Source organism: Vicia villosa, linkage group LG4 (assembly GCF_029867415.1).
Source record: "Vicia villosa cultivar HV-30 ecotype Madison, WI linkage group LG4, Vvil1.0, whole genome shotgun sequence".
NCBI classification, from domain to species: Eukaryota; Viridiplantae; Streptophyta; class Magnoliopsida; order Fabales; family Fabaceae; genus Vicia; species Vicia villosa.
In genome coordinates this window covers 54442688-54512835 of record NC_081183.1, presented here as the reverse complement: position 1 = coordinate 54512835, position 70148 = coordinate 54442688, and the positions used below count along the sequence as shown (strand labels likewise).

General features: G+C 36.8%; 2 protein-coding genes across 3 annotated transcripts; one reads left to right on the top strand and one right to left on the bottom strand.

The window, feature by feature from the left end:
- Positions 1-26018: 26018 nt before the first annotated feature.
- Positions 26019-30440, bottom strand: LOC131594826 (heptahelical transmembrane protein 2-like). Of its 2 annotated transcripts, none has more exons than XM_058867031.1 (4): positions 30146-30440; positions 29963-30070; positions 29808-29871; positions 26019-26775 (listed from the first exon to the last, which is right to left on the bottom strand). In XM_058867031.1, the coding sequence occupies exons 1-4, from the start codon at positions 30331-30333 to the stop codon at positions 26110-26112; spliced, it is 1026 nt and encodes a 341-aa protein (XP_058723014.1). In that variant the 5' UTR covers positions 30334-30440; the 3' UTR covers positions 26019-26109. The 2 variants fall into 2 exon arrangements, with proteins under 2 accessions (XP_058723014.1, XP_058723015.1); XM_058867032.1 differs by having other exon boundaries at positions 29808-29865.
- A 19806-nt stretch (positions 30441-50246) lies between these two features.
- LOC131597223 (uncharacterized) lies at positions 50247-52244 on the top strand. Its single transcript, XM_058869932.1, has 3 exons — positions 50247-50384; positions 50628-51083; positions 51345-52244. Exons 1-3 carry the CDS (start codon positions 50247-50249, stop codon positions 52242-52244), a joined length of 1494 nt encoding a protein of 497 aa, XP_058725915.1.
- The last annotated feature ends 17904 nt before the right edge of the window (positions 52245-70148 follow it).

Here is a 70148-nt window from a genome sequence, read left to right as displayed (position 1 = left end):
ATTTTCAAACTTCTACGGAAAAATCAGAGTTGCGTCTGGACAGACGATTGTCAGAAAGCGTTCGACAGCATTAAGGAATATCTGCTCGAACCACCCATCCTGTCTCCTCCAGTGGAAGGAAGACCTTTGATAATGTACTTAACCGTCTTAGAAGATTCCATGGGTTGTGTCCTTGGACAGCAAGACGAGACAAGAAGAAAAGAGCATGCCATTTACTACCTAAGCAAGAAATTCACTGACTGTGAATCCCGCTACTCCATGCTCGAGAAGACGTGTTGTGCTTTGGCCTGGGCTGCCAAGCGTCTCCGCCAGTACATGATTCGACATACTACTTACTTGATCTCTCATATGGATCCAATCAAGTACATCTTTGAGAAGCCTGCCTTAACCGGGAGAATTGCCCGTTGGCAGATGTTGTTATCAGAATATGACATTGAGTATCACGCACAGAAAGCCGTGAAAGGAAGCATTCTAGCTGAGCACTTGGCTCACCACCCACTCAATGGTCATGAATCAACCAGTTTCGACTTTCCGGACGAGGACGTCATGTACCTCAAGATGAAAGATTACGACGAGCCACTACCAGACGAAGGACCTGAGATAGGATCCCAGTGGGGCTTAATCTTTGACGGAGCTGTCAATGCTTATGGACGAGGAATTGGGGCAATCATTGTTACACCTCAGGGTACCCATATTCCATTTACTGCCAGATTAACTTTCAAATGCACAAACAATGAGGCCGAATATGAAGCTTGCATCATGGGTCTCGAAGAAGCCATGGATCTAAAAATCAAACACTTGGATGTATACGGAGATTCTGCTTTGATCATCAATCAAATCAAAGGAGAATGGGAAACACGCCAACCAGGGCTAATTCCTTACAAAGACTACGCGAGAAGATTGTTACCATTCTTCGACAGGGTAGATTTTCATCACATTCCTCGTGAAGAAAACAACTTGGCTGATGCATTAGCCACACTCTCTTCCATGATTAGGATAAATCATTGGAATGACATTCCTCGGATCGATGTTATGCGCCTGGATAGGCCCGCTCATGTGTTCACAGTAGAAGCAATCATCGACGACAAACCGTGGTATCACGACATCAAGAACTTTCTTCAAAAGCAAGAGTACCCTCTCGGGGCGTCAAAGAAAGATAGAAAGACTTTGAGAAAGTTAACTTGTAGATCCTTCCTGAATGAAGATGTTCTGTACAAGAGAAACTTCGACATGGTTCTGCTCAGATGCGTTGACAGAAAAGAAGCAGAAATACTCATGAGAGAAATACATGAAGGTTCCTTTGGTACTCACACCAATGGACATACCATGACAAGGAAAATACTGAGAGCAGGATATTATTGGCTGACAATGGAGTCAGATTGCTACCAGTATGCAAAGAGGTGTCACAAATGTCAGATCTACGCCGATAGAATTCATGTGCCACCATCTCTTCTCAACATACTCTCTTCCCCTTGGCCTTTCTCCATGTGGGGAATCGACATGATTGGAATGATCGAGCCAAAAGCGTCCAACGGACATCGCTTCATCTTGGTAGCCATAGACTATTTCACCAAATGGGTTGAAGCAGCTTCATATGCAAACGTTACAAGACAAGTTGTCGTCAGGTTTATCAAGAATCACATCATATGTCGCTACGGCGTTCCTAGCAAGATAATCACTGACAATGGGTCAAATTTGAATAACAAAATGATGAAGGAGCTTTGTGAAGAATTCAAGATCGAACATCACAACTCATCTCCTTACAGACCAAAGATGAATGGATCTGTAGAAGCAGCTAATAAAAACATCAAGAAAATCATTCAGAAGATGGTCATCACTTACAAAGATTGGCATGAAATGCTCCCGTATGCTCTTCATGGTTACCGTACATCAGTACGTACTTCGACTGGAGCAACTCCTTTCTCCCTTGTATATGGCATGGAGGCAGTCCTACCAATAGAGGTTGAGATTCCATCAATGAGAGTCTTGATGGAAGCAAAATTAACAGAAGCCGAGTGGTGTCAAAGCAGATTTGATGAATTGAACTTAATTGAAGAAAAGCGCATGACAGCTTTATGCCACGGACAGCTATATCAACAAAGAATGAAGAAAGCTTTCGACAAAAAGGTTCGACCTCGCACAATCAAAGAAGGCGACCTTGTACTCAAAAAGATTCAATCTTTTCTCACAGATTCGAGAGGGAAATGGACTCCCAATTATGATGGCCCCTACGTGGTCAAGAGAGCTTTCTCAGGAGGAGCCTTAATACTCACGACTATGGATGGAGAAAAATTCACCCGTCCTGTGAACGTCGACGCAGTCAAGAAATACTTCGCCTAAATAAACAAAAGAACAGCTCGCTAAGTTGAAAACTCGCAAAGAGCGACTTAGGCAAAAAAGAGCGTCTCGGTGAATCGAAAACCCGAAAGGGCGATTCAGGCAAAAATTAGAGACATAAAAAAATATATATATATCAATCCCGGTAGACTTAAAACCCGAAAGGGGTAGTTTACGCAAAAGTTAGGGATATATGGCAAGTAACTGTGTTCAGGACAAACTTGATCATTCAAAATCCATAGCGGAGTATTCATCAGCAGTAGGTCATCTTCTACGAAGCACGAATACAGCGCAACTCGGAGTGGAAGGGAGAGATAACGGTCGTCACGTTTCATCGTAGCCCTTTTCCCGAAAATTACCAATTTCCAACTTTGTAAATACTCCATGGAATCAAGCATTTGGCTGATTACCATTCCATATATAATAATTTGAGCCTTGTGCTTTTCCTTTGCAATCTAGTCTTATTCAGTTTCTTGAAATGCATTTTAAGTTTAAACAGTCATTTTCTTGAAACAAATGTTTTCATAAAATAAAAATGAATTTACTTGCAAAAATAATGGTGAAATTTCTTTCTAAAGTTTACAAACAACAGGAAGAATGCAAACAGTTGCTCCGAGAACGGTTGAGACTCCAGGAACCAATATTTCCCCATGAGGTCGCTTTGCGAACATCTCCCGATGACGGATCTTTACTTCAATTCATATTACTTACTTCGGACAGCGGACAACTGATAACCAGATATTCCCAACAGAGTTCGAACTCCAAGAAGAGGACATCTTCTGATCCACAAGAATTTCAGTCGTATCTTAGGATTTTACATCCGCGACAATTCTATTCACATTCACTTTACATTTTATCATTGTCATAATATTCATGCATACATTACATCATAATTGCATAGCCGAATCAGGCTTTGATCCTGTGAATGCCTAAGTCATTGAGGCATGAACTCAAGTTTCCCCTGCAAGTTCCGGAGAAACTTTTTCCTCCGAGACAACAGTTCATAGCAAAGATCTCACCAAGCAAGTCAACAGATGGTAGTCTCCCTCAAAGAGATAGTTTGTTCACTTTTGGAATTCCTCAGCTGAGATTCTCCCGCAGAGCGACATTCGACAGCCTTCTTCAGATAAGATGGTCTGCTTCACATTTTGGAATTCCCTACAGGTTTGGTATTTCCCCAGCAGGGTCAAGAGGTGCCACTTCTTGTCAAAGAAAAATTCAGAATCTCCCAGCAGATCGACAAATGATTCCCCAGCGGAGTCAGCGAATGATAGTCTTCGTCCAGAAGATAGTTCAGATTCCCCAACAAAGTCAGCAAATGGCAGTCTCTTTCAGCAGAAGACAGTTTGCTCACTTTCTATCATAACAGAGTCAGCAAATGGCAGTCTCTTTCAGCAGAAGACAGTTTGCTCACTTTCTATCATAACAGAGTCAGCAAATGGCAGTCTCTTTCAACAGAAGACAGTTTGCTCACTTTCTATCATAACAGAGTCAGCAAATGGCAGTCTCTTTCAGCAGAAGACAGTTTGCTCACTTTCTATCATAACAGAGTCAGCAAATGGCAGTCTCTTTCAGCAGAAGACAGTTTGCTCACTTTCTATCACAACAAAGTCAGCAAATGGCAGTCTCTTTCAGCAGAAGACAGTTTGCTCACTTTCTTTCATGACAGGGTCGACAAATGGCAGTCTCTCCCAGTAGAAGACAGTTTTCTCCCCTAGCAATTGGCAAATGGCAGTCTTTTCCCAAGAAAAGACAGTTTGTCTGTTAAATACTCAAGAGATCGACAAATGGCAGTTTCTTCGAACAGTTTGTCTGTTTCTGGGATGTTTAACTCCCCACAGAGTCGATGAATGGCAGTTTTCCTCTTAGGAAAACAGTTCGTTGATTCCCCAGGCATCAGTTGACGAATGGCAGTTTTCACCCCGAAAACAGTTCGTCCGCCTTCAAACAAAGTCATTAGCCCCTCAAAAGATCATGAGGCCATATGACATTCTTTCAAAGACGTCAAGTCAAAAGGGAAGATGGTGAAGTTTCTTTACAGCCGTCAAATGGCATCTTACCTCCAAGCGCTGGTAAGAAGTTTTACGAGGAAACAAACCTTTGAAGTTTCTTTACTACCGTCAAATGGCATCTTATCTCCAAGCGCTGATAAGAAGTTTGACGAGGAAACAAACCTTTGAAGTTTCTCTACAGCCGTCAAATGGCATCTTACCTCCAAGCGCTGGTAAGAAGTTTGATGAGGAAACAGACCTTTGGAGATTTTCTCTTTATCTGAGATATTGTCCAAACGCAACTGAGACCAGTTTCGAGATTTGGACATCCGGAACGAGAGGAGGTTGTTTACCTTTTTCTAAGTATCAACACTTAGTTAAAGAAGATGGATTGCGCATCCTATACTGCCATCCATTCGCCAGAATCCACATCAAGTATTTCTGCAGGAGTTTGTCTCCTCATCCCCCGCCAAGTGCGACAACGGGATCAAGTCATGCAAGAATTTTTATCAATTACAACATCTCAGGAGCGCCCAAAATTCGGGCATTCCTCGATATTTAAGTCTCTTTTACGCCGGAAAGATCGAGATATCAATCTCTCTCCCTCCAGATAAAAGAAACTTAAATAGGGGCATCTGTCATACCCTAATTTTTGACCCCCCTGAGATGGCATATCTTCAGAATTTTTCATCAGGTCAAGACAAGTTCCCAGAGCAGTTACTTCTCCATCTGGTATCTAATCGAGGATGCTCAAAGGCAAGAAAGCTCAGGCAAAGGATCAATCAATACAAGGATTAGTCCCTAATACAATCATGGGGCTCAAGGACTTCATTTTTCTCATATATGATTGATTAGACATCCAGTCATCTGAGTACAGGTTTACTCAGGTCACCAAACTAGGGTTTTGAGCCTATCAAGGACTGAAATCAGGGATCACATTTGGGAAGCCCTAAAAAACCTCAGGGGATCATTCAAAGACATCAATCATCTTCAAATATCTCATATTACAAGATCCACCGGACATCACACTTCAATTCAAAGTCTACAGTCATTATTTTCACATGGTCGACAAATTAGGGTTTTGACATAATTCACCAAGATAGTGGACTTTTAATCAGGGCATGAATCCAAAACTCAAGACATGATTCAAGAATCTCTACTACCTCAATATAATCCATTTACATCATTCATTTGAGGAGAAGATCTTGTTTCTACACAAAAGCCCAAAAATTCACTTTGTCAGGGAAAAGTCAACTGTGAAGGATCATCATTGACTTTTAAGGTTTTTGGTCAAATAATGATTTTCAAAGATCAATATCATCAATATATGGATGTCAAAGTCATTTGACCAAAGAAATTCAAAGAAATTCATCAAGGAACAAAAAGTCGGGAATTAGGGTTTTTGAAGGCATGGTGAGAACTCAAAATTTCACCTACACAACTCAAAAAACTTCCAACATGAAAGTTGTAGATCTTGCAAAATAAAACAACATCTTACAAGGGAACTTTTTTCAAAAGATCAACCATTTATGAAGTTTTGGAAATTTTGAAGTTTAGGTCATAAACACTTAGAAATTTTTCTAAGTGTTTTAACCTAGTTTTCATCCAACTTTGGGCTCATTTTTCACAAATTTCCCAAATGATTCTGAAGAAGACATAAACTAATGATTTGAAGTAGATGTTTAGGGCTTTCCAAATTGTGTTCAACCTTCTCCAAATTCAATTTGAGCTAGGAGTTATGCTTGTTCAAAGTTGGCCTCATGAAGTAAAATTATAGGTCATGTGCAAATTGGAACTTTGCAATTTTGTGCATTTTGCTTCATGAATGGATGCTACACGACCCATAACATGTCTGAAACAATACCATGCATTCATTTTCACCATGGCATGAAGATTGAAGAAGATTCCCAAAAGCAAGAACATGTGATTATGTAATCATTACTTTTGAGAATTTATGATAAGCAATGATTCACCAATTGGAATCTTCTCCTAAGCCAATAGAAACTTGCTACATATCAGAAATGTTCCCTAAGATCCTGCAAGATCAATGGATAGGGGAAGCTAGCCCGAAAATGCATCATTGCATTTTGGAGATTCTTTGAATTTCTTCATGGCTAAGAAACCAAACTCACTACACTAAGCAAGCTCACCACAGCCAATTGATCTGCATCCATTTGCCTATAAATAGAGGCCTCATTCTCATTCAGAAAACACACCAAAGCAACAGAATTCTTGCTTTCTCTTTTCTTTCTTCATACTTAGTTTTTTCAAAGGTCCTTTGGCAAGAAGACTCGGATTCTTCAAACCAAAGCTCTCTCTTTGAAAATAAGTATTCAAACACATTGAGGGAGGCATTTGGAGGTGATCCAAACCTCTGGAACACTGCTGGGCGTGGAGAATCATCATCTCCACCTCTCATTTGGAGCACTTGCAGTTGGAGGACCACAGAACAATTCAGGAGGTTTCAAGCCAAGCCAATCATCCAGGCACACTCCTCAGGTCATAGTGAAGCTAACCAGATGGCTGCAGCTCATCTGTAACTCCAAATTCAACAACCTCCATGTTCACTTGAAGCTGAAATCGAGGGAGGTCCATAGAGCAATTCAGGAGGATTCAAGCTCCAATAAGCATCCAGTTAGCATCATTGAGTCTCAGGGAAGCTATTGAGATCATTCATTCAAGCCCAGGTGGTCTCTATCATCCTCACGACCTCCATTTTCAGAGGTAAGTTTCTGAACCTCACTTCTCTAATTTAAGTACTCTTTGTGAAATAGCTCGATTCTATCATGTTCAGCATCATCAGAGGATTGAAAACCCTCTATCATCATCCATTTATCTTTCAGTATAGTCATTTAATTTGATTTTGAAATTTTAGGGTTCTTCACGATTTCTGGTAAATTAGTTAGATGTAGTTAATATTAATTCATGTTAGTTACATATTTAGAATCGTGAGTGAATTTAGAGCAAGTTTCATGTTTACATCATTGCAAATGGTTGAGAGTTGAGAGAGTTCAGAAATTTGAATTGATGGAGCTTGAGGTTGAAGACGAAGATGGAGGGTGGCGCCATTTTTCAAATCTCTGAGCGAAGTTTGTTTTATTTTTAATGATAGGCGTTTCCTTAACGAATGAATAACTTGCCCTAGTGGCCACACATGCGCTCTTAGTCTCCTCATGCCCAAGGTCTGGGGTTCGAATCCCCCTCGCCTCAGACCTTTTGATTTTATTTTCTTTTTTCCACTCTATGCACTAGACAACACACATATTGCAATGAAATGCCCTCTATAACACCATGCGCGCGTTGGCTGGTTGGTGTGTGTTTTGATTGTTGGCTTCAAGGGCGTGGGTTCAAACCATGGTGAGGCCAAAATATTTTTTTATCACTTTTTCTTTTCATTTTCTTCACAACTTCACATAATTAATTCACTTATCAAATTAAATCCTTTTCACTTCATTTTTCACACACTTTTTATTTAACATATCTATTTTGTGAATAATCAAAAAAATTATAAAAATATTATTTATTTCATGTATTTTTATTAGGTTTAAAATAGTATGTTTTAGGTGTTTTCTTAAATACTTTAATACATATTTTCACTTTGTTTTAACCTAAATCATTTTGTAAATAAAGTTTATGATAAAACCCTAATTGTTTAGGTCTTAATTAAGTAAAAAATCTTTATTTTTACTTTAATTAAGTTGACTTTTGTCAATTCTCAAAACTGTTTTCAATCTCCGAATAAATCAAATGATTAGGGTTTTCAAACAACAAAACCTTGTATCATTCAAAATCATTTTCAATTGCTTTTACACCAGTACTGTAAAGTACTGGGCCTCTAATAGAGTGTAAGTCCCAAAAACCTTCTCTTCTTAGCTTGTTTTCAAAACTGTATTTTCAAAATCTTCTTTCTGTTTTCAAAACATTCTTCTGGTATTTGAAGGGCATTATTCCCGGTGAAACTCTTCAGATACCTATGTGACCTTTGTCCATCTTCACTTCTTCTGTTTTCAAAAACCATTAACTGTTTATCATATATTCAACTGTCATCAACAAAACAACAAAAATTACTGTTGAGGCTCTGTACATACTTCTTCAATGGCCTCCACTCCATCCAGGTTAGGCTTTACAAGCTTTCAATTTACAGTCTTTATTTAAATTACTGTCAAATATAAATTGTGCATATATATATTAGTTTAGAACTACGTTTGAGTATAAACCTTAGGACAGTTAAACTATATATATATTATAGGAATATGGCCTAGGATTGAGAATGTCTTCCCGGTGAAGGCTCTTTCCTAATTAGAGATCTGTAGTTCAAACCCCCAAGATGAATTATTCCCGGTGAAACATCTTGGCAAAAACCTTAGAATCCAAATAAATAGGACACATCCACCCAAAAGAGGAATTATTCCCGGTGAAACCTCTTACCCATTTGCTTAGAGCCAAAATAAGTTCAAAACTACATAGCTTTCTCTTGTGCTATAACAAGGACCCTCGATTAGCCTCCTCTTGGGCTTTGTACAAGGACCCACAGGCTTCTTAAAAGCATTTCCAGCTTCCTCTTGAGCTTGTATACAAGGACCCATCAGGTTTCTTATAAACATAGGAACAGGTCTTTAGCCACCTTTTAGCCTACCCTGGTGAGTTTCTTCCAATTTAAACCAGACTTTAAACAAGCTAAGTTTGTCTCAATTTTGCATTGAGTACACCTTTTGGAATGAGAGACATGGACAGTCTCTGTCACCCTTATCTTCATCAATCTTCCTTAGCAGAGTCTAGGATCCATGCTTTGGGTCATCCTCAGCATTGAGTCAGCCTTCATCTTGGGCTTTAAACAAGAAGTCTCCCTTAGATAATCTTTCTGCCATTCATTTTCAACAAAACCCCTGGAAAGGGTTAGCCTCCAAAGTCAATTAAAATCAACCTCCATTTCAATAAATCCCTGGAAAGGGTTAGCTTCCACACATTCTTTCATTTTTAATATAAACCCCTGGAAAGGGTTAGCCTCCAAAGTCAATTAATAAAAAATGTCAAAAAAATAAAGATTCATTTCTCTTAGGAGATAATTTCCCCAAAAAGAGTCAAAACCCCTGGAAAGGGTCAGCCTCCAAAAAACATGATAAAGTCAGTCTTTTAACAGACAAATTCACCAGCTGAGTCAAAATCCCTGGAAAGGGTTAGCTTCCAAAGAAAAACAGTCTTTCAATAAATAAAATCTCCTCAGTAGAGTCAAAACCAACAAAAACAGTTAGCCTCAACCTTGGGCTTCATACAAGGCACCCAAACAATAAAACTCCCCTGTTAAGAGTCAGCCTCAACCTTGGGCATTGTACAAGGCAGATAATAGAGTCTCCCCAGTGAGTCCTTCATCATTCAGTAGCCACAACCTTGGGCTTTGTACAAGACAGATAAACCATACTTTCATGTGTCAAAGATTCCTAACACCTAGGATCTTTTCCCCTTAGAGTCATCCATACTCAATTCATTTATTTAAGAGTCTGCCACAACCTTGGGCTTTGTACAAGGCAGAAAATAATGTTTTCCCTAGCTAGAGTTAGCCACAACCTTGGGCTTTGTACAAGGCACATAAAATAGAGTCATTCATTCAATTATCCTCAACAGTTAGCCACAACCTTGGGCTTTGTACAAGGCACACAAATAGAGTATCCCTAAATAAGAGTCAGCCTCAATTCTGGGCTTTGTACAGAACACAAAAATACCCTGTAATTAATTCCCAGTGGAGTCACCTCCCAGAGTCAATAATATTAATTAATCAATCAAAAAAGCCTCAAGCTTGGGCCTCATACAAGCCAGCTAAAGTCAAATCTTTTATACAGTAGATAGACATAGCTTATCTCTATAGAGAGAGATATTTTTACTACTCTACCACATTCAAACAAACAAACATTTCAATTTCAATTTCAATCAAACTCTCCCATTTAGGACTCTGAAAGACATGCTCTGGCACATCCCCAGACTTGTACACTTTCCCTAATTTGGATGAGCACCTTTCTTTCATTTTAGAGGCACGATGGCTGTCATACTTGATCAACCAAGTAGACTCCCCTCTTGAATGAAATGAATCCAGTTATTCTGTCACTCCTTTAAATGTTTGTGGTAGAATAGTACAAATACCTCTCTGTAAAGATGATTTCATGTCTCTTTACTGTAAACAGAGATTTAATTCCAAGCTTCAACCTTGAGCTTCAAGCAAGGCACCAAAAACAATTAATTTCCCTAGTTAGTTCCCCGAACTACATTAAGCTCTGACTTCCACTAGGGATATGTAGGCATGAGGTTCACAAGGAATCTCAGCGAGCTAATAAAATACCAAAAATAGTCAGTCTGTCTGTCTGTCTGTCTTTTCAAATCAAATCAATTCCTTCTCCTAACACAAAGGAGAAACTTTCCCAATCATTAGCAGCAAACACAATCACAATGACACAGAGAAGGTTCCTGTAGAGTACTACAGATATGTAGGGTGTTTAAACACTTCCCTATGTATAACCAACCCCCCGGACTCCAGAATTTCTAGTCTAGGTGAAATCCCCACACTTAGCAAACTCCTAGGGTTTAGTTGAGATCTTTTTTTCCCTTTCCTACTCGTAGGACAAATAAGAAAGTTCGTGTGATATCGTAGGAAGAACTGAAATAAAATTCATCCCACCACGGGCGCATTCTCCTTCCAAATTTCGCGTGAAGGGTATAGCGTGCCGTCCTCCCAAGTGAAACGGGGAGGTAAAAGAAAACGACACCACACTATGGATGGTTTCTTCCTTGTCGAGCCACGCTACGGTTGTGTCTCTTTTTCAAAGTCTAACTAAGGTTAGCAATTTGGTGGAGTCGTCTACGGATGGTTTCTTCCTTGTGGAGCCACGCTACGGTTGTGTCTCTTTTTCAAAGTCTAACTAAGGTTAGCAATTTGGTAGAGTCGTCTACGGATGGTTTCTTCCTTGTGGAGCCACGCTACGGTTGTGTCTCTTTTTCAAAGTCTAACTAAGGTTAGCAATTTGGTAGAGTCGTCTACGGATGGTTTCTTCCTTGTCGAGCCACGCTACGGTTGTGTCTCTTTTTCAAAGTCTAACTAAGGTTAGCAATTTAGTAGATTCATCCACGAATGGTTTCTTCCTTGTTGAGCCACTTTACAATTATGTTTCTTTCAAGACTAACTAAGGTTAGCAATTTGTTTAAGATCCACCTTCGGCTGGTATCCTTTGATAATACTCAATACTCTTTGCCGTACCACAGAATGCAAATTTTGATGGTACTTTTTGGTATTCAATCCACTCGCACCTCAAATGTCCGAAGCCCAAGATGTTTGTACATCCAAGTCCAAGAAGATTGAATAGGGGCAGCTGTTGCACCCCAAAATTTGCCCACTTATTTATTCCCCAATTGGCCTTCACATTACATTCATGTGCATACCTCATCTATGCCATTCATCCATTACATTCATCTACATCATGGTTACTATCCAGAATTGAAAAGAAAAGAGCTTCCGCAGAAGACATTCTTGATCAAAAATAAGGGAAGATTTGAAGTCTAATGGTATGGCACCATTCCCATTGAAATCCTCCTAAAATCAGGGTTTTATTGTCTCCAAGCCAAAGCCTTGATTAAAAGATATAATCCTCAAGTTCATCGGACTTTCCAAGTTAGGGTTTTGACCAAAGTTAACCCTGTTGACTTTTCGGTCCACATTTAATCAGGAGATGATTGTTGAGTATGAAATCATGGGTGCATTAAGGAAGTATTAATTTGATTCTCATTGACTTGAAGACTGATTGGAAATCGGGCAAGAAACGGATTAATCGAGAAATTCATCCGGAACTAGAAAAGTCAGGAAATGTTGACTTTTTGGTCAAAATCAGGGTCAATATACAAATGTTGATTTTTGGTGGAAATCGGTCAAAGAAAGTCAACAAAACAAAATAAAATCAAGAAGTAGTTAAATTTGCCATTTTTGGAAATTAGTTGAAAAATGAAATTTCCAAAAGAGGAAAGTTTGATACTTAGAAACATTTTGGAAGGTTTTCAAAGAATGGATCAGCTGACTTCAGGACACATTTACACATGGTTAGAGACATTTTTTTGAGAAAGCTTTAACATAAAAGTTGTTCATCTCACGGTCCTTAACAACTTTGTAGTTGTAAGTTTTTTCAAATGAGGTATTGATTAAGAGTTATGGAAGTGTAAAGTTGGAAGATCACAAATGAGTCCATGTCATGTTGCTAAACAAATTCTGGGCAAGCAGGAAGCATTTGATCAAACACATGGCACACCATCTTTGAAGCCAGTTCTAGAGAAATATAAAGGTCCATAAAATACAAAATTGGTGCGCATCTCTTCTCCTCCATTCCCTCTATCCAATGAGACAAGAATTGGATCATTTGGACAAGTATTGATCAAGATAGAGAAACTTAAAGTCATGACCTCGCCAAGACGCATTTTGACTAAGGCATGACATTATGTCAAACACTTGGCATGCCATTTTGAATGTCAATTATAGAGGCTTAAAAAAACTCCATTGAAATTAATTGTGGATTCATGTTACTCTTTACCATGTTCTCTTTCCAAAAAGCTATGGAGTATGGTAAATGAACGCGTATTGATCAGGATATAGAGGCTCAAAGTCATGACATGACCAAGTTATGTACCTGCCACGAATATAAGGCCAGAAGTCCCAGTAGGCGCGCAAGAGATTGCAATGGTAACACAACATGTTTGGGTTCAGTTTGTTCATACTTCTAGGTCTTATCTCGAAGATCTCCAAACACTAATCCTGCTATACTCCATTTCCTCTTCTCATTGAGTCTGAGTTCAAGTAAAATGATAAGGTGTAGTTTGAATTATGAACATGCAAAGTAATCCATACAAGGTTTTGAAAAGATGTGCATGCATTGTTGTCAACATTCACCATCCCATAAGTTGCCATGCAGTTACTGGGTACACGAAAAGCATATACAAAATTTACTTAAAATGTCACAAACTTGCTCATTAAGCATAAAGAAAAGGTCCCACTTCACATATTCATCAAAAAAGGAGCTCCCACACTTGCTATATAAAGCTATCAACTCACATGCTCACGAGAACAGACACACTCTCACTTTCTCTTCTTTCCAGCTTCATGCTTCTCTCACCCTTTCACTACTCTCTTCTCCCTCTCCCTCATTCTCTCATCTCAACCATCTCTAACCACCATAGCAACTGATTCCGGCCACCCTAACAAACTCCAACAAACTTCTCCGGCCACCACAACTGCCTCTAACCACCATTCTTTCAGCTCAACCTTCAACTTCCATCATCATCTTCATCTTCCATCTACTATCATCATCTTGAATCGGTTCCTACAAGATTCTCCACTATCGCCGTTTTTTTTCAAAGCTTCGTCAAGTTCATGATTCGAGCTAAACACTAGACTTGAGTTTATTTCTCAGTCTCTGCAAGATTCTTCCGGAGTTGTATTCAGCGACATCATCAAGATCCAGAGCTTGTAGAGTTTTCTTTGGAGTTTTTCCTTCAAGATTCAACAGGTAAGATTCCTGATTTCCATTGCATTAAAAGCATGTGCTAGATCTGATATCATCATGTTTGCAAAGTGTATGATGCACTTGTGTGATAGTTTTTGGATCCTTTAGGTGTGTTGTTTGTTTTGCTTGAGCTGTGATTATTTGAACGTTTAAACGTGATATATGCATGCTATGCTTCTTGATAATTGTGGTAACGTCCTTACATTGCGTTTTCATGGAGGTTCATAGAGTTAGGGTTTTTATATTTCTTTCTGTTTGAATGCTAGAGTAGGAATTAGAAAAAAATAATGCTAGATCTGGAATCTACGTGAAAATCCGAGTGAGATGAGGGTCATTTCATGTTTTTCTGGGCGCGTTAGGTGGTAGTCACGGTGGAGAACTACCGGAGAAGACGACCGGAGCCCTAGCTCCGACGTCTGTCTGGCTTGGTTTTGTTTTACTCCGGATCTCACGTGGCACGTTCTCATAGGTTGGCCTCCAACGGTTTTCTATTTGTTTTGGCTTATTCACATGATTGGGGCTGGACGTGTCGAAGTGGTATTGGTCCAGCATTTCATTTTTGTCTTATTATACTTAAAGAAACTTTGCCCAATTGATGTATTGTTGCATGATCACATTCACATAAAAACCATAGGATATACAATAAATCGCATGCTGAATAAAATATAAATGAAATAATAATGGAACAAGGTGATACAAGTTGGGCCACGCGCCTTGGGCTTTGCCCATCTTCTGGATCACACCCCATGATCACTGATGCACCACCATGTAATGGACTGGGCCTTAGTGCAAATTCTATTTCTACCCCCCAAGATAAGGCCCAAACGTGCATCACACTAGTTTCCAGTTCAAATTTCAATTGCTAATGCACCCCTGTAATAAGTTTTTTTTTTAGAATTTGCTTAAATTTGTTTGGTTTGATTAATTCAACTTCCATGTCATAAAAAAAATATGTTTTAACCAATTAGATTTTAGAAATAAATAATCTTTTTTTGTTTAGTTTTTTTAATTGTTGTTTTTGCTATTTTTCTTTTAAATGTTGATTGGTTAATAAATAATAAAAATACATAGTTTTAGTTTTAATTCTTAAAAATAGTTTTAGGTTTAATAAAAATACAAATTGCTTGTGAATATTTTCATGGTTAGTTTAGATTTTAATTCTTTCTTTTTTGTGAATATTTTCATATTTTGAGAAATGTCTAAAATACCCCTAGTTGTTAAAGTTGACTTTAGTCAACTTAAACAACTTTCTTCTTAGTTAATTCCCTTTAGATTTTAGTTTAGATCTTAAATAGGATTTAGAATAACAATTAGGCTAGAAAATAGGTTAGTCCCCCCTTTTTTCATTCTTTTTCTTTTCAACATTAAAACACTAATAAATAGATATGCGAATCACACCTTACTAAAAGTGGTAGAGAAATGAGTGGGATTTATTCCCTAATCTGTTTCTCAATCACTTAGTGGAAGAGAAATGAGTGGGATTCATTCCCTAATCTGTTTCTCGATCACTACTTAATGGGAGAGAAATGAGTGGGATTCATTCCCTAATCTGTTTCTCGAACATTACATAATGGGATAGAAATGAGTGGGATTCATTCCCTAATCTGTTTCTCGATCATTATACATTTTCATGTAATTCAAATCGCAAATAAATCCCCTTTAAAAAATACTCAACCAAAAACATTTAAAACACTTAATAATGGTCCAAATTAAAACAAAGTAATGAAGTGGTGCGGAGGCTTGTATTGGGTTTTGTTCATCATGTAGTTACATAAAAAACACAAACCCAATTTCTCTTCTCTTAAGAACAAGTTAAGTCCATTCCAAAATTAGGCGTGTAAGTCTCCAAAGGTCGAGCATCGTGGAGTGCGACTTTAAACTCTGTTCAACTAAAAAACACAAAACAAATGGAAACTATTGAGCCGAACTACGGTCGCTCTGATTCCTGAAAAGGATACGTAGGCATTGGGTCGCGGGGCCTAAGCGAGCACACTTGTAAATAATTCCTTCTTTTCCCCGTATTTCTTTTTGCATTCATTAGCATTTAGGTTTAGACATTAGATATACACCCTTTAGATAGAAACAAACATAGGTGGATACCATCGAGTACGATGGGCGTGAGGGGTGCTAGTACCTTCCCCTTGCGTAACCGACTCACGTGCCCTGTTCTCTGGTCGAAACAGGGCACGTGAGTCCTAGCACCCCTCACGTGCCCTGTTCTCCTGGTATTCCTTTCCCTCGATGGGATGAATATATTAGTGGCGACTCTGATTCCATTTTTTGCGGTAGCGACAAGTTCTCCCATCATGCTCATTTCAAACTCAGCATGCATAGACTTAGCAAACTCCTTTCCAAGTGTAGCATTAGATGTTCCAAAGATAATATCATCAACATATATTTGACAAATTAAAATATCCTTTTTAAAGGTTTTACAGAAGAGAGTTGTATCCACTTGTCCTCTAGTGAAACCATTATCCAGAAGGAAAGAACTTAGTCTTTCATACCAAGCTCTGGGAGATTGCTTCAGGCCATATAATGATTTCTTTAATTTGAAAACATGTTCTGGAGACTTAGAGTCTTCAAAACCAAGAGGTTGGTGGACATAAACTTCCTCATCTATATAACCATTTAAGAAGGCACTCTTAACATCCATCTGATATAGAGTGATGTTATGTTGAGTGGCAAAAGAAATTAATAAGCGAATAGATTCTAACCTGGCCACTGATGCAAAGGTTTCAATAGAGTCAATACCTTCTTGCTGACTATAGCCCTGAGCAACCAGTCTGGCTTTGTTTCTTACAACTTCTTCTTTTTCGCTTAGCTTGTTTCTGAAGACCCACTTAGTTCCAATGATGTTAACTCCTTTTGGTCTTGGAACTAGATCCCAAACATCATTCCTTGTAAACTGATTTAGTTCTTCTTGCATGGCAATTATCCAGTCAACATCCTCCAGAGCTTGATCAACAGAAGTTGGCTTAATCAGAGATACTAGACCAAATTGACATTCTGCATTGTTCTTAAGGAATGCTCCTGTTCTAATAGGATCATCTTTCTTCCTAATGATAACATCTTCTGAGTGAGCAGAGTTGAGTCTAGAAGATCTTCTGATAGTTGGCTCTTTAGAAATTCTGAGATTCTCTAATGAAGCAACAACTTGATCTTCTGAAACTTTGCTTCTATATTCTTCAGAGTATGAGTTAGAGATTTCTATATCTGCAAAATTCTCAAACTACTTTGGCTTTTTAAGACCAAGCTTATCATCAAATCTGATATTGATTGATTCTTCAACAACCAATGTTTCAGTATTGTATACTCTGTAGCCTTTAGAGTGTTTGGAATATCCAAGAAGGAAACACTTTTGTGCCTTAGAATCAAACTTATGCAGATGATCTTTAGTGTTCATAATATAACATATACATCCAAATGGATGGAAATAAGAAATGTTGGGCTTTCTATTCTTCCACAATTCATAAGGAGTCTTATTAAGAATAGGTCTTATAGAGATTCTATTCTGAATTAACATGCAGTGTTAATTGCTTTTGCCCAAAAATGCTTAGCCATATTAGTTTCATTGATCATGGTTCTGGCCATTTCTTGTAAAGTCATATTCTTTCGTTCTACAACTCCATTTTGCTGTGGAGTTCTAGGGCATAAGAATTCATGGGCAATACCATTTTCTTTGAAATAAATTTCAAAGAATCTGTTCTAAAATTCACCACCATGATCACTTCTGACCTTTATGATTTTACACTCTTTTTCAGATTGGATCTGAGTGCAGAAACCAAAGAACACTGTATGTGAATCATCCTTGTGTTTCAAGAACCTTACCCATGTCCATCTGCTATAGTCGTCTACGATGACTAATCCATATTTCTTCCCTCTAATTGATGTTGTTTTGACTGGGCCAAAAAGATCAATGTGCAGAAGTTCTAGCGGCCTAGAGGAAGAGACAACATTCTTAGACTTGAATGCAGGTTTTGGGAACTTCCCTTTCTGACATGCTTCGCAAAGAGCATCTGATTTGTATTTCAGATTTGGGAGTCCTCTGACTAGATTAAGTTTGTTAATCTGAGAAATGTTTCTCAAACTAGCATGACCTAATCTTCTGTGCCAGACCCACTGCTCTTCACTAACAGACATAAGGCAAGTAACCTTCTGATTCTTAAGATCTTGAAGATCAATCTTGTAAATGTTGTTCTTTCTCTTGCCTGTAAATAGGATTGAGCCATCCTTTTGACTAATAGCTTTACAAGACTTTTGATTGAAGATTCTGTCATAACCATTGTCACTTAATTGACTTATGGACAATAAGTTATGAGCTAATCCATCTACTAGCAGAACATTAGTTATAGAGGGAGAATTACCAATGCTTATAGTTCCAAAGCCAATGATCTTGCCCTTCTGGTTCCCTCCAAACTTAACTTCTCCAGCAGATTTAAGCACCAGGTCTTGGAACATAGACCTTTTTCCCGTCATGTGCCACGAGCACCCAGAGTCCAGGTACCATGACATGTTTTCCTTTGTCTTCTTGGCTGCCAAGGATATCTGCAACAGGAATTATCTTTTCCTTAGGTACCCACATTTTCTTGGGTCCTTTTGGGTTAGTTCTCCTCAAGTTCTGATTGAACTTAGGTTTAGCATGAAAATTAACAAGAGGTACAACATGATATTCCCTATTCTAAGTAGCATGATATTTTCTAGTGTGTGCTACATGCTTCTTGGTGTGTGTAATTTGGAAACTCTTAGCATGTGATGTGAGCCTAATATCATGGGAGTGGTCATACTTGAATTGATCATACAGAGGTTTGTATGTGATTTTCATCTCATCAACAGATTCAAGTTTATATGGGGTTTCACCCTCATAGCCTATGCCAACTCTCTTGTTTCCACTAACTGCATATATTATAGAGGCTAGCTGACTTTTGCCTATACCTCTAGATAAAAACTTCCTGAAACTCAAGTCATATTCCTTAAGAATATTGTTCATGCTTGGAATAGACTTTTCTGAACTAGAAGATGATTCGGCATCTTTAGATAGTTTTAAAACATCTTCATTAAGTTCAGAATTTTCTAATTCAAGCTTCTTAGTTTCAGATGCAAAGAGCTTATTTAGCTTCTTGTATTTGATACTAAGTTGAGCCTTGATTTCCAGAAGTTCAGTTAGACTAGAAACTAACTCTTCTCTAGAAAGTTCAAAAAATACCTCTTCAGAATCTGAGTCTGATGTAGATTATGATTCATCATCAACAGTGCCCATCAGCGCAATGTTTGCCTGCTCATCTTCAGAGTCTGACTCTTGATCAGAAGAATCTGAGTCATCCCAAGTAGCCATAAGGCCTTTCTTCTTTTCAAACTTCTTCTTGGGCTTTTCCCTCTGAAGCTTTGGACACTCATTCTTGTAATGTCCAGGTTCCTTGCACTCATATCATGTCACCTTCTTTTTGTCAGATCTTCTATGTCCAGAAGATTCTCCTCTTTTAGGCCTTTTGGAACTTCTGAAGTTCTTGAACTTTCTCTGCTTACTCTTCCAGAGTTGATTTACTCTTCTAGAGATCATAGAGAGTTCATCATCTTCTTCTTCTTCTTCTTCTTCTTCTGATTCTGACTCTTCAGAATCTTCTTCTTCAGCCTGAAAAGCGTTAGTGCATTTTTTATTATTTGATTTTAAAGCAATTGACTTACCTTTCTTCTGAGGTTCATTTGCATCCAGCTCTATTTCATGACTCCTCAAGCCACTGATCAACTCTTCAAGAGAGACTTCATTTAGATTCTTAGCAATCTTGAATGCAGTCACCATTGGGCCCCATCTTCTGGGCAAGCTTCTGATGATCTTCTTGACATGATCAGCCTTTGTGTATCCCTTGTCAAGCACTCTTAGTCCAGCAGTCAGAGTCTGGAATCTTGAGAACATTGCTTCCATGTTTTCATCTTCCTCCATCTTGAAAGCTTCATACTTCTGGATTAAGGCAAGAGCTTTTGTCTCCTTGACTTGGGCATTACCTTTATGAGTCATCTTCAAGGATTCAAAGATGTCATAGGCAGTTTTTCTATTTATTATTTTCTCATATTCAGCATGAGAAATAGCATTCGGCGGAATAGTCCTTGACTTGTGATGATTTTTGAATTGTTTCTTTTGATCATCACTCATTTTTTGTCTTGACATCTTTACTCCACGAGCATTTACAGGATGTCTGTAACCATCCAAGACTAGATCCCATAAGTCACCATCTTGACAAAGAAAGTAACTTTCGAGTCTATCTTTCCAATATTCAAAATTTTCACCATCAAAGACTGGTGGTCTATTATAGCCATTGAAGCTACTGCTTCCAATACCATTGTTGTTTTGTTCAGGTGTATGAGTAGATGTAGTTGTTTCAACCATAGTAACTTTGTGTTTTTCTCCCTGAATCTTTTATCTAACATGGTTAAGTGCTTGCACCTAGAACCGGCGCTCTGATGCCAATTGAAGGATAGAAAAACACTTAGAAAGGGGGGTTTGAATAAGTGTGACTTTAAAAACTTGTAAGATAAAAACAATGAACACATTTATTTTTATCCTGGTTCGTTGTTAACGAAACTACCCTAGTCCACCCCCTTAGGGTGATTTACCTCAACTGGGGATTTAATCCAATAATCCAACTGATTACAATGGTTTTCCACTTAGATAACTTCTAAGTCTTCTAGAGTATACAGATCACAACTTGATCACTCTAGGAAATCACCACTTAGAAAACTTCTAAGTCTTCTAGAGTCTACTGATCACACTGATCACTCTAGGAACCTTTTACAATCAATGTAAAATAATGTTTACAAGAGTATATATTGCTTCTTATAAAGTTATAATCACAACAGTAATATTTCTCTTAAGTTCTAAGCTTTACATTCACTAAAAATATTACAAGAGTTTGTGAGGTTGGAGATGAAGATCGTGAGCTTTGATTTTGTCAGTGTTTTGGTATTTTGCGCAAGAGTTCTATCTACTGCTTCTGATCAGAACTTCTATATATAGGCGTTTGAGAGAAGATGACCGTTGGGTTGCATTTAATGCTTTGCGTGAATAGTACAGTTGTGCATTTAATGTTTCACACTTTTGTCAACTACCTCAAGCCATGCTTTTCCTGCTTTTACTGACTTTGCCTTTTGTAGTTTCTAACGTTCCTTTTGTTAGTCAGAGATTGGACTTAATAGCCTGTCATCTTGTACTTGCTTCTGAACTCAGATTTGTAGATACAACATTTGAATATCAGAGTCAATCAGCTTGGTGCAGAGCATCTTCTTGTCTTCTGACTTTGAAGAGCTTGAGCGTGATACCATTCAGAACTTCAGTGCTTCTGCTTCTGACTTCATGTTCTTCTGATGCTTCATAGTCCATGTTTTGATTATGCTTGACCATCTTCTGATGTCTTGCCAGAGCATGTAGCCATCCAGAACCTTCTGAGTCAGTGCTTCTCAGCGCTGAATTGTGCATACTCTTTATATATTTCCTGAAATGGAAAATGCAAAGGATTAGAGTACCACATTGTCTTATACAAAATTCATATATAATGTTATCATCAAAACAGAGAATATTGATCAGAACAAATCTTGTTCTAACATAAAGAACACAATCAATTGTTGACCCAGTTTGGTGACAAACACACCTACTCTGGGGGCTACCAAGCCAGGAAGAAGATTCCACTATCAGTAGTACTATTTTATGTAAACAACCTCAGGTTTATAGATAAACAACCTCCGGTTTACCTAGTCACTACCCAATGCAACCTTTATCTTAGAAGACCATCTAAGGCAAGAGAACCTCTGCTCACTCCCTAGTGATACCTAACTGTTACAACACTGTAATAGCTATTTAAACAACAACCGAAAGAGACACTTACAAGACAATACCTAGCCAAGACTCTTGACTAAGAACAATAACTTAGAGTTACTTCAAAACTTCCTCCAAGAGCACTACTTCTCTTGCTTCACAACTTCGAGAATCACATGGTGATCTTCCCACAGCCCGGGAGATTCACCTAGACAAACCCTAGACTTCTACATCTTGAGCTCGTTATGAAACTAGGTCACAAACCCTTCTATTTATATCCGATTCCAAACTGGGTTTGGGCCTTCAATCACAACCAATTTGCTGTTACAAATAAGTATTAACTTATACTACAACCAAGGTCTTCAATATCCTAGTTTACGAATATATCTCCATATTTAGAAACTATATAATCTTTAAATATTCTGATTGATTCTTCAGACCTTTTAAACATATAAAGCTTTATATGTTTTACATAATATTCAGAGAATATTCTGCATCTATTAAATTGGAACTGAATCTCATTAATCCAGCTCAGTAGGCGCGATGTCAACAGCTATTCCATAGGACATGTTATTCCACAATATGTTCCAACATTACATAGGACATCTTCTTGTTGTACCTGTTGTGTTTTGTACCTGTGTTCTATTAGTAAGTTTTACATCCTATGATACATATAGTTGCTACTATAGTTTAGCCAACATGAATGCCAATTACAAAATTCAGAGAATTAACAATCTCCCCCGTTGGCTTATTTTGGCTAAAACTATATATACATATAAATACATTTAAACCCAACTAGCAACAAGATATATACTACAAACATAAGAAGCAGTAAATTTACATGTTCATCTTCGATAGGCTTCATAACAATAATCTTCACTGTCTCTGATTCTTCTTTAATCTTCACTGTTTTCATACAAGTCCTCTCCCCCTTTTTAGCCATAATATGGAAAAGCCAACATCAGGAGGAATAGTCAGGTCTGATTTATATGTCTCAACATATTGTTCAACATATTATTTTAGGGTAGTCCTTCTCTTATGGTTAGAGAGTCCAAATCTTAGTGAAGCTTTTAAGTACACTAAGAAATTATTGGAGGTTGGTTTCAGACTATGTATGCATGACTCCGTGCCTAAAGGTCATGATACTTGATATGGATGCTCAGGGATACAAATCAGAAGTGTCCTTGAAAGAAGAATAAGAAGAAGAAGAAGAAGAAGAAGACAGGTTCACCTTTGAAAAGGCTAATCATGTCCATCCGCCAAGGTGATTTTACCTTAGAAAAATACTTTAATCTATTAATCTTGAAAGATTACAAACAACCTCTAAGAGTCTAGAAAGACACCTTATCCCTCTCAAGTATATTGACTAACAACCTAGTTACTTAAGGAATACAAATCTAATCCTGTCAGTCGTCTATGTAAGTTGGCGAGATTTTGGTTTTCGCCCTGTATCATTTTTTCATAAATAGTACTTGAATATTGATATTCATTTGGTGTTCGTCCCTAAGTCAATATTGTGTTACAAAAAGGGCAATGTGGCAAACATTTTGTTCCAATTGTGTAATTTGATTGTGACATGGATTTATAGTGAGATTATATTAAGAGGAAAGATGAAATCAAAAAATATTTAATATTTCAAATTTATCTTCTTCTTCCTAATTCCAAATCGCTCAAACTTATCTTCTTATTTCCAGTATTTTTACACATTGAAGCATGTCTACGTCATCTGTTGGAAACTCATCGTGTTTCAAAACCCCGAATGTGATTGCAATAGATCAATGAGGATGTTCACGTCTAATTCCAATGAAAACCCTAAAAGGAGATATTGGAAATGTGAAAAAAAAATTGGGGGGAGGGGGGTTGAGTTGAACTTTTTCATTGTTTATTGTTTATCTGATTAAGTTAATGTTCATTGTTCATATTTGTTGATAATCTTGATTTTGTCTCCAAATTCGTAGGCATTGACAAGTTGTAAGTTGTTCATATGGAATGAAGAAATTGATGGTCGTCCTTCATATGTTACCTAGAATACCATGCGGTTGCAATTTCTCAGAGGTTGTGAATGACTTAATTAACATGATTAAAGACTTTGAGTGTATGAAAAATAGAGGAGATGAAGCGGACAATGAAAGGAATAAAGCTAAGTTTAAAATTTTATTGATTTTCTCTTGGATTATGTTCTCTGCATACTTAAAGATGTCTAGTTGATGATTGTAAAATGGTTTTGAATGTAATATTTTGAACCTGTATCATTTTAAGGTTCGTTCTTGTAAGTCTAGGAGTTTATGATTTTCGTCCTTGTAATGGTTTATTAATGAATGAAAATTAAAATTTTGCTAGAATTACGCAACCTAACTACTTAAAATGGCATAAACTGTTAGGTACACAATGCACAAATTGCATTCAAAGGCGTCTACTTAATGAATGTAAAGTGTTTGAATGTAATAATCAAATGTTAATATATTTTTTGGTTGCTTCCTTGTAAGTTTTGGAATTTTTTATTTTCGTCCCTGTATGTTAATGAATGAAGATCAAGATTTTGCAAGAATTGCACATCCTGTTTAGTACAAATTAATTAAACTGTTTAGTTAGAAATGCACAAATTGAACTTGTCTTACATAACCAAAATACATATAACCCAAAAGGCATAGAGCTTTTCATTCAATACATATGAACTTTCCCCAAAATGCATAACAAATAGGTATCTAGTTGCATAAATAAAAGGTCTTAAAATACATTTAAAGTTGTCTCAAAATACATAACCAATAGGTCTCAAAATACATAAAGACATAATCCTAACTACATCACTAAAATGCTTCATGTCTACAATGTCAAAGATTGTGTTGAATCACTTCCTTTTCCATGACTCATTTGTTAATGTATTTGTTGAGCTATTATTCAATATTCTAGCACACATTTGAGTACCAAACCATCTCTTCATTCAATATGTGTGATTATTCTCAACTTTACTTACAAGTGGCAAGAATCTACATTTTCCATTGCAAATTACCTATACTCTAACTGTCATTTCTTTCCATAAATTGTATATCTCTCCCATTCAAGACGGATCTTCAATAACTGCTTCTTTAAATTCATCAAGTGATACAAACTTCAATCCCACTTTGAACTTATAATTCTTGTCAAACTCCTCCACCCTATACTTATCATACTTTGGCTCCTTCTCATGATCTAAAGCACCGGGATCACTACTACCAAGCTCGTCATTAATCTCCATCTCATTATCCACACAACTAGATGAACCAGTATTATGAGCATCATTCACAAATTTCTTTGGAATGTGTCTGTTCTTCTTTGCAACACACGTTACCATACCTTTTTTTTTCCATTGACACCACCTTCTTTACCAATCATGTCAAAGCCATCATCCAATCCAAGAGCCCTCTCATCCTCATTATCATCAAATGTTATACCAACAACTTCATCCTCATTATCATCATAATCTAATTTGACATCACTTCGATCATTTTGTTCATCTTCTTCCACATTATTTCTGTTACCTTGTTCATCTTCTTCAACATTAATTTCATCACTTTGTTCATCTTCTTCAACATTAATTTCATCATCTTGTTGATCTTCTTCAAAACTATTTCCATCACCATGTTCATCTTCCTCAGGGATAGGATCAGGGGCAACTATGCCTTTAACAGAATGTTCAACGTATAAATGCACTACACATTTCATTTCAATGACAAGTTTATAAATGTTATCAGCATTGTTTTCATTGATCATTCTCTTGTATTTGTCCTCATCATATTTATACTACCATAACCTATATTTTGAATGATCGAGATCACTTATCTCTTTCAATATACTAATAGCTTTAAAGAAGCTCCACTTCACAATCTAATTTAGCAATTAGAATAGAAATCTTTGCAACATTGGCCTTTTTGTAACGGAATATTGACGCCAATTACAAAAACCAAATGAATTTCAACATTCAAGTACTGTTTTAAAAAGTACAGAGACAAAAACTAAAGTATTACCAACTTACATAGACGAGTGACACATTTAAGCCTTTTCTTAATTTGAGATGTATTCTTAAACAAAAAATCTAAAAATTGAAATAATATTTTTTTAAAATTTTTTAGTTTTTTTTAAAATTGTTAATAAAGATATGAAAAATAAATTATAAGAGATGCATTTAGAAAAAGTTTGTTTTAAAAAATTGTAAAAAGAATAATTAACAAACTATATCATCTATATTATAATATATTTAGTGCTTGAAATGAAAACCAAAACATAAAAATCAACATGTCTTAATATTAAAAAAAGTTTGAATTATATTATCTAACAAAACATTTCATTTCTGAAAGTGAGGGGAGGGGGAATCCAAAATAGTCAAATTTGTTATTTGTTACTAGTTTCATTTGCAAAGTTTAAAAACTGCATCTAGTGTCCATAGAAAGAAGAATACAAAAATGAATAACTAAAATGCACATGTGGGTGATCCCCTTCGAAAATCCATCATGACAAGTGTGGCAGTGCTATGTGCAAGTGCCCCAAGAACAACAAAAACATGAAATATCTGATGACTATGTCCTGCAAGATCAAATGCTCCAGGCTTCCATCTCTCTGGTATTCTAGTCACATAAAACACAACACCTGTGGCATATAGAATCCCTGTTATCACCTCATATCCAATGGCAACTACAATATGCGAGTGACCCCAGTTGATTACAAGAGCATGAACTGCTGGAATAACACCTGAAAATCCCATTGAAAGGAACAATGATGCTCTAAAGGTTCGAAACCGAGGTGCTGAAAGTGTTGGGGAAAGAAGGGTTATTACTGCTATTACTCCAAGGACTGATATTGATGTCAAATAGAGTAACCTTGCGTATGGATTGCAGAAAAATACGTAGTAAATTGGAGCGTAGAAAGAGGATACTATCATGATTGATATTCCGGCGTAATCTAGACGCCAAAAAAAGAGGTTAAAGCGTTTGGAGTGGCAAGCTAGAAGATGAGAAATAGAACTGCATGCTAAGCAACACATTCCTCCAACTAATAAAATGAACCATGGCCATCTTGGAATTGTTTCTGTCACTCCATCAAAGATGGTTACTTCCAATATCTGTCTCAAATGCCAATCCTGTAACCAAACAAATCATGCATTCATTCAATCTCATGATTATTCAAGGGATAAGCTAAAATTGGACTAATCATTTTTTATTTTTCTTGTTATTACTTGGCATTTATAGCAAAAATGTGGCATGTTATGTTTAATTATTTATTGTTTTTAGCATAAGCATGTATCTTCGTATCTTATGCTTGCATCTGCAAAGACTATAATAGACAGCAAAACTCTTTCTGAAATACCATAACCTAAGACTTCTGATCAAGTTAAAAAGAGACCTTTACCATCTCATACAAGTGGTCTTAGATTTATAGCGGTAATTTTGATCACCTACTTAAACTGATTCTTTAACTTATGGATGGAATTTTATTACAGCTCTGAAAAAATTGTTTGTTCTTCTGAACAGAACCAAATCTCTCTCTCCATGTTTTATTTTGATGGGAATAGATCCTTTCATGTGACATGAAGGTCTACTAAAATCTCCATCATCGATTGAAAAAGAAAGAGAATAAAAGAAAATGTGAGTTTTAAAGGCAGAGATGAAAAAACATGAAAACATATGAACAAAAATAAATGGTGAGAATTCAATGTATATCTATGCTTGGTAGGAAAAGTTATTCTAACTTTTTTTTTTGGACAATTGCAAGTAATTCTTTAAATTAAAACTTGTGTTGGATGACAATGACAGTACAAGAGAGAAAATTGATTAACAAATTTCAGAAAAAGCACAACTGTTTGTTAATGAATTAGGAAGATATATTTTTGTATTCGGCTTAAAAAAAGTTAAACAAAATGGACTGGACCAACCGATAATAGAAAAAAAAAAGGAATAAATATGTCCTTATAAATAATTTAAAATCGGTTTAGTCCCTATAAAAATTATTTTTAAATAATGGTTCTTTTAAAAAATTTTATCCGCACTTTTGGTCTCTCCTGCTAAAATTGTTGTTAAAACCGTCGCTGATTCAATGCTAAGTAGAAACCGTCGCTAAGATGATTGTTAATTATGTCACTAAGTTGTATAAGGAACAAAAATGTAGATGGAAATTATTAAGATAACTTTTCTTTAAAAAAAGTTTTTTAAAAATTTAAAGTGAATTATGAGATGTTTAGGAGTACAACAAACATATTTAACCTAAAAAAATTATTTTTTAGATTCTTAATCCCTTGCCTCCCAATAATCTTAATTCTTAAGAAAACTTGGTGTTAGAAAATTGGACACAATTTATTGTACCAAATACACAATTTTTTAAAGAGCAATATTGGAGAATCTTACACATTTACACATGATAACAACTGATAAGCAAATACTGTCTCTATCAGTTTTACAATGAATAAGACATCTAAAAAATATTTCACATATTTATATTGTAATGTATTTTCTAATTATATCATCTAATAAATATTATATAAGTCATTCTCAATTATATATTTAATTAAAAATACTATATAGATTATTCTCAATTAAATATTTGTCACTTTATATCAATGATGATTATATTTTTTACTCATAATAATGACAAACATAGTAGTGCCTTATAAAAATATTATTACCATTGTTTGGTTTATGATTTTTTAATCCCTCTCAAGTGAAGTATTCATTGCGGAAAGATGAATGAATAACTATTTAATAATTACTAGTATCATATTTTGTCTACTATTCCAACATTTTCAAGTAAGAAACGCAAGACATAGAGTAGTCTGAAATTATTGAATAATGATGGGTCGGTCACAGAGATCACATGGAGATAGGCTAAACTGACCCACTTATCCTGCCATTTCATTCACAACATTTTCTAACCTTACCAACCATGCCTAATACACTTCAAAAGTAATGGTTCAAGTCTATCTCGGTCTTATCTATAAGGTTACAACACACTAAACCCCTTAGAGAGTATGCAAAATGGTATAGGCGAGCTAAAGTCGATCTCAAGTCATATCGATCAAATTTTACTATTATAAAAAAGGGCGAATTCATCCAACTAAATCATATTCATCAAATTAACCATTATAATGCAAATTCATCCGACCACAAGATCAGCTCGATCTTGAATCAGAAAATCAACTCAACTTCACTGACTCCGCTGCAACTCATATAAGAGTTTGGATAATAACACACTCAACCAAGAAGACAGGAAAATTGATGGAAATAAACATGGGGAGACGTATCGCAGGAGCATTTGTTGAAAGTTTAAAAAGATAAGTAATACTCCCTCCGTCCCAAATTATTTGTAGCAATGACTCACTTCACACAGTTAAGAAACAGTAATAAATAAAAGAGAGAATAATGATTTTACTAAATTATCCTGATTAATTATTAGTGTATTCGAAATAACATTTATATTAAGTGAAAAAACCATAAATTAAGGGCCTTTATTAGAGGGTATAATTAAAAAATTAAATATAAAATTGCATTGGTAATATAAAATGACAAGTATTTTGAGACACTTTTTTCTTAAATATGACATTCATTTTATGACGGAGTACTTGTTTGTTTGATGGATTTAGAAATGGAAATATAGTGAAGTGGGCAGACTAATAGACAACACAGATATTATTCATTCACATAATACTTTTAGTAAGGGAACCATAATAATAAATAAATGTCAAAATTTGGCAATAGTTTTAAATTTTTTATCATTTTCATTTTTGTAAAAATAGAAAATATAAGATACATTTTATTACTAATGATGAAAAAAGGCAAAACAGTATGAATGGTGATAAATTTTTTAGCAATTAGATAAAGAAGTTACTACTACCTCACCTAACAAAATTACACCAAACTTGGAAATACGATAACAATCATTCATTTTTTTTAAAAAGTTGCTGTATATTAATAGTATTTTATTCAGATTCACAATAACAATTAAAAGAGCATACTTGAAAAAATAATAATAAATATTTATTTTAAAATAAATATTAATTAATAAAATAATATAGTCATTTAAAAATGATTAGTTATTACTAGTAATATGAATGGCATAAAAACAAAAACAACAAATCTTGTTTAAATAAATAAATAATAAAATTGAAAATGGAAAGCAAACCTGAAAGTCTTTGTTTTGAGATTCAGAACCGTTGATCTGCTTTCCCATGGCTCCTACTCTGTTCCTACACCACACAATAAAAAACCCCAAATATGAAACCCAAACCCTTCAAGTTCAACAACAAGAGAAAAATCTCAACCAAACAAGAAAAATACCTGTAAATTTTAGAGAGAAACCCTCCTCCTCCTCCACCTCCGTGTTCCGCCACCGCCGGAAAACTCACCACCGCCATCGCCGCAAAAATCAAAAAGCCTCCTAAATGACTACACCAAGAATAGCAAAATCAAACACAAAAACCAAAAGTTCTGCAAAATTTTAACATCGGAAATAACACTCACGTCCAAACATTCAGCGTCTCGTTGTGCCATGCGAAAACGCTCAACAAGGAATCCTTCACCGGCCATTCCGACCGGTAATGATCCAATATGAACTCATTATCTTTCAAATATTCAGGCAATTCTTCAAACTTGACCAATCGCGACTTCGTTCTCTTCCGCTTATCACCTTTCGGCCGATGAACCTTCATCTCAGATAGCTCGCCGGAAAATCTTATCTTCGCTCGTTTTCCGGCGAGAATGATACCAAATGTAAATATTTTTATCTATCTATTTCTTGGGTTGGTTACTGGCCTGTCCCTATTTATACCCAAACACATAGGTTGTCTTGTGAGGTTTATTTATTGGTAATGGAAAAATATTTTTAAAAAAAATTATTGGTTTCGTGTCAAAAGTTGATTGGTTTTTAAAGTTGATGAGAAGTGAAAAGTAAAATATATATTACCCCATTCATTAACGTTTGTCCAAACTTGAAAGCCATATCTTTGTTTTTTACCGGAAGGTGAAGAATGAGGCTTTTGTGTCAACAAATAAAATATGAGGAACCAATGGTAAAATTTTAGCCCCCTGAGGGTTAGAAACGTGTTCAATCTCTCTGCTCATGCATATTGTGATGTTATGCTTATAACTTGAAAACAAACAGAATTGTGTGCTTCAAAACAAAACTAAACAAATATATACATCATCTTCTTCTAGTTACTTAACCAAAAACATATGATCAAGACTATCAATATGCCTCCCAATACATCATGTTATTCGCTAACTAGATCAATTTTGAATATTACGTAGTGTTCTAGTATAAACACAAGGTTTGGAAATAGCTATGATTCAATTCAAATATGGAATTCTCTAAAAAAAAAACAACAATATATGTTTTGATCCACCATGAGTCGTTGGATTACGAATAAAGAGAATTATTAATGTGATGTCAATTGATGACATCAAATTAAGGATGTTGTTTTTTCAGTCATGGACTCTATGTGTAGGATTTTAGATGCTTATAACAGAATTTCAAAAATTTCATTCTTTATACACAAGCCTTTATACACACGCCTCAAATACACACATAAACCAATTGAGTCAAACGATGAAGTCGTTTATGAAATGAACATCATTCAAAATAAAATAAAGCATTTTTCTAAATTCAAAAATGGACTTCATCTTCAACCTCAAGAACAACAAAATATGGAAATCGTATCTCCATAAAAACTTAATCATTTTCAGAAATGTAAACATGAAAGTTATGTGATTTTTCAAGACGAATCCAACCATGTATCATTCATTAATTGATTTTAATTATAACTTAATAATTTTTCAGATAACTGATCAGTGGTTTTCACACATATATTTACCATTGTTTTTAAGTATTTTTAAGTTATGTTCTTTAGTGTTTTATTTCATTATTCGTCATTTTATGCTTTGGTTGTATGTTTTAACGTTTTCAGGATCATATGAATAAATCGGGATAAATCAGTGCAAAACTCGGAGTTTCGAGGAAGTTTCGAAAACATGTTTCAGGAGGCCTGACACGGGTGGCCGTGTTGCTCAACACGGGCCGTGTCAGGAAGAGAGCTGGGAGCAAAGTTTGAGAGGAAGGAAAAACAGTGGTGCAACACGGGTGCCCGTGTTGCTCAACACGGCCCGTGTTGCTAAGTCTGGGACCAATCAATAAAAATAAATATACCAGGGGACCAACACGGGTGCCCGTGTTGCTCAACACGGCCCGTGTTGGGTTTGACGCTGATTTCAGTGAATTTTATGATTTTGTTCAGTGATTTGCCTGCAAGGGTGTTTTTGGTATTTCCAACCAACTTAAGTGAGTCTGCACTATTTAGGAGAGTTTTCAAGATGAATTAGGGATATTTTTGCCACACGAAGAAAAGGGAAGATTGAGAAAGAAGCCTATGCAATTTGAGAAGAACAGAGAACTCTCATGAGCGGAAGCCATTGAAGATCAAAGTTCATCATCTCTATTGTAATGTCTTTATTTGATATCTTTGTAATTTCTTTGGATAATATGAATAGCTAAACCCCCCAATGCTAGGGGGTGTCCCTGATTAACATTTGTGATGATTTTGAATTCCGAATTTCAATAACATATTTCTCTTTTACATTCAATTTAATGGTATAAGGTTTTTAATGCTTTCCTCGTCAGACCAACTGGATTGATTTATGACTGACAATTAGGATTGACCTCCATTGTTAGGGTTTTTATACCATTATATTATAGTAGATATCACCTAGGACTAGGGATACCCTATAGTAACCAGATTGTTCTTGATTATAATAATATTTGATTTGATCACTAATTTCGAAGGACTTTGGGATTAGGATTTCAATGTTCAATGGTTTGCCCACTAAGGACTTAGGAGCAAATACCCTTAAGAACTGGTAATTGATAAGTTGAATTTTGTTAATGGAATAAGGGTTCAGAATTGTTACATGTTAATGCACACACCTACCCTGGCATGTTACTCATATTTGGCCAAATCAACCTTTTTAAGTTTATTTGCAATTTAATTCGTAATCATAAAAACCAAAATCCCCAAGGCTTTTTGTTTAATTGAATTCCTACTAACTCTATAATATCACGCAGTCCTTGAGATCGACATTCGGGGAATTTCCCTATTATTACTACAGAGGCAAAATAGTACACTTGCTATTTTTCCGATCAAGTTTTTGGCGCCGTTGCCGGGGACTGCCGAAAATTATAGAGTTTTTAGATTTATTTCAATTAGAATTTTGTTGCTCTGTGACTAAAATTTTATTTTCTGAAAAAAAAATATTTTATTTTATTTTTGTTCCTCATTCTAATAATTGTCTAATCTGTTTATGCGAGGCAAGGCCTCAGCAGAATTTCTTTTTGACGTAGAAATTGAAAGGACTTTTCACGCAAGGCGCAGACAAGCTCATCAAGCTAAACTGGAATCTGAGGAAGAAGTAATTACAGTTCATTCTGGTTCAGACACCGAAAGTGAAGAAGAGATCATGGGCGAGGTACCACCACCAGAGAGACTTCTCGGAGACTATGGTGCTAGAAACACACCAGGAGGAAGACTAACTATTGTCAACCAACCGGTGAATGTTCCTAATTTTCAATTACATCCAAGCACCATCACTCAGCTCGAAAGAAAGCCTTTCACCGGAAAGGTTAATGAAGATGCAAACAAGCACCTACAGAGGTTTCTGACCATGAGTACAACTTTAAAAATCGAAGGTCATACAGAAGAGGCCAAGAAGCTGAGAATGTTCCCATTCACCTTGGCAGAAGAAGCAGAAGAGTGGTTTTATTCCCTTCCAGCGGGCAGCATTACATCATGGGAAGAGATGGAAAAAGCTTTCTTAAATGAGTATTTTCCCGCCTCGGTATTTATAAGAAAGAGGTATGACATTCTGAATTTCAAGCAGAAGGAGGGTGAGCCCTTAGGAGATGCATACAAAAGATTCAAAATAATTCTAGTAGCATGTCCCACTCACAATATGGACAAGACTGAACAGATGCAAGTATTTGTCAATGGGCTCAGAATGAAAACAAAACAGTTAATTAATACAGCAGCTGGAGGCTCGACAAATTTCACAACAGCCTCAGGCATCATAAAAATCATTGAAGCAATAACTGCAAATGAGCATTTGGAATTGTATGACAGGTGTGCTAGCAAACCGGAAGGAATCATTGATCTCAAGCTAGAGACTTCTAAAACTCGGGTTGAAGATGCGATAGCCGCAGAAGTTGAAAAGAAATTGAAGGCTATGAATATAGGTAAACAACAAGTGGCTCAAGTTCAACAAGCTCAACCTGTAAGCTGTGAAATCTGTAATGGCCCACACCAAACGATGTACTGTTTTGCTACTCCCAAGCAGATTGAAGAAATCAAATTCCTAAGGCAAAACAACCCGTATTCTAACACCTATAATCCAGGGTGGAAGAATCATCCAAATTTTGCTTGGAAAGATCAACAACAACAAGGAACCCAGAAGGCAGAGTGGGAAGTGGCAATTGAAAGATTAGCTGGGCAGTGTTCTCAGTTCCAAGAAGAAACAAGAAAAAACCACAGAAACACTTCAGCCTCAATTAAAAATCTGGAAGTTCAAGTGGGGCAGATAGCACAGCATCTCACTCTACAGGCACAAGGTACCCTTCCGAGCTCAACTCTGAAAAATCCGAAAGACCAAGAGAAGATTAATGCTGTTACTACAAGAAGTAGGAGAGTAGCAGAATCTGAAAAAGAAAAGGAGGAAATAGATGACCCCATGGTAATAGAGGTGGATCTGGAAATAAGAGAGAATCCAAAAGAGCCAGAAGTTGTGGTACCACCGGTTAAACCAATTGAAGAAAAAATTAAGAAAGACGCTGAACCGGTGATAAAACTACCCTTCCCCTCCAGAGTGACAAAGAAGGGTTCAAGAGAGAAAGACTTTGAGAAATTTACTAAATTGTTCAAAAAGTTAGAGGTAAATCTACCATTCTTTGAAGCCCTTGAGCACATGCCTTTGTATAAGAGATTTATGAAGGAGGTGTTGGCGAAAAAGTGATCACTAGGAGGAGAACCAAAAATTGCAACGGAGAAGTGTGGTATAGTCTCAACAGCAAGAAAGATCCCAATAAAGAGGAAAGACCCTGGGGCAGTGGCGATACCATGCACTATCAAGAATATAGCATTTAAAAAGGTACTCCTCGATTCTGGGTCTAGTGTGAGTTTAATGCCTTTGTCCATTTTCAAAAAGCTTGAATTAGAAAAGATTAGTGAAAGTAAGATACAGTTAAGGTTCGCCGATCACACCGTTAAGAAATCCTATGGGGTAGCTGAAGATGTGTTAGTGGAAGTTGATAAGTTTGTATTCCCTGTTGACTTCCACATCATGGATATTTCGGAAGACGAAGAAACTCCTATCCTTCTTGGGAGACCATTTTTGTCGACAGGCCGCTGCAACTTCGACATAGAAAAAGGGACACTAACACTGAAATCATTTGATGAAGAAGTAACCTTGAAGATGTTAGGAGTTAAGAAAAATAGAGCAGGTGTGAATGAGAAAACTTCAGCTGGTATGACAGAAGGTGAGAAAGAAGACAAAAATCCTAAAAGTCTCCAAGAAAAAGTTTCAAGCATAGCCTCTCGATTGGAACCAACTTATGCAGCTGTCAAAAGTCCTAAGAAAGCTAAGGAAGTCAAGAAGAATGTGGGAAGTAAATTGAAGAGGATGGTTAGCCATGCTTTTCATCTTCATGAGTTAACGGTTGCGGAAGTGATGAGCAACAAGGTCTGGAAAAGGAAATACCCTTCATAAAAAAGGGTAATGGACCGTCGATCAATGCGACGTTAAACGAAGCGCTTCGTGGGAGGCAGCCCACAGTTTTTATAATTAATTTTTCTGTTTGTTTATTTTATTTTCAGGAAATAAAAGAGGACGTCTCTGGTGAAAGCTTGGAAGTGATCATTAGAGTGCATTACCCTCTGTGAGTCACCTCTCTCAGGCTCGTTCTGAAACATTGAGGCCAATGTTTAGTTCAAGTTTGGGGGAGGCTCTTCTCTTTGCATTTTATTTTTATGTTATTTTTAAGTTATTGGTATAATGTGAAACCATAAAGTGAATTCTGCCCAAATTTTGACCGAAATTTTAATTTTTTAAAAAAAAGTTTTGATCCTAAAGAGCGATCGGGAATAGTATATAGAAATGAAGCGAGGATTGTTTGAGGACAGGATGTGCGGAATAATGTGACAAGAAGAGGTTTGTTTAAGCACCCTTGGTTCCCTGGAAGAGATACGAGTCTAACGTGTAGATTTGCACCATAGTACTTGTCTCCTGAGAAGTACTTCTCGAGTAGTTTATTGATACAGTTTGGCATAATTCAGATTCTCTTGCATGATGACTGGTTGAAAAAAAAGAGATATAAAGTTGGCACCGAATGATGAAAAGGCGGTAAAAGGCAATCGGCTCGCTAAGTTGGGTAACCCTCACCCGGTTATTCAGCCCAAAGGAGATTGATCCCCAAACGTCGTCCAAAAGGACAATATATAACTGCAAAGTTTGAAAATTTCATCGGGAATAAAAAGTAGCCAATGCTGCTAGTTTGGTGCCAGGAAAAGAAAACCAGAAGCCTTGATTCGTCTCATGCAGGTGATGATTATTAGAAGAAATGCAGTGCCTTAATATGATTGTCCGAATGAAGAGGAGGAAAATCGGAAAGAGACTTAAGTGCAAAGCATAGTTGGAGAGGTATCTGAAACGGGAGATTGAGGTTTAAAGTGGTAACAGAAACCCGTCGCGTCATGTGAATGCCGAACCAACTGTTTCTTGATCAATACAGACGAATATCTCACGTATGAACACCGTGTGCTTTGAAGGTCATTAACTTTTGTAATTGTCGCTTGAGGTCAAGCAATGGTTTAAGTTTGGGGGAGTTTGATCAGTGGTTTTCACACATATATTTACCATTGTTTTTAAGTATTCTTAAGTTATGTTCTTTAGTGTTTTATTTCATTATTCGTCATTTTATGCTTTGGTTGTATGTTTTAATGTTTTCAGGCTCATATGAATAAATCGGGATAAATCAGTGCAAAACTCGGAGTTTCGAGGAAGTTTCGAAAACATGTTTCAGGAGGCCTGACACGGGTGGCCGTGTTGCTCAACACGGGCCGTGTCAGGAAGAGAGCTGGGAGCAAAGTTTGAGAGGAAGGAAAAACAGTGGTGCAACACGGGTGCCCGTGTTGCTAAGTCTGGGACCAATCAATAAAAATAAATATACCAAGGGACCAACACGGGTGCCCGTGTTGCTCAACACGGCCCGTGTTGGGTTTGACGCTGATTTCAGTGAATTTTATGATTTTGTTCAGTGATTTGCCTACAAGGGTGTTTTTGGTATTTCCAACCAACTTAAGTGAGTCTGCACTATTTAGGAGAGTTTTCAAGATGAATTAGGGATCTTTTTGCCACACGAAGAAAAGGGAGGATTGAGAAAGAAGCCTATGCAATTGGAGAAGAACAGAGAACTCTCATGAGCGGAAGCCATTGAAGATCAAAGTTCATCATCTCTATTGTAATGTCTTTATTTGATATCTTTGTAATTTCTTTGGATAATATGAATAGCTAAACCCCCCAATGCTAGGGGGGTGTCCCTGATTAACATTTGTGATGATTTTGAATTCCGAATTTCAATAACATATTTCTCTTTTACATTCAATTTAATGGTATAAGGTTTTTAATGCTTTCCTCGTCGGACCAACTGGATTGATTTATGACTGACAATTAGGATTGACCTCCATTGTTAGGGTTTTTATACCATTATATTATAGTAGATATCACCTAGGACTAGGGATACCCTATAGTAACCAGATAGTTCTTGATTATAATAATATTTGATTTGATCACTAATTTCGAAGGACTTTGGGATTAGGATTTCAATGTTCAAAGGTTTGCCCACTAAGGACTTAGGAGCAAATACCCTTAAGAACTGGTAATTGATAAGTTGAATTTTGTTAATGGAATAAGGGTTCAGAATTGTTACATGTTAATGCACACACCTACCCTGGCATGTTACTCATATTTGGCCAAATCAACCTTTTTAAGTTTATTTGCAATTTAATTCGTAATCATAAAAACCAAAACCCCCAAGGCTTTTTGTTTAATTGAATTCCTACTAACTCTATAATATCACGCAGTCCTTGAGATGGACATTCGGGGAATTTCCCTATTATTACTACAGAGGCAAAATAGTACACTTGCTATTTTTCCGATCAATAACCTCAAGATTCCTAATTATTCAAAATTAAATTAAATGGTCTGCATGATGAATAAATGAATTAAACCAGAGGGCTTTTGATCCTCACATGATTTTAAACACAATGGTATCGAGCTTTGTTAAAAATGATACCTAAATGACTGAGTTTAAGTTTGAATGGTTTACCATTAAAGCTGGAAATCGAATTCTTGGTTAGATGTGTTACAGAGTTGGTTTGATGATTTGGATAGCTTCTTGGCACCTTATAGAAGATAAATGGATGCTCACTTGAACTTGAACACACCTGGAATGACCTGCTCAACTGTACCTACAAGTGACAAAGGTTTGAAATAGAAATCTATGTTCCAAGTGTTACATATATGATTTAGGTGTTTGGATAGCTTCTATATGATGCATGGAAGGTATCTGAAGTGAGAGTTTGGACAATGCTTGGACCAGGGATGAATTTGGTGTTTAAGGTTTCAAGGTTTCCAACAATGGAGGTTTTATGGTGATTTTGAGTTCGAGGTATTTTTGAGGGTGGTGAATAGGATAGACAGCTTCCAAATGATGTTTAGAAGCTATCTCAAAGGTTTTTTAACACCAAGAATGTTTAGAACTCAAAATAGCTATGTTTATGCAAGTGACCAATTTTTGGACTTTCAGGTGAGGGGTTGTAACGCCCCGAATAATTCGATTAATTATTCAATTAATTGTTTTTGAAATAGAGGATAATTATGAAGTGAATATGAAATATTTGACTTTAAATTATTTTATTATAATTAATTATTTAATTACTAGGGGTGAAATAACGAAGTAATTATTTAGTTGGACTGTTTCGATGGTTAGAAGTAACATTATTGGGGGTGTGAATATTAGGCCCAAAGAGAATAAGGAAACAGTAGTGTTATTATATTGATTGGTGGAGATACAAAAAGTGGCTGGGAAGAGGAAAAATTGCAGAGGAGGAAAAAAGTAGAACGAGGCTAAAGCTAGGATATCGATCGGAGAGTTATAGATCTGTCTCCAATCCAAGGTAAGGGTGGGGTTATAACTCAATAACCAGGAATATGATGGATGATATGTGAGGTTTTGGGTCGTTAAAATTTATACTGTGATTGGTATTGTTGTTGTCTGTGTTGGTGTTGTTATCTTCTGTGTTATTGTTGCTGTTGTGATGTTTTTTTGGAGATCGATAAGGAAATTGATTCTATGCTATCAATGAAACATTGTTGAAAAATTTATTCGTGTTAATTTAACTGGAGTTGATGTCCTGGAAATACTGATATTATGTAAAGGGATCGATGAAATTACGAGTGAAAACTGGTTCTGGAATTAGGAAAGAAGAAGAATAATGGAGGAGGAAGAAAGAACTATGGCGGGGGGGGGGGCACAGAGGTTAAGGGGCGGGCACCCCATAAGGCTAGGATGGGCGCCCCTTATGTCTAAAAATGTGGGGAGGGCACTTCACTTTAAGGGGTGGGGGACACCATTTACCATTTCCTTTTTTTAATGTTTATTAGTTAGACTTTAACATCTAGTACATCTAATTAGTATAATTTGCCTTGTCTCCTGATAAAATTAGCAACAGCTAAAGTATAATTAACAAAATAGGTTGCAGGTAATTGATATAGCTACAGGAATAATTGGCATGAGTTGCAGAACTGATATATTAGTAGGAGGAAATTAAATTAGTAATAGGCTAAATTAAAATGGAAGAAGTATATATACATAACTTAGCTGGTAGTATATTTTGGAATCGAATGACAACAATTGGTTTAGCAACAGAATCATATTGTGACAGTAGGAATTAATAGTTGCAGCAGAAGTAAGTTTTCAATAACAGGGACTAGTAATAATAATAAGAATTGATGAAAACAGTACAAAATAGGAGTATTAGTAATTTTAGCTGATAAAATTAATTAACCGGTTTGAGTTGAAAACTGTCTGAATAATTACGGAACGCGTGTAGGTTGCTTTGGGTGAATTCGTTGTATTGTGACTTAGTTGAAAAATGTGAATATGCAGGTGGTGATGAATTTAGTGATTTGCCTCTAATTATTGGCAAGATAAAGTTGTAGGCTTTATGGCCAAATGTTGATTTGCCGTTTAATTATTTGTGTTGGTATGTTGTTGTTGATTTGTTGTTTGATGTGTTGATACTAAGTTGTAGGCCTATCGCCAGTGATGACGATGAATTACCATCTATTTGTTGGTAATGACAGTGATATAGGCGTAAGTCTCATGACGAGTTTTGTTGTTGTCGAGTATGTGATATTGCATTCATCGAGTCACATACATTTGCATATTTTGTGACGGCCTGGATTTGTTTGATGCCTCTATTAATTGGCAATTGGTGATGGGGGCTAAAGCCCTGGGTACCACATGCATGTGCATTGTTAGTGTCTCATTCTAAATTGCATGAGTATGAATTTATGTGAAGTGTTGTGACTTGAATCGTGAATTGAATTGGTTGTTGAATATAATGATGTGAAGTGATTTGTGACGATGATACCGTAATGTGATAGTTTTCTTCGATCTAACTCTAATATATTATTTATCATAATCTCAATTATATTGGTAGATATCTCACCCCTTCTGTTTGAATGTTACCCCTGTGTTTGTAACGTGCAGGTTAAGAAGATTAATGCGCTATCGGAGTAGCTTGGAATATGTCAATCTTCCGTTGCTTACGTCGAGTCGGGTCTTGCTCTGATATGTAACATTCGGGAGAATGAACACATATTTTATTGATTGTTGATTTTATTCTGTTGTTGGATTTTATTCTGTTGTTTCTAATAAGTACTTTGTCACTTTAAAGTGGTTTAAATTGGATTAAGATGCTATACTTGGTTAAGACTTGAATCACTTGGCCCATAGCTCAAAAGTAAGTGAAATCATCTTATTATGGTGCTTAGAACAAGCAAGAGGGTCTGTAAGCAATGTTTATGCAGATTTGAATTGGATTTTCACACTTGGTTCTTCATGTTCATGGCTGGAATTCAAGTATTATGGTGCCCTATTCACAAAATTCATATCTCTTAGCTCAAGCATTGGAATCTTGTGCTAATGGTTTCTTTGGAAAGCTCTTGCAACACTCTTCAAATCCCTTGTTTGGTTTTTCTTCTGATTCATCTTCCATCTTGATGAAAAATGTCCATAAAGTTAGGGAAAAACTAGGTTAAAACACTTAGAAATTTTCAAAGTGTTTTGCTTGAAACTTCATGATCCCATAACTCTCAAATGATTCATTTTTTGGGAAAAAGTTATATGTGACAAAGTTATTGTATGGATCAAGATATACAACTTTCATGTTGGAAGATGTTTGAGTTCCTTCTTGAATTTTGAAGTTACTTGTACATGAAGTTATACTAAAAGACTTGAAAAATACTTGGAAATTTTGTATGTCTTTGAAATTTTCCAACTTTGACTTTTGTTGACTTTTTTTATTCTTTATTGATTTTCTTGATTTTTCTTGATCAAATGACTTCAATAATCATATGTTAATGATTTTTATCTTCAAAAAGTCCATAGTTAACCAAATTTCCTAAAAGTCAAAGGTAGTCTTGGACATTTGACTTTTTCCAAATGAATTACATTCTTGTGAATTTCAATTGAATCAAGCTCTCTTCTTCAAATGCATGACATGAGTGTATCATAATAATTCTTTGGATATTCTTGAATCATGTTTTGATCCATGGAGTTATGTCCTGATTGAGAGTCAACCCTCCAGAGGAATTAGGTCAAAAACCCTAATTTGTATGCCAGATGATATTGGAAGTGGTTGATCTTGAATTGAGTCACATTTGGACTTGAATATTGGTGAGGATAACCATTTGAGAATATGAGAATGCTTGAGCCTCTTTGGGGGCCTCAAAACCCTAATTTTCCTGAGTCTCCTGGTCAGTCACTTACCTTGGGAAACAAGTAACAAGCAAAACACAAATCTTTTTTTTGTATATTCTTGGTTTGTAAATTATATATGACAATGATGGTAATGATGATGATGATCACACTATGTACAAAATGATGTGGAATCTCAGGGTCAAAAATTGGGGTACAACAGCGGGGTATCTAAAGGTCATGATGAGTGCCAGAGCCAGTTTGTCTGATAAAGGTACTGCTTCTTCAACTGCTTCTGGAGAGATATCTTCTGACCAGGTTGGTAAAAATATTCTTCGTTAAAACAATGAGAGAGTTTTTTATGTTGATCTCATCCAGGCGATAGAGAGAAGTGCTAATGCTTGCTTTGATATCAAGGAGTTGGTGAAGAAATTTGACATCCTTAGTGTTTCTGAAGAAGTGTCCAAAGTGTTGGTTGAACTTGGGTTCTTGATCAAACATCTTCAGGTAGACTATTTTTGAAAGCAGGAGGCATCCAACAAGATAGAGGGAAAAGTGGAAAGTCGGGCCACTGAGTGGAATGCAGCCACTACTTCTCATGCCAAAGTTGAGACCTTGGAAACCCAGATTTTGAAGCATGAAGAGGAGCAACACTTGTGAGCACAACATCTTAGCTTGGGAGAGACAAATTGAAGAACTGAGGAAGCAGATTAAAGGCGCAAAGGATCGTCAGTACGAGATCCATAAACTCGACCGTAAAGAGTTTGATGATGAAATCTAGGCTGGAGCTCAACGAATCTAGAAGGCCCAACAATTGGAGATCGAAATCGAAGAGTTGAAGAAATAAAAATATGTGATCGAGTGTCATCTGGCTGTGTCTGCTTTGAAGTATAGGAAAATGAAGGCCTCTCTCCCAGTTGATTTTAATGCTTAGTGGATATCCTTAATCTTTGTAATATTTTGAATATTTTGGTGTTCTGGATAACTTCGCTTTGTAATACACAATTTAGCCATTTTGACACATTATTATGTCATTTTGGCTTTTTTTGCTTGCTATTGAAATTACTCCATTGCAATCTTTAATTCTTAAAGCATAGGTTTATACTTTTTTAAGTACTTGCCATTTACTTTCATGATTCTTTTATCTTCTGATAACTCTTATATCTTGTAGGCATTATTAGAAAATGTTTGGATAACTTGAAAAGGTCCTTCCCTGTGTGGGGACTATTTTCCCAATGATTTGTTCTTTCAATCCATTGGCAATATTAATTTGCACACTAAGTCATCGTTTGAAAATACCTTGCCCTTGATTTTCTTATTGTAATCTCTGGCTATCATTTCCTATTGTCTTCTCAAGTCTTCTATAGCGTGCATCCTTTCTTCGTCTAATTCAACCAACTCATTCATCATCATCTCCCAACAACAATCATAGGGAATTTTGTTCTGCCTTTGGATTCTTACTAATTGTAAAAAGATCTCCATGAGTAGAACTGCGTCATGTCTAAAAGTCAAACGAAATGGTGTAGTGTTAGTTGATTCTTTTTGGGAGGTTCGACAAGCCCACAAAGCTTGATCTAAAGTCTTGTGCCAATTTTTTTGGATTTTTTCCTACACGTCTCTTTATCAAACCAATGATCCCTTAATTTGCAGCTTCGACCTGTCTAATTGCTTGGGCGTAGTATGGTGTAGAAATTAACAATTTGAACCCCACTTCTTTAGCAAACTCCTGCATCTTTCGACTAGTAAAGAATGATCCCTAATAAGTTGTAATTGTTTTTAGGATTCCAAACCTATAAATTACTTGTCTTTGGATGAGTTCAATGATGGTTTTCTGATCCACATTCACCAAAGGTATCGCTTCAATCCACTTAGTGAAATAATCAATTCCAACCAAGATATACCTCTGTCCTTTGGATGGGGATGGTCTAATTTCACTCACCAGATCTAGTGCCCACCATCTAAAATGCCATGTCGTTATTATAGAATGCAATTCGCTTGCAGGAACGTGTTGAATTCTTGCATGAACTTGAAATTCTTGGCAACCCTTGGAAAATTCTATGCAATCATTCAAAATAGTGGACCAATACTTACCTTATCGAAACAAAAGCCACCTCATTTTTTACCTACTTGGTGTGCTCCGCATGCCCCACTGTGTACATCTGCCAATGCCATTTAAGCTTCGCTTTCTCCTAAGAATTTGAGTAAGATTCCTTCTAGTGTTTTCTTAAATAGTATGTTTCCCATTAGTATGTAATCGAGTGCATGATACTTGACTTTTTTACCAGCATTTGTTGTTGTATTCTTCAAGTAATTTACTATTGGGCTTCTCCAATCTGTGTCTTCCAGACTATCGATAGCCAATACTTTGAAACTTTCTTCATTCGCGTATCTGAAACTTGAGTTCTGCATATCTGAAGGGGACAGTTTGGTAGTTAATACTTTCCCTCGAATCTCAATCAACTCTTCTAATTTTTATTTTGATACTTTGTATCCAGAAGCAATTTGAGCCAAGTCATTGGCCTCTTGATTCTTCAACCTAGGGATGTGCTCAATGTCTATGTATTCGTACTTTCGAAGTAGTCTGTTTACTATGACGAAGTACAATATCAAGTTCTCTTTTATGTACTTATACTCCTTCGTTATTTGTTTTGTAGATGTTGTTGATTGGCTGTAATTTTTGGTAAAACTCATTGTGTTTCTATCTTGTCAAATCTGGTGTCATGACATGCATTCTACTGTTGTGAAGTTTTTCTTATGCAGGCCTTTACCTGATGTCAAGGCCGATGTCATGACATTCGCAGCTGTTACGTTCTTTTCTGTTACTATTTATGGTTATGTGATCTGATAAGATCCTATGCGCTTTATTTGGAAATGTTGGATTCTGATCTGATTCAAGGACGTCTTTGATGGTTATTATTTTTAGTTCCTTGATTTATGGAAATTAGTTTTATTAGGTTTAAAACTAATTTGGATCCAAGGCCCAGCTGCTGCGTTTTCTGAAGGCTATATATTTTACGAAGAAGCTGCAGACCAGATTAGGGTTTTTGTATTGAGAAGCTTTAAGAGTTCTTTGTTTTAAGTTTTTGCGTTCTAGCCTTCTTGTAAGCCAAACAATCATCATGATGATTGTCTTGGTCTAGGTGTTTTGGTTTGAGTTGTAAGAAGTACTCGAAGCTTTTAAGCAAGAGTACTATTGTACTTGATTAAAGCATTTAAGAAAGATCAAGTTGTGTCCTTGAAGTGTGTCTTCTTTTGTTATTCGTAGAGTGTTTTTCATCACTGCTGTGATTGAGGGGGAGTGAGTAGGATCTCTGATCTAAGTAGTTTTAGATTGAAGTTGCATTGGGTAGATATTAAGTGAAAGGAGTAATCTTGATTTGTATTACCTTTAATTGATATTACTTATAGTGGACTTCCTCCCTGGCTTGGTAGCCCCCAGATGTAGGTGTGATTGCACCGAACTGGGTTAACAACTTTCTTGTGTTGTTATTCTGTTTACTTCTTGTTCATTTGTTTAAAAGCATTCAGATAGTAATGTCGTGACATCCTGTTCGACATCGCGTGTTTGAGTCCAGAATTTCAATTGGCATCAGAGCAGGCACCCTGCCTGTTTTTACTGGGTGAGATCTAGGGACAGTATTTTCTGGTACTATGGACAAAGAAGGTGGTGTATTTGTGATTAGACCACCCATTCTGGATGGTTCCAATTATGATTATTGGAAACCTCGCATGGTGGCTTTTCTGAAATCCGTGGATAGTAAAGCATGGAGAGCTGTAAACAAAGGATGGGAATATCCTGTCATTACTGATAAAGATGGCAAGAAAACTCTTAAACCAGAGGAAGAATGGGACAAAGATGAGGAGGCATTGGCGCTTGGCAACTCTAAAGCTTTAAATGCTTTATTCAATGGAATTGACAGGAATATATTCAGACTAGTACATCATTGTGAACTAGCCAAAGATGTCTGGGATACCCTCAAGACTACTCATGAGGGCACCTCCAAAGTGAAGATGTCAAGACTTCAACTGCTAACTACGAAGTTTGAAAATCTAAGGATGAGAGATGATGAAAGTATTCAGGATTTTCATATGAATATACTTGATATTGCTAATACCTCAGGAGCTTTGGGAGAGAAAATGTCTGATGAAAAGCTGGTGAGAAAAATCCTTAGATCCCTACCTAAGAGATTTGATATGAAAGTTACAGCTATAGAAGAGGCACAGGACATCAGCAAAATGAAGGTAGAAGAGTTAATTGGATCTCTTCAAACCTTTGAGATGGGGATCAGTGACAATTCTGAAAAGAAAAACAAAAGCATAGCTTTTGTGTCCAACTCTCAAGAAGAAGCAGAGGAAAGTAGAGAAGAGAATCTATCTGAATCTATAGCTATGCTTGGTAAACAATTCAACAAAATAATGAGAAGAATGGATCAGAAGCCAAGACCTAATGCCAAGAACATCTCATCTGACACCAGTAGATCTTATGACTCTAGCAGAAGAGCAAAACCAGAAGAAAAGTACAATCACAGCAAAGGGATTCAATGTCATGGATGTGAAGGGTATGGACATATTAGAGCTGAATGTCCTACTTATCTCAAGAAACAAAAGAAAGGATTGTCAGTCTCCTGGTCTGATGAAGATTCTGAGAGTGACTTTGAAGAAGAATCAGCCAAACATGTCACAGCCCTTACTGGGGTTTGTAATTCTGATGAAGACTCTAGTGAAGATGAGCTAACCTTTGAAGAACTGGCAGCCTCCTACAGAAAGCTGTGTATCAGAAGTGCTGAAGTTTGTCAACAAGGTGAAAAGCAGAAGAAATACATAGTTCAGTTGGAGGCTGATAACAAAGGACTTAGTAAAACTATATCTGAACTAAACAGTGAAATTATCATGTTACAATCCAAACTTGATCAGATGTCAAAATCTGTAAAAATGTTGAACAGTGGCTCGGATATGTTGGAGGAGATTTTGCAGATTGGAAAAAGTTCAGGAGATATGTCTGGTATAGGATTTGTTGGTGCAAAGAAACATTCCCAAGATAGTAGCAGAGCTAAACCTGAAACTGAGATGTTGAAACCAATGTCAAAACATGTGACTCAACATCAAGACAAAAGTAAAATGAAGAGAAAGTTTCAAAGATGGAGATGTCATTACTGTGGAAGATTTGGACACATTAAGCCCTTTTGCTTCAGATTATATGGATACCCAGATCAAGCTCCTTACTACAAACCTAAGCAGATCATGCCCATCCAGAAGCAACAATGGAAACCTAAAAATATGGCTTTAATAGCCCATACATCTCTTAGAGTTTCAGCCAAAGAAGATTGGTATTTTGATAGTGGATGTTCCAGACACATGACTGGAATCAAGAATCTGCTTGTTGATATCAAGAATCACTCTACTAGCTATGTAACCTTTGGTGATGGAGCTAAAGGAGAAATCAAAGGAGTTGGAAAACTAGACTGTTCAGGAGTGCCAAATTTAGAAGGTGTTTTGTTGGTCAAGGGCCTGACTGCTAACCTCATAAGCATCAGTCAACTCTGTGACCAAGGATACCAAGTCAACTTCACTAAAGCTGAGTGTGTGGTTACTAATGAAGAAAAGGAAGTAGTAATGAGGGGAGTCAGATCCAAAGATAACTGCTACTTGTGGGTGTCCCATGAATCCAGCTACTCAACTGTATGTTCTAAAGAAGAAGAAGCAAAGCTGTGGCACCAAAAACTTGGCCACCTTCATCTAAGAGGTATGAAAAGGATTATTTCTCTGGAAGCTGTGAGAGGAATTCCTAAGCTACAAATTGATGAAGGAAGAATATGTGGTGAGTGTCAGGTAGGAAAATAAACCAGGATGTCACATCCAAAGGTTACACATCTGACCACTTCCAGAGTTCTTGAACTGCTCCATATGGACTTGATGGGACCAATGCAAATGGAAAGTCTTGGAGGAAAGAAATATGCTTATGTGGTTGTGGATGACTACTCCAGATACACTTGGGTAAACTTCATCAGAGAAAAGTCAGATGTGTTTGATGTTTTCAAGGACCTGTGTCAAAGAGTTCAAAGAGAAAAAGAAAATGGTGTTGTGAGAATTAGAAGTGATCATGGAAAGGAATTTGAGAATCAAAAGTTTGCTGATTTCTGCTCCTCTGAAGGAATACATCATGAATTTTCATCCCTTATTACTCCACAGCAAAATGGGGTTGATGAAAGAAAAAATAGAACCATTCAAGAATCAGCCAGAGCTATGATCCATGCTAAGAATCTTCCTATCTACTTCTGGGCTGAAGCCATGAATACTGCTTGTTATGTCCATAATAGAGTTACCTTAAGAAAAGGAACCTCTACCACCCTATATGAGATCTGGAAGGGAAGAAAACCCACTGTCAAATACTTCCATGTGTTTGGTAGTAAGTGTTACACTCTTGCTGATAGAGATCACAGAAGGAAGATGGATTCCAAGAGTGATGAAGGGATCTTTCTGGGCTACTCTACAAACAGTAGAGCCTATAGAGTGTTCAACTCAAGAACCAGAGTAATAATGGAGTCCATAAATGTTGTGGTTGATGATGTCCACAATCAAGCAGATGTCACAGAAGATGTCGGAACATTCTGGGATATTACAGCTGAAGGATCTACAAGAGAAGATGATTGCAGTCCTACTATCACAGAGTCTGAGACTGAACCTCCTAACAAGAGTCCATCTATAAGAGTTCAAAAAGATCATCCTAGTGAACTTATTATAGGAGATCTCAACAGTGGAGTTACTACAAGTTCAAGAGAACTAGCTTCAAACTCTTGTTTTGTGTCAAAAATTGAACCTAAGAATGTTAAGGAAGCATTAATAGATGAGTTCTGGATTAATGCCATGCAGGAAGAACTAGGCCAGTTTGAAAGGAATGAAGTATGGGAGCCGGTACCAAGACCTAAAGGTACTAATGTCATTGGAACAAAATGGGTTTACAAGAACAAGTCAGATGAACTGGGAACTGTTATAAAAAACAAAGCAAGGCTAGTTGCTCAAGGATACACTCAAGTTAAAGGAATTGACTTTGATGAAACCTTTGCTCCTGTTGCTAGACTTGAGTCAATTAGATTACTGCTAGGAGTTGCTTGTATTCTAAAATTCAAACTATACCAGATGGATATGAAGAGTGCTTTCTTGAATGGATACTTGAGTGAGGAAGTTTATGTGGAGCAACCTAAAGGTTTTGCTGATCCAAACCATCCTGACTATGTGTACAAATTAAGAAAAGCTCTTTATGGCCTGAAACAAGCCCCTAGAGCTTGGTATGAGAGTCTAACTGAGTTTCTTACTAGTAATGGGTACAGGAAAGGAGGGATAGATAAAACTCTTTTTGTTAAAGATGAAGGAGGAAAGATCCTGATTGCTCAAATCTATGTGGATGATATTGTGTTTGGTGGGATGTCAGACAAGATGACTAGACATTTTGTTGATCAGATGCAATCAGAATTTGAAATGAGCCTAGTTGGAGAATTAACTTATTTTCTTGGGTTGCAAGTTAAACAGATGGAAGACTCAATCTTTCTCTCTCAGAGTAAGTATGCTAAAAACATTGTCAAAAAGTTTGGAATGGAAAATGCTACTCACAAAAGAACACCAGCTCCTACTCACTTAAAATTGTCCAAAGATGAAAAGGGAACTAGTGTTGATCAAAGTTTATACAGAAGCATGATAGGAAGCCTGCTGTATCTCACAGCCAGTAGACCTGATATTGCTTTTGCTGTTGGGGTGTGTGCTAGGTATCAAGCAGATCCAAAGATCAGTCATATCAACCAAGTCAAGAGGATCCTGAAATATGTGAATGGTACTTGTGAGTATGGAATGCTCTACTCTCATGGGTGTGAACCTATTCTCACTGGATATTGTGATGCAGATTGGGCTGGAAGTGCTGATGACAGAAAAAGTACTTCAGGAGGATGTTTCTTCTTGGGGAATAATCTTATTTCATGGTTCAGCAAGAAACAAAATTGTGTGTCTTTATCCACTGCAGAGGCAGAATACATTGCAGCAGGAAGTAGTTGCTCTCAGCTTGTTTGGATGAAACAAATGTTAACAGAATACAATGTCACACAAGATGTCATGACATTATATTGTGACAACTTAAGTGCCATCAACATTTCAAAGAATCCCATTCAGCATAGCAGGACCAAGCACATTGATATTAGACACCACTACATTAGAGATCTTGTTGAGGATAAAATAATTGCCTTGGAACATGTTGCTACAAATCTTCAACTGGCTGACATTTTCACAAAAGCCTTGGATGCAAATCAATTTGAAAATCTAAGAAGTAAACTAGGCATTTGTCTTTGTGAAGGATTATAGCAATTAACCGGGTGTGGGGCCAACATTATTTCTCTCTCCAAATATTTGCTATCATTACACATTAAAGTGTATTTTCCCCCTCATTTACAATTTGTCCAAACGGTTTCCATTCCCCCAAAACCTATCTTCAGCACTCACGCTACCTCTCTGTGTCGTTGCATTCACAAACCTTTCCCCAGCATTCCATTTTCTCTCACCATGTCTCAGAGTTCTCCCTCAAAGAAATCGTCTCCTCCCTCTGAAACAGCATCAGGATCTAGGGCACCAAATGTGGTGAGTGATCAAGATGTTGTGTTGAATGTTGTGCCATTGAACACTGTTCCTGCTACCGATCCTGTTCGTAGTCTACCAAGAAAGATGCATGCAAGAAAATCAACTGGTGGATCTGTTCCAGAAACCTTTTATGCTCAGAGTAGAGAGGGCTCTGCTTATGTTCACAATGCGATCGCAGGTATTGTCACAAGAATCTTGAATGAAGGGCACAAGGTTGATGGAATATCTGTTCCTCTAGCCCCAATTCTTGCCTCTGAGAACAACAAAGATGATCAAGATGATCAAGATGATGCTAGCAAAGATCAGGATGATGTTGAGACATCTGTTGATAACAATGATGAGACCCCTGGTGCCAAAGATGTTGAGACATCTGAAGCTATCAATGTTGAAACATCTGGTACTAAAGATGCTGAGATTCTTGAACCTGAGAAAGCTGAAGAGGTTCCTGTTGCTCCTTCTAAAGAAACTCTTAATGAAGGCCCTACTGTGCATGATGTGGTGAATCTGGATGATCTGGATGATTCTATTGACATTGCTGATGATGAGCTCATCTCTAGCATCTCTCATAGAGTCAAGACTCATAAGGGCAAACAGGTTTGTGATCAAGATTTCTCCAAACCTCAAGTTACTCATCAAAAGAAGGTCATTATAAAGAAGATCAAGAAGGTCCTTGCTGAACCTTCAACCACTGGGAGCAAGATTGCTGTGAAGAAGAGGAAGGAAAGAAGTGTTTCTGCCCCTGAAGACGATGTCTTAAGTGATGTCCCTGACATCCCATCAAAGAAGAAGATTGCTGTCACAAAATCCTCCACAAAGGTTCGTGATGTTCCCTTGGACAACATTTACTTGCACTATGCTTCAAATGCCATCCAGTGGAAGTTTGTTTATCAAAGAAGGCTGGCTCTAGAAAGAGAATTAGCAAATGATGCTCTGGAGTGTCAAGAGGTCATGAAGCTCATCAAGTCTGCAGGTTTAATTAAGACTGTTACTCATTTTTCAAAGTGCTATGAAATGCTTGTGAAGGAATTTATTGTGAATTTGTCTCAAGATTGTGGTGATGGAAGAACTGATGATTTTCATAAGGTGTATGTTAGAAGAAAGTGTATAGATTTTTCCCCTGTTGTTATCAACCTATATCTAGGTAGAGATGCTGAGGCTCAACCTGAGCTTGAAGTAACTGACAATGAAGTATGCAATGTTATCACTGGTGGTAAGGTCAAGAAATGGCCCATAAAGAGTAAATTGTCTGCTAGTCTTTTGAATGGCAGGTATGCCTTGCTGCACAAAATTGGTGCTGCAAACTGGGTGCCTACCAATCACACTTCTACCATTGCTGTTGGCCTAGGTAAATTCATTTATGCTGTGGGAACCAAGACAAAATTTGACTATGGGACCTACATATTTGATCAAACTATGAGGCATGCTGGTACCTCTGCTACCAAGCTCCCCATTGCATTCCCATCCCTGATATGTGGGATAATCCTCAAGCAACACCCTGGAATTCTGAAAAGTAAAGATTCTGTATGTAAGAGGGAGAGTGCTTTGTCTTTTCACTACAAGCTGCTCCAGAGGTCTGATGACATGACATCTGCTGGGACATCACAACCCAGCAAGTCTGTGAACAAAGCCCTTCTTATTGCTGAGCTGAAAGAGACTTGTAAGGAGTTGGACAACAGGAAGATGAAGCTTGAAAAGCTCATCCAAAGTCTTGAGCAGTCTACAGATGATGATCTTGCTAGTGGAAGGGATGGTGACAATATGGATGAAGACAAAGGTGCTGATAGTGGGGCTGAGGAAGAGGCTGAGGATGGTGAGGGCTCTGAGGATACTGGGAGTAGTGATGCTGATGAAGAGACTAGTAGCTCAAGTGATGACAATACTGGTGGCTCTAGTGATGAAGACAGTGATGGGTCTGATGATTAGCTCTGATTCTGTTTGTGTTTGGCTCCTTTTGTGGCTAAAAAGGGGGAGTAATGGTTGTTTTGGTGGTTTTGGTTTTTTTTGTTGATCTTTTTGGTTGATGACAAGTGGTATTCTGTAACAGTTGATTAAATAGATGTTTTCTGGATTTCTGGTGATTAATCAAGCTGGCTGTTGTTTGCTTACAGAATTTATTTTTCTGTTGTTGGCTGCTGTGTATGCTCTGATATCTGTTTGGGTATATCAATTAGTGTTTTAGCCAAAAATTTGCCAAAGGAGAAGTTTGTAGATGTTGTTGATTGGCTGTAATTTTTGGTAAAACTCATTGTGTTTCTATCTTGTCAAATCTGGTGTCATGACATGCATTCTACTGTTGTGAAGTTTTTCTTATGCAGGCCTTTACCTGATGTCAAGGCCGATGTCATGACATTCGCAGCTGTTACGTTCTTTTCTGTTACTATTTATGGTTATGTGATCTGATAAGATCCTATGCGCTTTATTTGGAAATGTTGGATTCTGATCTGATTCAAGGACGTCTTTGATGGTTATTATTTTTAGTTCCTTGATTTATGGAAATTAGTTTTATTAGGTTTAAAACTAATTTGGATCCAAGGCCCAACTGCTGCGTTTTCTGAAGGCTATATATTTTACGAAGAAGCTGCAGACCAGATTAGGGTTTTTGTATTGAGAAGCTTTAAGAGTTCTTTGTTTTAAGTTTTTGCGTTCTAGCCTTCTTGTAAGCCAAACAATCATCATGATGATTGTCTTGGTCTAGGTGTTTTGGTTTGAGTTGTAAGAAGTACTCGAAGCTTTTAAGCAAGAGTACTATTGTACTTGATTAAAGCTTTTAAGCAAGATCAAGTTGTGTCCTTGAAGTGTGTCTTCTTTTGTTATTCGTAGAGTGTTTTTCATCACTGCTGTGATTGAGGGGGAGTGAGTAGGATCTCTGATCTAAGTAGTTTTAGATTGAAGTTGCATTGGGTAGATATTAAGTGAAAGGAGTAATCTTGATTTGTATTACCTTTAATTGATATTACTTATAGTGGACTTCCTCCCTGGCTTGGTAGCCCCCAGATGTAGGTGTGATTGCACCGAACTGGGTTAACAACTTTCTTGTGTTGTTATTCTGTTTACTTCTTGTTCATTTGTTTAAAAGCATTCAGATAGTAATGTCGTGACATCCTGTTCGACATCGCGTGTCTGAGTCCAGAATTTCATGTTTGATCACCAGTTCTGAATCACCTCTTATTTTGAATCAAGTTGCCCCCAATTCCAATAAAGCTTCGAGTTCTACTATCAAAGCCTCGTACTCAGGTCCATTATTTGAACAAGGGGGGCCCTCGATTTTGTACTTGAATTTTGTTGGAATTTTATTAGGAGAAATAATCAAAACTCCAACTCCAATTCCATCTTTGTGAGTAGAACCATCGAAGAACAACTTCCAAGGTTCTAGTTCCACATAGTTCTGAGGAACTTCGACCATTGCATGGTCAACTATAAAATCTGAGGCTATTTGGCCTTTCATAGATTTCAAAGGCATGAAAGTCAAAAAATACTCAGTTAGGGAAAGCACCCATTTGCCAATTTGACTATGCAGAATTGACTTGAAAAGCATACATTTAATAACATCAAAATGAGAAAAGACGTACAAATCAACTTGTTTAATATAGTATTTCAATTTCGTACATGAGAAGTACAAACAAAGACACAACATTTCTACTTTACTATACCTAGTTTCTACATCATTAAGAACTCGACTGTGATAATAGATGGCTCTTTCGATGCCATTCTCATCCTCTTGAGCGAGTATACTTCCTATTGTTAAGTCTGATGCAAATATGTATAGTCTCATACATTTATTCCTACAAGGGGGTGACAAGATTGGAGGTTGAGAAAAGTATGTTAGAACAAGATTTGTTCTGATCAATATTCTTGTTTTGATGATAACAATGTATATGAATTTTGTATAAGACAATGTGGTACTCTAATCCAATGCATTTTCCATTTCAGGAAATATATAAGGAGTATGCACAATTCAGCGCTAAGAAGCACTACCTCAGAAGGTTCAGGATTGCAACATCAGAACATGCTCTCGCAAGACATCAGAAGATGGTCAAGTAGAATCAGAACATGGTCTATGAAGCATCAGAAGAACTTGAGATCAGAAGCAGAAGCACTGAAGTTCTTATGGTATCACGCTAAAGCACTTCAAAGTCAGAAGACAAGAAGATGCTTTGCACCAAGTTGTAACTCTAATTCTGATTATTCAAACGTTGTATTCACAAAATCTGAGATCAGAAGTTAGTATCAGATGACAAGCTATGAAGTCTAATATCTGACTGACAAAAGGAACGTTAGAAGCTACAAAAGGCAAAGTCAGTAAAAACAGAGAAAAGCATGGCTCGAGGTAGTTGACAAAACAGTGAAAACATTAAATGCAAAGCTGTCCAGTCATGCAACGCATTAAATGCATTCCAACGGTCATCTTCTCAAACGCCTATATATAGTGAAGTTCTGATCAGAAGCAGCAACGAATTCTTGCAAACTTACTGAAACGCTATTGAAATCAAAACACACGATTTTCATCTTCAACCTCACAATCTTTGTAATATTTAGTGAGTGTTAAGCTTAGAACTTAAGAGAAATATCACAGTTGTGATTATAGCTTTTTAAGAAGCAAATTCATACTCTTGTAAACATTTATTTTACATTGATTTGTAAAAGGTTCCTAGAGTGATTAGTGAAATCAGTAGACTCTAGAAGACTTAGAAGTTTCTAAGTGTTGATTTCCTAGAGTGATCAAGGTGTGATCAGTATACTCTAGAAGACTTAGAGTGTTTCTAAGTGGATAACCATTGTAATCAAGATTGATTAGTGGATTAAATCCTCAATTGAGGTAAATCACTCTAAGGTGGACTGGAGTAGTTTCGTTAACAACGAACCAGGATAAAAATATTGTGTTCATTGTTTTTATCTTAAGAGTTTTTAAAGTTACACTTATTCAAACCCCCCTTTCTAAGTGTTTTTCTATCCTTCAATTGGCATCAAAGCAACGGTTCTAGGTGCAAGCACTTAACCGTGTTAGAAAAAGATTCAGGGTGAGAAAAACCATGAGTCAATATGGTTGATATTGTTACATCCGCTTCTACATCTACTTCAAATGATCAACACAAGAATGGAAATGGAAATGGATATTCTAGATCACCAGTATTTGATGGTGAAAATTTTGAATATTGGAAAGATAGATTGGAAAGTTACTTTCTTGGTCTAGATGATGATTTATGGGACTTACTCGTGGATGGTTACAACATCCAATAAATGTTAGTGGAGCAAAGATATCAAGACAAGAAATGAGTGATGATCAAAAGAAACAATTCAAAAATCATCATAAGTCAAGGACTATTCTGCTGAATGCTATTTCTCATTCTGAATATGAGAAGATATCAAACAGAGAAACTGCCCATGACATCTTTGAATCATTAAAGATGACTCACAAAGGAAATGCCCAAGTCAAAGAGACAAAAGCTCTTGCATTAATCCAGAAGTATGAAGCCTTCAAGATGGAGGATGATGAAAACATTGAAAAAATGTTCTCAATATTTCAAACTCTAACTGCTGGATTAAGAGTGCTTGACAAGGGCTATACAAAGGATGATCACGTCAAGAAGATCATCAGAAGCTTTCCCAGAAGATGGGGCCCTATGGTGACTGCATTCAAGATTGCAAAGAATCTGAATGAAGTATCTTTGGAAGAGCTGATCAGTGCTTTGAGGAGTCATGAAATAGAGCTGGATGCTAATGAACCTCAAAAGAAAGGTAAGTCTATTGCTTTAAAATCTTTGAATAAAAAATGCACTAACGCTTTTCAGGCGGAAGAAGAAGATTCTGAAGAATCAGAAGAAGAAGAAGAAGAAGAAGATGAACTATCCATGATCTCCAGAAGGGTAAACCAACTCTGGAAGAGTAAACAAAGGAAGTTCAAGAACTTCAGAAGTTCTAAAAAGCCTGAAAGAGGAGAATCTTCTGGACTCAGAAGATCTGACAAAAAGAAGGTCACGTGCTTTGAGTGCAAGGAGCCAGGACATTACAAGAGTGAGTGTCCAAAGCTTCAGAGGGAGAAACCCAAGAAGAAGTTCCAGAAGAAGAAAGGTCTTATGGCAACTTGGGATGATTCAGATTCATCAGAAATAGAATCAGACTTTGAAGACAAGCAAGCCAACATAGCGCTGATGGCTACTGTGGATGCTGAATCAGAATCTACATCAGAATCAGACTCTGACTCTGAAGAGGTATTTTCTGAACTATCTAGAGATGAGCTAGCTTCCAGTTTAGCTGAAATTCTTGAAATCAAGGCTAAGCTTAGTATCAAATACAAAAAGCTGAGAAAGCTCTTTGTATCTGAAACTAAGAAGCTTGAATTCGAAAATTCTGAACTCAAAGAAAAAGTTTTAAAACTATCCAAAGATGCTGAGTCATCTTCTGGTTCAGAAAAGTCTATTCCAAGCTTGAACAATATTCTTAAAGAATATGACTTTAGTTTCAGGAAGTTCTTATCTAGAGGTATTGGTAGAAGTCAACTTGCCTCTATGATATATGCTGTTAGTGGAAACAAGAGAGTTGGCATAGGTTATGAGGGTGAAACCCCATACAAACTTGAACCTGTAGATGATATGAAAATAACATACAAGCCATTGTATGATCAGTTCAAGTATGGCCACTCCCATGATATTAGGCTCACTTCACATGCTAAAATCTTTAACATTACACACACAAAGAAGCATGTGACACTAAATAGAAAATATCATGTTGCTCAAACTAAGGAATATCATGATGTACCTCCTGTTAATTATCATGCTAAACCCAAGTTCAATCAGAACTTGAGGAGAACTAACAAGAAAGGACCCAAGAAAATGTGGGTACCTAAGGATAAGATAATTTATATTGCAGATATCCTTGGTAGCAAAGAAGACAAAGCACAACATGTCATGGTACCTGGACTCTGGGTGCTCGTGGCACATGACGGGAAAAAGGTCTATGTTCCAAGACCTGGTGCTTAAGTCCCCTGGTGAAGTCAAATTTGGAGGAGATCAGAAGGGCAAGATTATTGGCTCAGGAACCATAAGTATTGGTAACTCTCCTTCCATAACTAATGTACTTCTTGTAGATGGATTAGCTTATAACTTATTGTCCATAAGTCAATTAAGTGACAATAGTTATGACATAATCTTCAATCAAAAGTCTTTCAAAGCTGTAAGTCAGAAGGATGGCTCAATCCTATTTACAGGCAAGAGAAAGAACAACATTTACAAGATTGATCTTCAAGATCTTAAGAATCAGAAGGTAACTTGTCTTATGTCTGTTAGTAAAGAGCAATGGGTCTGGCACAGAAGATTAGGCCATGCTAGTTTGAGAAAGATTTCTCAGATTAACAAACTAAATCTGGTCAGAGGACTCCCAAATCTGAAATATAAATCAGATGCTCTTTGCGAAGCATGTCAGAAAGGGAAGTTTTCCAAATCTGCATTCAAATCTAAGAATGTTGTTTCTTCCTCTAGGCCGCTAGAACTTCTGCACATTGATCTGTTTGGCCCAGTCAAAACAGCATCTGTCAGAGGGAAGAAATATGGATTAGTCATCGTAGATGATTATAGCAGATGGACATGGGTAAAGTTCTTGAAACACAAGGATGAGTCTCATACAGTATTCTTTGACTTCTGTACTCAGATCCAATTTGAGAAAAAGTGTAAAATCATAAAGTTCAGAAGTGATCATGGTGGCAAATTTGAGAACAGATTCTTTGAGATTTATTTCAAAGAAAATGGTATTGCCCATGATTTCTCTTGCCCTAGAACTCCACAGCAAAATGGAGTTGTAGAGCAAAAGAATAGGACTCTACAAGAAATGGCCAGAACCATGACCAACGAGACCAATATGGCTAAGCATTTCCGGGAAGAAGCAATAAATATAGCATGTTATATTCAGAATAGAATCGCCATAAGACCTATTCTTAATAAGACTCCTTATGAACTGTGGAAGAACAGAAAGCCCAACATTTCTTATTTTCATCCTTTTGGATGTATATGTTATATTCTGAACACTAAAGATCATCTGAGTAAGTTTGATTCTAAGGCACAGAAGTGTTTCCTTCTTGGATATTCTGAACGCTCAAAAGGCTACAGAGTATACAATACTGAAACGTTGATTGTTGAAGAATCAATCAATATCAGATTTGATGATAAGCTTGGTCTTGAAAAGCCAAAGCAATTTGAGAATTTTGCAGATATTGAAGTCTCTAACTCAGAAGCTGAAGAAACCAGAAGCAAAGTGTAAGAAGATCAAGTTGTTGCTTCATTAGAAAATCTCAAAATTTCTGAAGAGCCAACTATCATAAGATCTTCTAGACTCACCTCTGCCCACTCAGAAGATGTTATCCTTGGGAAGAAAGAAGATCCTATCAGAACCATATCATTCCTTAAGAACAATGCAGAATGTCAATTTGGTCTGGTATCTCTTATCGAGCCAACTTATGTTGATCAAGCTCTGGAGGATGTTGACTGGATAATTTCCATGCAAGAAGAACTCAATCAGTTTACAAGGAATGATGTATGGGATCTTGTTCCTAGACCAAAAGGATTCAACATCATTGGAACCAAGCGGGTCTTCAGAAACAAGTTAAGCGAAAAAGGAGAAGCTGTAAGAAACAAAGCTAGACTGGTTGGTCAGGGCTATAGTTAGCAAGAAGGCATAGACTATATAGAAACCTTTGCACCAGTGGCCAGGTTAGAATCTATTCGCTTATTAATTTATTTTGCCACTCAACATAATATCACTCTATATCAGATGGATGTTAAGAGTGCCTTCTTAAATAGTTATATAGATGAGGAAGTATATGTCCACCAACCTTATGGTTTTGAAGACTCTAAGTCTTCAGAACATGTTTTCAAATTAAAGAAATCATTATATGGCCTGAAGCAAGCTCCTAGAGCTTGGTATTAAAGATTAAGTTCTTTCCTTCTGGATAATGGTTTCACTAGAGGACAAGTGGATACTACTCTCTTTTGTAAAACCTTTAAAAATGATATCTTTATTTGCCAAATTTATGTTGATGATATTATCTTTAGAACCTCTAATGCTACACTTGGAAAGAGTTTGCTAAGTCTATGCAGGGTGAGTTTGAAATGAGCATGATGGGAGAACTCAAGTACTTCCTTGGGATCCAGATCAATCAAACTTCTGATGGAACATATGTTCATCAAACCAAGTACGTGAAAGAACTTCTGAAGAAGTTTAATCTTTCAGAAAGCAAAGAAGCAAAAACTCTTATGCATCCAACGTGTATCCTAGGTAAGGATGAGGTAAGTAAGAAGGTAGATTAGAAGCTCTACAGAGGTATGATTGGATCTTTTATATATCTTACTGCTTCTAGACCTGATATTTTATTCAGTGTTTGTCTGTGTGCAAGATTCCAATCAGATCCTAGAGAATCTCACTTAACAGCTGTTAAGAGAATTTTGAGGTATCTGAAAGGTAATACTAATGTTGGTTTAGTCTACAGAAGATCTGAAGAATACAACTTAGTAGGATTTTGTGATACTGATTACGCTGGAGATAGAATTGAAAGAAAAAGTACATATGGAAGTTGTCAATTTCTTGGAAGTCACCTGATCTCCTGGTACAGCAAGAAGCAAGCTACCATTGCCCTCTCTACAACAGAAGCAGAATATGTTCCTGCTGCTGGATGTAGTACACCGATGCTCTGGATGAAGAGTCAGCTAGAAGATTATCAGATATATGAGAGTAACATTCCTATCTTCTGTGATAATACTTCTGCTATATGTTTATCTAAGAATCCTATCTTACATTCCAAAGCTAAACATATTGAGATTAAACATCATTTCATTAGGGACTATGTTCAGAAGGGTGTTATATCTTTAAACTTTGTTGATACAGACCATCAATGGGCTGATATCTGAAGGATAGAAAAACACTTAGAAAGGGGGGGTTTGAATAAGTGTAGTCTAAAAACTTGAACGATAAAAACAATTTGCACAGTTATTTTTATCCTGGTTCGTTGTTAACTAAACTACTCCAGTCCACCCCCACGGAGTGATTTACCTCACCTGAGGATTTAATCCACTAATCGCAACAGATTAAAATGGTTTTCCACTTAGCCCACGACTAAGTCTTCTAGAGTATCCTGATCACAACCTGATCACTCCAGGAGCAAATGCTTAGACACAAGCTAAGACTTTCTTAGAGTATCCTGACCACCACGTGATCACTCTAATTACAACTGCTTAGACACAAGCTAAGACTTCCTAGAGTATCCTGATCAACACTTGATCACTCTAGTTACTTACAAATTAATGTAATCAAATAAGAGTTTTACAATGCTTCTGAAAAGCTATAATCACAACAGTGATATTTCTCTTAATGTTTAAGCTTAATCTCACTAATATATTACAACGGCAATGTAGTGAGCTTTGATGAAGATGAAGTTTCTGAGAGCTTTGATTTGAACAGCGTTTCAACAATCGTCAACCTTGCTTCTCATCAGAACTTCATATTTATAGGCACTTGAGAAGATGACCGTTGGGAGCATTTAATGCTTTGCGTATTCCGTACAGCATTGCATTTAATGTTTCACGCTTTTGTCAACTACCTCGAGCCTTGTTCACGCTGTGTCTACTGACGTTGCCTTTAATAGCTTCTAACGCTCCTTTTGTCAGTCAGCGTAGCCTGCCACTTGTACTTGCTTCTGATCTGATGTTTGTGTATACAACGTTTGAATATCATCAGAGTCAAACAACTTGGTGCATAGCATCTTCTTGTCTTTTGACCTTGAAGTGCTTCTGAGCGTGATACCATGAGAACTTCAGTGCTTCTGCTTCTGAACTCAAGTTCTTCTAATGCTTCCATAGACCCATGTTCTGATTCTGCTTTGACCATCTTCTGATGTCTTGCCAGACCATGTTCTGATGTTGCATGCTGAACCTTCTGAGTCAAAGCTTCCGAGCGCTGATTTGTGCATACTCTTTATATATTTCCTGAAAGGGAAATTGCAATGAATTAGAGTACCACATTATCTCACACAAAATTCATATCCTTGTTATCATCAAAACTAAGAATATTGATCAGAACAAATCTTGTTCTAACAATCTCCCCCTTTTTGATGATGACAAAAACATATATAAATGATATGAATTTGCGATCAGAAAGAGCAGACGGCTAAAGACAATTTACATAGCTATAGCATAAGCATGTGAATATGTCTCCCCCTGAGATTAACAATCTCCCCCTGAGATGAATAATCTCCCCCTGAAATTAATACTATAAGAATTTTATAAATAAAAGACTTCCCTGAGTATTTCAGTAGAGACGTTCACATATGCTTGATCTTCAGAACATCCACAGCTTCTGATTCCTGCTTCCATCGGACAGCTTCAGAACTTGAATTTCTTTGATCTTCAGAACATCCACAGCTTCTGATTCCTGCTTCCATCGGACAGCTTCAGAACTTGAATTTCTTTGATCTTCAGAACATTCACAGCTTCTGATTCCTGCTTCCATCGGACAACTTCAGAACTTGAATTTCTTCTTACATCACTTCATGCTAGATTGTATCAGAACATTGTTGAATGTACCAGAGCATCATCAGAGCATCTCTACATCCTGAAATGTTACAGAACAAAACTAAACGACAAAAGTCAGCATGAATGAGTCAGAACATAGAATATGTTTCATAACACATAATATGTATCAGAGCCATATAAAATGTATCAGATCCATATAAAATGTATCATAACAAATAGACATAATGTTTCAGATCATATTCTATCATCATAATATCTGAACATTCTTCCTTCTTGCTTCTGATCCTGAAGCTTCATAGCACTCAGCTTGCTTCAAGAATCCAAGAGCTTGATTCATCTTGTTGCTTCTTATGTTGATCTTTAAAGAGAATCTTCAATTCCTGCAACAACACAACTTAAAGCATAGAACTTTGCAAGTTCTGTTAGTAATGTGGGGCCTATGTTCAGAAGGGTGTTATATCTTTAAACTTTGTTGATACAGACCATCAATGGGCTGATATCTTTACAAAACCCCTTGCTGAAGATAGGTTTAAGTTCATTCAGAAGAATCTCAGTATGGATTTATGCCCAGAATGAAAGGATGAGAAGTTCTGATATATGGATTAGATTTGAAATGATCAGTTTTATTTTTCTTATAAGAAGTTCTGATTGTTGATCCATTAGATATTCTAATTATGTTATTGCTAACGTTTCATATGTCTAAGTTGATTCAGAATCTCTTTTAAAGCAAAATAGTTGTCACCAGCTATTCCAGAAGATGAACACGTGTTCACTCTAAAGGGACAAGCATGCGTGCAGTTGATGAGACGCCGCCCTAGGTAACTGTGCAAATCATTTCAAATATCACGTTTTGACCTAACGTCACTCAACATTAAATGCATTGATTTTCTGCATTTCGTAATTGTTCAATCTCAGAATGTGATTGCATTTGTTTTTCAAATCCATGTCTATTTAAACCGCCCTCATCACATCATTTTCTCTTTTCACGCATTCATTCTCTCTCTCTTGTGCATGCATTTTTGCAATATCTTTGCTCTCTTCCAAAACCCTAAACCCAGAAATCTCAGAAAAGTGTCAATGGATGCTTCTTCATCATTAAATGCTGGTTCTTCTTCTCAACAACAACAACAAGAACAAGAACTCATTCCAATGATCACTTGCTCTATTCCTCGGGATCAGTTGGAGGTTATATGTGAACTGATGGTGGATGTTGATAATTTGGAAGAACATCAAATCCATATCAAAGACAACTTGGTTTTTCAAAATTGGTCGTCTTTGTTTCTTGAATTCTGTGGACCAGTATATCCAGAACTTGTGAAGGAGTTCTGGGTTCATGCGTTTGTTATCCCTAAAGACATAGTTTCGTTTGTTCATGGAAGGTTCTTCTCCATCACTGAAAACACATGGAGAATGTTGTTTGATTTGATGAATGCTGAAGGTGAGACTGAAGCAACCTCAAGAACAAATTGGGATGCAGTCTACACTAAAATATTTATTGATGGAAAGAAATCAACTAGAGAGTTAAGGATCTGAAGAACATATACAAAGTATGGACAAAGATTCTGCTAGATTGTTTTTACCACAGGAAATCAACCAATTCTTCTGATTTCGTCAACAACAATCAACAATACATCATGTACTGCCTTGGTACAAAGAAGAAGGTGGATGTTTCTTACCTAATTTTCAGTCACTTGTGAAATGCTGTAAAGGACTCTCAAGATGAGAGAAAAACAAAGAAGAAAGGAACTGTTATTCCTTTTGGAAGGATTATTACCAATCTTCTAGTTCAAACCAAGATGGTTGGAGAGTTGGAAAATGCTGGAATAGTCAAGGATCCTTATACAATCAATGGGAGTGTCTTGAATGCTACTTCTTTGAAGAAAATGGGTCTTATTCAAGCTATTGGAATTGCTCCTAAACCAGATCCAAATGTTAGAAATAGAAGAGGTCCAGTTCTTGCTGAGTTTGAGTTGTTCTTTCTCAATGAACAACCAGATATTAAGGTTCATTACCTTAATATTCTAAAACAGGATGGTTCAGTGGATACTAAGATGAGGACAAGCAGGCAGAAGCTTCCGTCTACCAAGGATGGTATAGTAGAAGATTTACCAGAAGCTGCCTCTCAAAAATAAAGAAGGACAAAGCGTAAGCAAGATGTTCCTTCTATTAGTAAGGAGAAGAGAACTGAAGAAAAAGTTGCTGATGAAAATAACGAAGTTGTTGTTGAAAAGGAAAATGATGAGAAGGAAGCTGAAAAGAAGAAGAAGGGGAAAAAGACTGATAAGACGGATGATGAGAATAATGATGAGAAGGACGTAGAGAAGAAGAAGAAAAAGAAAGACAAGAAGAAGAAGAAAAAGAAGGCCGTCGAAGGAGAACAGAAGAAGAATGAAGAGGAAAATGAAGTAGAAGCAAGGAAGAGAGAAATTTCTGCAAGAAAGAAGGTTGAGGTTCAAAACAAGAGGAAAGAAGTTGAAGCTGATTTTGAAAGGCCTCCCAAGAAACATAAAGGTGTGTTTATATCTGAACCTGGTTCTGTTCCATTTGTTATTTCAAAATTTGTACCAACAGAAGTTCCAAAACCATCTCAACTAGAAATACAACCAGAAAAAGCCTCCACCAAATCACCTTCAACCACCAAAGTTCTCACCCCTCCTTCTTCACCCAAAACCTATACTACTTCTGACCATCCCTTTGATGAATCTATTCTTGATGTTCTACCCCTTCAAACCCTTTTTCCCCCTCACACAAATATCTCCACCTCTCAACCTCCTCCTCATTCAAACTATGAACCTGTTACCTCCCCTGTTCCCAATAATGCAAATGCATCAGAATCTCCAAATTCTGATTCTTTGCATGCATTATTCTGTGCCTGCAACTTTACTCCCAAACCTCGTCCTGACCCTGCCTTTGTCAACCTTGAATCTGAGGATGAAGCAGAGTCACTGCTTTCTCTTGATAGAGAACCTGAACCCTACTTCATTTTGTATCCAGATTCCTCTTCCACCAAATTCAAAACCCCTAACCCTGAACTATCTGTTGGTGTAAGTTTTGAATTTCTGAAACAAAAGGTACAAACAGGACTAGAAGCCTTGAAGGTTGCACATAATGCCAGGACGGATTATGTTGCTACAAGGAGTCTCTGGAGAGATTTCAGAAGGGAGTTCAATTTTGACCTTCTGAAGCTTCAGAAGAAATGTGAAGCAGAAGCTCCTGGCCCTTGTGAGTTCCTAAGGGATTATGAATACAACTATTTCTGCCCCATCAGGAACAGGAAATCTCTTGAAGAGAAGAAATTTATTGATGAGCTTGAAGAAGTTCATCCTTTAGCTATGGTTGTGTGGAAGCCTAGCTATCATGTTCTGACTGGAGATTTTAAGTTCTTATTCAACTGGTTAAGGGAGAATCCCTATGCTAAGGCACCAGATATGGTATATCCAGAAGTTGAATACCCATCAGAACCTGCTGCTCCTACACCTCCTCAGAACTTGGCTGCAATTCTTTCGGCTCTAGAGAATTCAGATTCTGAAATCCCTTCTCTTGTGTATGTTGAAGATGCTTCTGAGGCAGAAGCTGATGCTGAGAAACAAGCTATAGAGAATCATCCTGCTATGCAATCTCCTCTTAAGGAAAATCAAGCTGATGTTCCCATGGTCGATGCTGCTGCTGAGACTCCTCTTCTGGACAATAGCTTTGATGCTTCTTCTGCTGGACCTTCCGTTCTGATGAACACCATGAAGGCTCTTCAACAGAATCAAGCTGATCTTGCTTCTCGTCTGGACAAGCATGAGGAAACTCACAATGAGGTCAGATCTTTTATGAAGACGCAGACAGAAAGCACTACTGAGATTCAAAACCTTCTGGCCAAGATAGCTTCTAAGCTAGGTTAGTCGTAGTGTGTCTTTGTCTTAGATGTCTTCTTGTTTCTTGCATCTGTTTCTTGCATCTGCTTCTATCCCTCTTGTACTTCTGATATATTTTGTTAATCAATGAAAAATTATCTTCTTCACTTTATGTTGTTTTATCATCTGAATCTTTTATATGCTTTTTGATGTTATGACAAAAAGGGGGAGAAACATGATAATTGATTTGATTTATTATATCAGCTGCTGGGATCAAGTCTCAACATTCCTAACATTATTTGCAAGTTCTATGTCTTTGAGATTTTTTTTGCAGGATTGAAGATATTCTGAAAAAGCTCAACATGAGAAGCAAATACATGAGGAAAGGCAATTCTATAAAGAAGCATGCTCTTGAAAAATTTGAAGCAAGCTTAGTGCTGTGAAGCTTCAATATCAGAAGCAAGAAGAAGAATGTTCACATAGTCATTCGTAGAATGCTCTGATGTTCTCGGTTGAGAATATGCTCTGATACATTTTCTTCATCTTATATGCTCTGATAAATGCTATTCATTAAGAATGCTCTGATACATGATAGTTATCAAGAATGCTCTGATACATTCACGTTATGCTCTGATACATTCATGTTTTGATATTTCTGTCTAGTATGGTTCTGAAACATTTCAGGATGTAAAGATGCTCTGATGATGCTCTAATACATTCAAGAATGTTTTGATTCAATCAAGCATGCTATGACAACAAAGAAGAAATTCAAAGCTCTGAAGCTGTCCTATGGAAGCAAGATGCAGAAGCTCTGAATATTCTGAAGTTCTAGGCGAAGTGAAAGTCTCTACTGAAATGAAAAATACTCAAGGAAGTCTTTTATTTATAAATTCTTCTAGTATTTATTTCAGGGGGAGATTGTTAATCTCAGGGGGAGACATATTCACACACTCTGATTATATGCTTATGCTATATCTGTGAAATTGTCTTTTGTCATCTGATATTCTAATTGCAAATTCATATTATTTATATATGTTTTTGTCATCATCAAAAAGGGGGAGATTGTTAGAACAAGATTTGTTCTGATCAATATTCTTGTTTTGATGATAACAATGTATATGAATTTTGTACAAGACAATGTGGTACTCTAATCCAATGCATTTTCCATTTCAGGAAATATATAAGGAGTATGCACAATTCAGCGCTAAGAAGCACTGACTCAGAAGGTTCAGGATTGCAACATCAGAACAAGCTCTCGCAAGACATCAGAAGATGGTCAAGCAAAATCAGAACATGGTCTATGAAGCATCAGAAGAACTTGAGATCAGAAGCAGAAGCACTGAAGTTCTTATGGTATTACGCTAAAGCACTTCAAAGTCAAAAGACAAGAAGATGCTCTGCACCAAGCTGTAACTCTGATTCTGATTATTCAAATGTTGTATTCACAAAATCTGACATCAGAAGTTAGTACTAGATGACAGGCTATGAAGTCTAATCTCTGACTGACAAAAGGAACGTTAGAAGCTACAAAAGGCAAAGTTAGTAAAAGCAGAGAAAAGCATGGCTCGAGGTAGTTGACAAAACAGTGAAAACATTAAATGCAAAGCTGTCCAGTCACGCAACGCATTAAATGCATTCCAACGGTCATCTTCTCAAACGCCTATATATAGTGAAGTTCTGATCAGAAGAAGCAACGAATTCTTGCAAACTTACTGAAACGCTGTTGAAATCAAAACACATGAACTTAATCTTCAACCTCACAATCTTTGTAATATTTAGTGAGTGTTGAGCTTAGAACTTAAGAGAAATATCACAGTTGTGATTATAGCTTTTTAAGAAGCAAATTCATACTCTTGTAAACATTTATTTTACATTGATTTGTAAAAGGTTCCTAGAGTGATCAGTGAGATCAGTAGACTCTAGAAGACTTAGAAGTTTCTAAGTGTTGATTTCCTAGAGTGATCAAGGTGTGATCAGTATACTCTAGAAGACTTAGAGTGTTTCTAAGTGGATAACCATTGTAATCAAGATTGATTAGTGGATTAAATCCTCAGTTGAGGTAAATCACTCTAAGGGGGTGGACTGGAGTAGTTTCATTAACAACGAACCAGGATAAAAATATTGTGTTCATTGTTTTTATCTTAAGAGTTTTTAAAGTTACACTTATTCAAACTCCCCCTTTCTAAGTGTTTTTCTATCCCACTTAGATTTGAAATAAACCTTCGTAAGAAATTTATCTTCCCAAGTAGTGACTGTAACTTTTTCTTTGTTGAAGGCACTTTTGTTTCCATGATGGCCTTCATTTTGTTTTGATTAATCTTTATTCCTTGTGGACTACAAAGCCCAAAAAGTCACATGCCAGCACAAAAAAGGCACACTTAAGGTGTAACGCCCCAAATTTAATTAATTAGTTAATTAAATTATTGAAGGATTTAATTATTGGATTTAGAAAAAGTTTGAGAATGTATCGAAGTAGTTGAATTTGTCAGTGTCATTTTAAGAGGCGCATTTGGATTATTAAGTTAAATTCATATTTTAGTCAGTTAGTCGGAGAAATAATATTAAGTTTAATATTATTATGGATTTTTTAATTAAGTTGGGTTTTGAGGTTGTGTGTTAAATAGTAAATTGGAGGTGTGAAGTTTAAGCCCATTAGATATAATAATAATATTATTATTGTTATTATTGGATTAGGGGAATAAATAAAAATAATGATGAATTAGGGTTTGGAAGCTCAGTGGTTGAAAAAGGGATACGAGAGCTGTGTCGGGAAGGAGAAACCGAAAGGATTATGCGAACCAGAAAAGCTGGGATTCGACCGGAATTGTAGAGCGGATTCCGAATACAAGGTAAGGGTGGGGTTCTTGCTCTATAAACGGGGATATGATGAACCGTATGTAGGGTTTAGGGAATTAATATTATCTCTGTGTATTGGTATAATTTTTTATGTTTGTGATGTTGCTGTGTGAATTTATCTTGAAATTGTATGTGGAAATTGTTCCTGTGTGGTATTGAATTGTTTGTGGTTTCTGTGAAATTGGACGAATGAGAATTATGATCGATGAATAATTGTCTGTACTGTGAATTGGTTGTTGAAGTTGCGATGATATATTCTTTGAAATTGGAAATTTTTGCGTTGATTTGAAACTGTGACTGAAAATAAAACGGAGAGAAGAATAACACTTAGGGACGGGGGGACCAAGCTAAGTGTCAGGGACGGGCGTCCCTTGTTGTATAACAAAGTGGGAAGACCCACTAGGAGGCAAGGGCGGGCGACCCTACAGCAGGGGTGGGCGCCCCACACCTTACATAGCCATTTATTTCATTCATTTTATGTATCTTAAGTGACGTAGCCATGCATTGGGACGGGGGTCTCATTTGTTACTAGAAAAATCACTTAATATAAGTTATGCGCCATATATAACTAGTTAAAACAGTGTGAGATGATTAACATAAGTGCCATTTAAATTAATTGGCAAGAATATAATTTAGGTATCATTTAGATTAATTTTGCATGAATAAACCATTTAGTTAATCCAATGTACACCATAGGAATAAGGTAGCAGTAGCTTGATTAAATTAAAAGACAAATAACCGTTATTAATTTACATAACTATTAAATATGAGTGGTGAGAAAAATAGAGTTGTGTCACTAGCAGACTTGGAAATTAAATTAGTAGACTATATTGTAATTAATGAGAACAAAATTATATTGTTTATCAGAAAGATTTAATTAGCAGTTCTGAATGGTGATGAATACTAGTGTTTTAAGGTATCAGTTAGCAGAGTGACTTTTAGAAGCAACAGTAATGGTGTCTATAATAATTAGTGAGCAAGAATAATAAATAGTAGACCAGAATTAATTTATCGAGTAGTATAACTTGGGCGAGACCGCAATTGATTCGGTATCCGTGAATTGGCGATGTTGTGACGTAACACATGTTATACTGTATTGTGATTTTGTGAATTGCAGGAAAATAATGTGACGTTTATTTATTAATAATGATTGATATATTGTGACAATGTTTGGCGACGTGTTTGTGATATAGGCGTATGCCTCGCGACGTTGTTTTGCGATGTTTGTGATTTGTTGCATTTCATCAGTGTCTCATGAATTGTATGTTTTAGCGACGGCCTGGATTAGCAAACAGCGACGACGGCTTATGCCTGTTTTAATGCCTCTATTATCTGGCAATTAGCGATGGGGGCTGAAGCCCTGGGTACCACATGCATGTGTATTTGTTAGAGTCGCATTTCATTTGTGTGATTATGATGTTATGTGTTTGTGATGCGTGAATTTATGTGTCTGGTTGTGAACTTTGAGTATGATTTTATGTGAGATATTGTGACTCGTGTTGTTGACTGAAACAGTGAAGTAAAATAGACGGTAACAATTATACCGCAAAGCGATAATTATTATAACTTGAACCTGAATATACTGTTTATCATCACCTTGTTTATATTGTTTGATA

Excerpts from the sequence above, each read along its gene's own strand:
- LOC131594826 (XM_058867031.1), bottom strand. The coding sequence starts at position 30,333 with ATGAAGGTTCATCGGCCGAAAGGTGATAAGCGGAAGAGAACGAAGTCG. Across the intron at positions 30,071-30,145 it reads GAGACGCTGAATGTTTGGAC|TCATTTAGGAGGCTTTTTGA; the intron begins GTGAGTGTTATT and ends TTCTTGGTGTAG. Across the intron at positions 29,872-29,962 it reads TTTCTCTCTAAAATTTACAG|GAACAGAGTAGGAGCCATGG; the intron begins GTATTTTTCTTG and ends TGTGTGGTGTAG.
- LOC131597223 (XM_058869932.1), top strand. The coding sequence starts at position 50,247 with ATGTCTCAGAGTTCTCCCTCAAAGAAATCGTCTCCTCCCTCTGAAACA. Across the intron at positions 50,385-50,627 it reads CTGTTCCTGCTACCGATCCT|GATGATGTTGAGACATCTGT; the intron begins GTTCGTAGTCTA and ends AGCAAAGATCAG. Across the intron at positions 51,084-51,344 it reads AAGACGATGTCTTAAGTGAT|GAATTTATTGTGAATTTGTC; the intron begins GTCCCTGACATC and ends ATGCTTGTGAAG.